The 72089-nt window shown below is 35.7% G+C and overlaps 1 non-coding gene across 1 annotated transcript; it reads left to right on the forward strand.

The window, feature by feature from the left end:
- Positions 1-46961: 46961 nt before the first annotated feature.
- On the forward strand, positions 46962-47089 carry LOC123824827. The gene has a single exon (XR_006786768.1). It is a non-coding gene; the product is annotated as a small nucleolar RNA SNORA30/SNORA37 family (small nucleolar RNA).
- The last annotated feature ends 25000 nt before the right edge of the window (positions 47090-72089 follow it).

Here is a 72089-nt window from a genome sequence, read left to right on the forward strand (position 1 = left end):
AAGCAATTTATAGATTCAACACAAGCCCTATTAAAATACCAATGACATGTTTCACAAATATAGAAAAAAAAACCACTTCAAAACTTTATATGGAATTTTAAGCAACCACAAATAGCTGCAGCAATTTTGAGAAAGAAGAACAAAGTAAGTGGGGTCACCATATCTGACATCAAACTATATTAGAAGGCCACACTAATCAAAACAACCTGGTATTGGCATAAGAACAGACACAAAGATCAATGGAAAAGAATAGAGATTCCAGAAATAAAGCCACATCTCTATGGTCAACTAATATTTGACAAAGAGGGCCAAAACATAAAATGGAATCAAAATAGCATCTTTGGACAAGTGGTGTTAGGGGATCTGGACAGCTACATGCAAAAAAATGAAACTCGATCACCATCTTACACCATACACAAAAACAAACTTAAGCTGGTAAAAGACTTAAATATAAGTCATGACACCATAAAAGTCCTAGAGGAGAAGATAGGCAGGAAAATCTCAGATATTCCAGACAGCAATATTTTTACCAATATGTTCCCTAGAACAAGAGACATAAAGGAAAGAATAAACAAATTGGACTTCATCAAAATAAAAAGTATCTTCATGGCTAAAGAAAACATTAGCAAAATGAAAAGGGAACCAAATTTATGGGAAAATATATTTGCCAGTGATATTTTCGACGAGGGTTTCATCTCCAAAATACATAAATAACTTACAGGACTCCACACCAGGAAGACAAATAATCCAATTAACAAATGGACAAAGGATCTGAAAGGACACTTCTATAAGGAGGACATACAGAGGGCCCAGAGACATATGAGAGGATGTTTAGCACCACAGTGAGATACCACTTCACACCAGTCAAAATGTCCATCATAAACAAATCAACTAATAAGTGCTGGTGGGGTTTTGGAGAACAGGGAACCATAGTGCACTGTTGGTGGGAATGCAAACTGGTGCAGCCTCTTTGAAAAACAGTATGGAATTTCCTCAAGACACTGAAAATGGAATTGCCTTTTGACCCAGCAATTACGGTGCTGGGTTTATTCCCTAAAAATCCTGAAACACTAATTAAAAAGACCTATGCACCCCAATGTTCATAGCAGCACAATTTACAATAGCCAAGTGCTAGAAGCAGCCTGGGTGTCCAATGGTAAATGAGTGGATCAATAAACTGGTACATTTACACAATGGAATACTATACAGCAAAAAGAAAGAAGGAACTCCTACCCTTTGCAACAACATTGGAACTGGAAAGTATTATGCTAAGTGAACTAAGCCAGGCAGTGAAAGACAAATACCATATGATCTCATCTATAAGTGAAAACATAATTAACAAAACAAATTGGCAAGCAAAATATAGCCAGAGACATTGAAATAGACAACAAACTGACAGAAACCAGAGGGGAGGGGAGGGGGAAATAATGTGAGAAAGAAGGGAAAGAAATGTAAATGAACATGAATGAGGGACCTGTGGACAGAGCCAAGGTGGGGTGGGATTGAGGGTGGGAGTTGGGTGTGGGTAAGGCAGAGAAAAGTGGTGGTGGGAAAATGGAGACAGCTGTATTCAAAATCAGTTAACAAAAGTAAAAGGAAAAAAAAAGCAGGTTAACAATCATGTGTCTCCAACAGCTAACTCAAATTTCTTCTGTAGACAGGTGGAGAATATAAACAAATGATGCAGATTGGGTATATGAAAATAGAGTATTTCAACAATTTTTCCAATAAATTCCACTGGGGGTATCAAGTCACAAATTTGCTATAGTTGCACCTCATGTTCTCCCAAGTTCTGTAATCCTATTATATAGAATATAAATTTTGAACTTTTTTCCTTTATAAACATAGATAAAAATCTATAGCCACACCAAACTTGTTAGGGAATAAGTGGCAGGGAGGAATGGAGAGAGAAGCATCTGTTTTGTTATATGAATAAATATATTTTAATTAAATAATATTTTTGTAATTACATGGTAGAAGTGAGAGATAAAAGATTATTACTTCATTGAGTTTTCTTTATAAAAAAATTCTGTGTAGAGTTTAGACATGATTTTACATTTCTTAAATATTACAAAGCAAGATAAATGTGTTAATTATCTAATACCTCTTTCAAGAATATTAAACAAAAATATACCTAAGGAAGGAAATTAGTTGCAGTTTCTAGTTCCCAGCACACACATTCTTGTGTGCTGGGGAGAATTACACCAAGGCTTCTCTGGACACCCAAGTGTGGGTAAAGCCATTATGAAATAAGAAACCCATTGCTTATTAACCACAGGTAGCTGGGCGTCCTCACACAACAGCAAACAGTTTCACCTATAATCTTTATTGAAATTAAAATTTTGTGATTTCTTTTCATATAATCCTTTGCCCAAAACCAATTTGCATAATTTGGTATAATTTAAAATGATTGACATGAATTGCTAATATTTGGGGTAGAAACTAGACCCTCATAGTAGAATCTAGTAAGTGATAGTAAGGGTTGAATTGATATTAGTTTAATAATCTGTAAACTATGCAAGAAAATGTAATTGTCCTACATTACAAGGGTAAGCCTTCCACTGAACAGTTTATTCAAATGTATAATCTAAATAATTGAGTACTTCTTCATACAACAGAGTATTTCCTCATATGCAAACACCATTTAATAGACAGCTAAATCCAAACAGATGGATAAAAGATGCCAGAACATAATTGGTTTGCTTTTGATTATTTCATTGATACCGATTTACTTAAAGAGTAAATCTAGACAAGGCAGAGTTTCTTGTCACAGAATATTCAGTTTGACAGAAAGGAATTAAGGGAGTCAGTAATCTTATTTTAACTTCTACAAATGAAATCCTGAGTGGAAATGAAATCTTGATCAAATGTTTGCCTTTATCTTCACTTAGAGCAGACCACTACAAACCTGTTATACATAGAACTGAAGGCTATATTCTTTTTTATTATTATTTTATTTTATTTTCTAAATTTATTCTTATTTATCCCATTACCAACGTCCTCATTTTCCATCTTTTACCACCAGACCTCACCCAAGGGTTTCTTGGTTTCACGATAAATATCAGCCTGCTACTAAGTCTTTTGAATAGCTGGAGCACATAAGTTTAAAAATAAATGAGAAATAATCATGTATTACTGTTTTTAAATATAAGCTATACTTCCAATTCTCGGTTAAATTACAGTACTTCATAGAATCCTGAATGACTTTTTTGTCACAAAGTAATTTCATTTATTTGAAAAGTCATTTATAGGTAAATGGATTTCCACTTTAAGACAAATGAAGATAAGTGTGTCATTAAAATAGCATGCAATCAAACATTCCCTTTGTTTTTTCTTTTTGTTTTAATTGTTATCTGTGGTATTTGTAAGTGCAGTATTTGCTTATTCAACTACTATGCCATTAAACTCAAATACTGACTACCCATGTGTATTGCTTACATCATTTATACTCTTTGTATCTATTTGTTAGTAGGATATCTCTCTTGACACCCATTAACACTACTTACACAGATTGAGACCACAGCCTTCCTCTGTCTCTGAAAAAGGTGATCAAATCATTGATAAATTTCTATGACCTATATCACTTCTGGTCTTCTTCCTTTATGAGGATGGATAATAATAAATTTTCAACACATTTCTCTTTCCTTTCCTCCCCCCACCACAAAAAATGCTCATGAGTACATTGATTTCAAAGATGGCAAACAAAACAGTGTTTTTCATATTTAACACCCAAATTGGTTCTATTATGATTTAAAATACTGTATTTATTTGAATGAATGGGTAGATATCCTCCTGAATGGCCATGACAGAATTATCATCCCTCTCCTACATGTATCCATAGCACTTTTTCTAGATATGATCAGACAAAAAGTGGAAGGGAGAAAACATAGTATATGAAACGGTAGAAAATATTTGCCACATGGAGACACACTGACAAACAGATATAATTAAGCATTGTATAGGGTAAAACACTGGGCTGGCTGCCATCAATGTGACCATGAGCAAGTTATTCAATCTGTCTGGACTCCAGTTTTCTTGTTTATAAAATGAAAAAACTGGGCTAGGTGAATTCAGTGGTCCATTTCAGCACTAACATAAAATGAGCCTAAAAAAGAAAAATTTCCATTAATGAGGGATGAACATTGATAAACCATCTATACAAGTAAGATGAAAACTGCAGTACTTACATTTAGTGTATATCTACACTCAGAATGAATAGCACAACTTAGATCAACATTCAATAAAAATGCTATGACCACCCTGGCTGGCGTATCTCAGTGAATTGAGCATGGGCTGCGAACCAAAGCATCACATATTTGATTCCCAGTCAGGGCACATGCCTGGGTTGCGGGCCAGGTCCCCAGTGGGGACCACATGAGAGGCAACCACACATTGATGTTTCTCCCTCTCTCTCTTTCTCCCTCCCTTCACCTCTCTAAAAATAAATAAATAAAATATTTTAAAAAATGCTATGACCAATAATGTGGTTACTGGAAACAGTTTAAGAATTTGTTGCCGTTCTGCTTATCCCACTAAGAATGCACAGCCAAATTATTAGGTTTTAAAGTCACATCAGTTCCTTTTTGTGTGGTTATTTGGATTACATTTAGATTGATTTGTTTTAAGTTTCTTTTACATTTTCAGAAAATTTTCATTGAAGTATTATATTAATACAAAAATATTTAGATTTACAAATTTAAATTAATGACAACAACAACAACAACAAAACCAGGTAAATTCAGCCATGACCTTTGTGGCTAAGTTGGTTAGGCATCATCCCACAAAGCAAGAGTTCACCTGTTTGATTCCCAGTCAGAATGCATGCCTGGGTTGTGGGTTTGGTCCTTGGTTGGCAATCGATTGATGTTTCTCTCTCACATAGATAAAAGTTCCCTCCCTCTTTCTCTAAAAATAAAGTTGTAAAATCTTTAAAAATACAGACACATTCAAAGATTAGTTTTTATCTCTGTCTTCTTAACCTATTCTTAACCCCTTCCTGCTTTAGGTTACCAAATTTCAGGATCTATTCACTTTTAAAATACTTTTATTTTTTAATTTATTTTAGTCACTTTTTTGTGGTTGTTCAAGTGTGTTTCTTTCCACCTACTCTCCACCACTACCCTCTACTCCACCCATCTCAAACTCCTACCTTCAATCCTACCCCCATTTAACTTTGTCCATGTATCCTTTATAAATGTTTCTTGATGAACATTTGCCTTCTTTCCCCTGAAATCTCCCTTTCCCATCACCTCTGTATATTTTCAGTTTGTTCTTTATTTCAGTGTCTCTGGTTATATATTTTTTGATTGTTAGTTTTGTTGATTAGGTCCCATTTATAGTTTAAATCGTGGTATTTGTATTTCACTGCCTGGCTTATTTCACTAAGCATGATGCTCTATAAATCCATCCATGCTGTCATGAAGGATAAGAGCTTCTTATTTCTTTCTGCTGTGTAGTACTCCATTCTGTAAATATACCATTGTTTTTGATCCACTAACTGATGGGTATTTAGATTGTTTCCAACATTTGGCTATTGTAAATTGTGCTGCTATGAACATTGGAGTGCATTAGTTCTTTTGAACTGGTGTTTTAGGATTCCTAAAGTATAATCCTAGCAATGGAATTCGTGGGTCAAAAGGCAGTTCCATTTTTAGTTTTCTGAGGAAATTCCATATTGTTTTCCACAGTGATGCACCAGTCTGAATTCCCACCAACAGTGCACTAGGGTTTCCTTTTCTTGACAACATTTCCAACACTTGTTATTTGTTGATTTCTTTATGATGGCCATTTGGACTAGTGTGAAGTGGTATCCTGTTGTGGTTTTAATTTACATCTCTCTGATGGCTAGTGATGCTGACCATCTTTTCATATGTCTTTGAGCCCTCTGCATGTCCTCATGGGAAAAGTGTCTGTTCAAATGCTTTGCCCATTTTTTAATTGGGTTGTTTGCCTTCCTGGAGTGGGGTTGTGTGAGTTCTTTATATATTTTGGAGATCAAACTCTTGTCTGAGGTATCATCTGTAAATATGTTTCCCCATATGGTTGCTTCTCTTTTCATTGTAATGATGTTTTCTTTTTCTAAAAAAAAAATTATTTTAATCATTGTTCAAGTACAGTTTTCTCCCTTTTACTCCCAATTCAGCCCACCCTCTCAACCCTCCCCACTTCCCTCGCATTACCACCCTCCCCCTAGTTTTTGTCCATGTGTTCTTTAAATTTGTTCCCGTGAACCCTTCCCATTGTCCCCTGAAATTCCCTCTTCTCTCCCCTGTGGTCACTGGCAGCCTGTCCTGTAATGCTGTTTTCTTTAGCTGTGCAGAAGCATTTTATTTTTATCAAGAATTTGTTTATTCTTTCCTTTATGTTCCTTGCTCCAGGGGGCATATTGGTGAAAATATTGCTGCATGGGATATCAGATTTTCCTGCCTATGTTCTCCTCTAGGACTTTTATGGTGTCACAACTTATATTTAAGTCTTTTATCCATCTTGAATTTATTTTTGCGTATGTTGTAAGTTGGTGATCGAGTTTCATTTTCTTGCATGTATTTTTCTGGATCTCCCAACACCATTTATTAAAGAGGCTGTCTTTCCTTTATTTTATGCTTCCCCCTCTTTGTCTAATATTAATTGACCATAGACACTTGGGTTTATTTCTGGGCTCTTTATTCTGTTCCATTGATCTCCATGTCTGTTCTTACACCAGTACTATACTGTTTTGATTTCAGTGGCCTTGTAATATAGTTTGATATCAGGTATCATGATCCCTCCTACTTTCTTCTTTTTTTTTTCAGTTTGCTGAGGCTATTCAGAGTAATTTATGGTTCCATACAAATTTTTGAAATGTTTGTTCTAAATCAATGAAATATGTCATTGGTATTTTAATAGGTATTGCATTGATGTATAAATTGCTTTGAGTAGTAGGTACATTTTGATGATGTTAATTCCTCTAATCCAGGGCTATCAAACTCATTTTCACTGGGGGCCACATCAGCCTCATGGTTGCCTTCACAGGGCTGAATATAGAGCTCCTCGCCCCTAGTTAAGGAGTTACATTTATACAGTCCTAAAATTACATTTGGCCCTCTGAAGGTAACCATGTGGTCCCAGTAAAAATGAGTTTTCCACCCCTGTATCTAATCCATAAACATTTTATATGCTTCCATCTGTTTATGTCTTCCTTACTTCCTTTCTTCTGTCTTGTATGGTTTATTGCATACAGGTATTTTAACTCCTTGTTTAGGTTTATTCCTAGCTAATATATTTTTCTTATTGCTGTAACAAATGGATTTTTTTCCTGATTTCTGTTTCTGATATTTCTTTGTAGGTATACAAAATTGCCTAAATTTCTGTATATTAACTTTGCATTACGTTGTTTTGTCAAAGTCCCTTAAAAGATCATGTACTATTTTGGTGGAGTGTATAAGATTTTCTACATACAGAATTATGTCTTCTGCAAATAATGACAGCTTTGCTTCCTCTTTTCCTATTTGGGGTGCCTTTTATTTCTTTTCCTTGTTTGATTGCTGTGGCTAAGACTGCTAATACTATGTTGAGTAGAGGTGGTGAGAGCAGACATCCTCATCCTATTCCTGATCTTAGTGGGAAAGCTGTTAGTTTTTGCCCATTGAGTATGATGTTGGCTGTAGGTCTCTCATATATGGTCTTTATTGGTTTAAGGAATACTCTCTCTATTCCCACTTTGCTGAGTTTTTTTTTCATAAATCAGTGCTGTACCTTATGAAGTGCTTTTTCTGCATCTATTGATATGATTATGTGATTTTTGTTTTTCCTTTTTTTTCTGTGATATATTACTTTTATTGGTTTGCAAATATGTACCTTCCTTGCATCCAAGGGATGAATCCCATTGATCATGGGATTGGTCTTTTTAATGTATTACTGGACTTGATTTCCAATATTTTGTGGAAAATTTTATTACTTAGTTCATCAGAGATATTAGCTGTACTTTTCTATCTTTGTTGTGTCTTTACCTGGTTTTGGATTAGGCTAATATGGACCTCATTAAAGAGTTTGTGAGTATTCTCTCTTGTTGAGTTTTTTGGAATAGATTGAGGAGCATAGGAGTTACTTGTTCTTAAAAGGTTTGGTAAAATTCGCCTGTGATGCCATCTCATCCAGGGCTTCTGTGTGCTGGGAGTTTTTTGACTACCACTTCATTTCCACTAGTTGTTATTGGTCTACTGAGGCTTTTTTCCTTCTTCTTGATTCAGTTTTCTCAGCTTGTATGTTTCTAGAAAGTTGTCCATTTCACCAGGTTGTCTAATTTCTTGGCATTATTTGTTCATAATTATTTCTTAAAATCCTTTGTATTTCTGTGGTATCATTTTAAACATCTTTTCTTTCATTTCTGATTTTATTTATCTGACCCTCCCTCTTTTTTTTCTTGATGAGCCTATTTAAAGGTTTGTCAGTTTGTCTATCTTTTCAGAGAATAAGCTCCTGAATTTATTGATCTATTGAATTGTTTTTTTTTAGTAACTATGTCATTTATTTCTGCTCTAATCTTTATTTTGTTTGCTGTTGTTTCTATAGTTTTATTATAGTTAGGTTGTTTATACAAAAATTTTTCTATCTTCTTAGGTAGACTTTTATTGATATGAACTTCACTCTCGGGACAACATTTTCTATGTCCCGCAGGTTGGATTGTTGTGTGTTTATTTTAATTTGTTTTCATATACTTATTGAGTTTTTCCTTGATCTCATTGTTAACCCATCCATTATGTAATAGCATGTTATTCAGTCTCCATGAATTTGAATTTTTTGAGTGCTTTCCTTGAGGTTAGTTTCCTGTTTCAAGCTATTGTGACTGAGAGGATGCTTGATATGCTTTCAATTTTCTTGAACTTTGTGGCTTGTTTGGTATTTTACCATGTGTTCTATCTTTGAAAATATTCCACGTACATTTGAAAAGAATGTATATATTGCTTCTTTTGGGTAAGTGGTTCTGTATACATCAATTAAATTCATTTGATCTACAGTGCTGTTCACTGCCATAAATCCTTGTTGATTCTTTGCTTGGAAGATATATCCACTGTTAACAGTCAAGTATTAAAATCCCCATTGATGACTGTATTGTTGTCAATATCTTTCTTGAAGTTCTCCAAGATTTTCCTTATATATTTAGGTGTTCCAGTGTTGGGCATAGATAGGTTTACAAGAGTTATATCTTCTTGATGGATTAGTCTCTACAGTATTATGTACTATCCGTATTAGTCTCTTTTTATGGCCTTTGTTTTGAAATCCATTTTGGTCTGATGTAAGTATTGCTATCCCAGCTGTCTATTTCATGTCTATTTGCTTGGCATATCTCTTTTTACACCCCTTCATTTTCAGTCTCTGTAGATCTTTTGGTCTGATGTGGGTCTCTTATAGACAGCATATATGTAGGTCATGTATTCGTATACATTCAGCTGTCCCTATGTCTTTTGATTGGAGCATTTAATCTATTTACATTTAAGGTTAATATTGATAGGTACTTATTCATTGCCATTTTCCCTTTGTACTGCTGTGTTCTTCTCTCTTCTCACTTTTTCTTTATTTCTTAAAACAGTCCCTTCGCCATCCTTTGCAGGGCTAATTTGGTGGAAGCGTATTCATTTAGCCTTTTTTTGAATGGGAAACTATTTACCTCGCCTTCCATTTTAAATGATATACTTGCAGGGGAGTGTAGTCTTGGTTGCAGGCCTTTGCTTTTCATTACTTGAAATATTTCTTGCCATTCTTTTCTGGCTTTTAATGTTTCTTTTGAGAAATCAGCTAATAGCCTTATGAGAGCTCCCTAGTGTGTTACTAGCTATTTTTTCCCTTGCTGCCTTTAAGATTCTCTCTTTGTCTTTGAATTTTGCCATTTTAATTATGATGTGTGCTAGAGTGGGCTTCTTTGTGTTGACCTTCCTTGGGACCCTCTGTTCTTCTTAGAATTGTGTGATATTTTCTCTCATCAAGTTAATGAAGTTTTCTGTCATTACTTTTTCAAACAGGTTTTCTGTCATTTTCTCTTCTTATTCTCCTTCAGGTGTCCTATGAAACAAATATTATTATGTTTCATTTTGTCCTACGGTTCCTTATATCGTCATTGTATTTTTTAACCCTTTTTTCATTTTGTTGCTCTGTCAGGGAGTTTCTTTCTACCTTGTTGTTCAGCTCTCTGATTTGATCCTTTCCTTCACCATGCTTTTAATTCCTCCTAAGGTATCTTGTTTTCAAATATTGTATTCTTCATTTCCTCCTGGTGCTTACTGATAGTTTCTATGTCCCTTTTCATGCTAGTATAGTTCACTGAGCTCCTTGTAGCTTCCCCAGAGTTCTTTATCATTCTGAGCACATTGAAGCACCTTTATAACCATTATTTTGAACTCAGTGTCTGATGGTTTGCTTGCTTCAGTTTCATTTAGCACTCTTCCTGGGGATTCCTCCTTTCCTTTCAATTGGGGGTTGTTTCTTTTTCTCCTCATTTCAGGTGACACTTTTGAATCAAGTAGATTGGTCTGTTTTGACTCCCTGTCTTCATGGTGTGACCTTCTGTAATAGAAGACCTGTTGGACTCCCTGGTACAGTCTCCTTCATATACTGAGCTAGATGCTCTTGAGATGCCAGTTATGACATGTGTGTGGGCTCTCTGGTTGTAATTAGGCTTTGGTTGTTATTTTGTCATTCTTTGAAGAGTCCTTCTCTCCAGAAGGCTGATTGAGATTACATCACCCACCACATCTTGTGTGTCATTGCACAGGGATGCTAGGACAAAGCAAACAGCCCAGAAAACAAACCCACAGCTGTAAAAAATAATCCACACCCACAACTCCTCTATCAACTGCAAATGAACAATTATTAACAATGCTATAAAGAATTGAGACTATTATAAAAAAGAAAAAATAAATACGAGATGACTGAAATAAATAACTGAAATAAATATGATTTTAAGAGTGTGGAGGAGGAAAATTATAAAAGCAGGGAATAGAATCAAGGTGAAGAAAGAAAATAAAATTAAATATGACATAAATTTTGTTATGTCATAAACAAAAAGGGGAGTGAAGATGGCAGAATGGAGTAAGAAAAGGGAAGAGTATGGTACTAGGTTTAAACAAAAATTTAAAAATATAGTATTTGTCTTTCACTGCCTGGCTTATTTCTCATAGCATAGCAACTTTCCAGTTGCATCCATGCTGTTGCAAAGGGTAGGAGCTCCTGCTTTCTTTCTGCTGCATAAAATTCCATTGTGTAAGTGTACCATAATTTTTTGATCCATTCATTCACTGATGGGCATCGAGGTTGCTTCCAAGACTTGGCTATTGTAAATTGTGCTGCTATGAACATTGCAGTGCATAGGTTCTTTTGGATTGGTGTTTTAGGGTTCTTAGGATATAATCCTAAGAGTGGAATTGCTGGGTTAAAAGGCAGATCCATTTTTAGTTTTCTGAGAAAATCCCATACTGTTTTCCATAGTGGTTGTGCCAGTCTGCAATCCCACCAACAGTGTACTAGGGTCCCCTTTTCACCACAACCTCTGCAACACTTGTTGTTTGTTGCTTTGTTTATGATGGTCATTCTGACTGGTGTAAAGTGGTATCTCATTGTGGTTTTAATTTGCATCTCTCTGATAGCTAGTGATATTGAACATCTTTTCATGTGTCTCTGGATCCTCTGTATGTCCTCCTTGGAGAAGTGTCTGTTCAAGTCCTTTGCCCATTTTTTAATTAGGTTGCTTGTCTTCTTAGAGTGGAGTTGTGTAAGTTCTTTATATATTTTGGAGATTAAAAAATACCATATGATCTCACCTTTGACAGGAACCTAGACAACAAAATAAGGAAACATGCAAAATATAACCAAAGACACTGAAATGAAGAACAGATGGACAGAGTTCAGAGGGGAGAGGAGAGGGAATTTCAGGGGAAAAGGGGAAGGGTTTACAGGAACGAGTATAAGGACACATGGATAAAAACTAGGGGCAGGTGGAAATAGGAGGGAGGTGGGGAGGGATGGGTGGGTGGGTTGGGATGGGAGTAAAAGATAGAAAATTGTACTGCAACAACAATTTAAATAAAATTTTAAAAAGAAAAAAATTAAAAATATGTAGTGAAAAAAATTAAAAATATGTAGTGAAAAATTTAATTTGGTAGGAACCAAATTAAAGAAAAAGATCCACCATGACAATATCAACAACAAATGAGTCAAGATTAATATAAGTGGAATGGGAAGAAGAAAGAAAAAAAGAACTTTGAGATGTCTAAAGAAAAGAAAAATGATTTTGAGAGGATATAGAGAGAATGAATATTAAGACTGAGGAATATAAGCCAGGCTAGGACAGGGAAAAATAAAAAATTTCAAAGAAATTGGCAAAAGGAAGGAATAATGGAGTAGGAGAGGTGAATGGTAAAATTTCAGATTTGAGATACAAAAATAATGGAGATCTAGAAGTAAAATTAAATAAATCCAACAACGACCACCATATCAACAACTAATCAGCAGAAACTGATAAAAGTGGAGAGAGAATATGAGTCTTTTAAGATGGGAAAAAGAATATGAGATGACTAAGGACAAGAAAAATAATTTGAGGCTTGATTGGGGAGAAATAGTAAGACTGAGGAGTAGAAACAAGTTATAGCAAGAGAAAAAAATTAAAACAGAAATAAGAAAAGGAAGGAAACATGTAAAATGGAGTAAAGAAGGAAGGAGCAAAATATGTAATATGAAATAAACTAAAATTAAAAACTAATGAAATAATAGGCACAAACTTGAACAAAAAGAAATGCATGTTAAAAACCCATGCAGGAGAGGAAAGAACACAAGTCATAAAGAAGAGCATGGTGGAATTCATCTCAGTAGAATCCAGAGTTTACCACTGTCTTCTCTTTCTGGATTTTCCCCTAAGCAGTGTGTTCAAGACTACAAGCAATACACAGTCTGTGGCTGTTTCCTTCAGATTTTGCTGGTCCCTACTCCTCTGCCTTGCTGGCTTTCCATCAGTCCAGGGCCCAGGAGTGGTTCATTTAATGACCTGAGAGGACTGCCAATACCTTTCCCACTTGCATCCAGAGGGGGTCTCTAGTGTCATTGGAACAGTGGGAACTCTAGATCACCCCAGGAGGACACTGTTCAGTCTTCAGGGAAGATGGGGCATGTTTCCCTACCACTTAACCACACATTTTGGTCTGTCCCTGATTCTTTCCAATAATATATGGTGTCTAGTGAATTAGCTGTCTGTTTCCTATGATGGAACAATCTGTGTAAAAAGGGCAGCTCTTTCCTGCTTGGTGCAGAGAGCAGTTTTGTCTAGCCACTGAGGTTGAGCAGGGCCTTGAACACCCTTTCTCTAATCTCTCTACTGGCAGATTAGAGCCTGAGGAACAGTATAGATCATGATGTCTGGTAAAGCACCCTTTCAGAGCTCTTTCTTCATTCCCTTGTGGAATTCACCTAGCAGGGTCACCTGAGCCTGGTCTCTGCAGAGCCTGTAATACCACATGTGGGAGTTGGGCTCACCTGTCTCCTGGCTGCAGCAAAGGGGACCTGCCTGGCTGCAGCAAATTTCAGGAATTCAGCTCCTGGCTGTCCAGTACCCAGCCTGTGAATCTTTTTCTGAAGACTCAGGCCCAAACTCTCCACTCTCTTACAGCCCTTGGTTTGCCAGCCCTGCTGGATTGGGTCCCACAGTTCCTTCAGTGTGACTCTATCCCTCTGAGTTCTTTGTTTGTACAACCGATGTGTGTACCTGAGAGCAGGCATATGCAAACCCTTGGTCCCTGCTGAGTCTCAAGTCTCACCTCAGCTCTTCTTTTAAAAGTTTCTGTGTGGCCCTCACACTGCAATACTGAACTCTGGGGTATCTTATTCTCCACACACTCCCACTCCCTAAAAAGCACAAAATCTTTCTTAGTCAGGGCTGTCCACAGCCTGTCAGAGCCTCTGACAATTTTTTATAAAGTTTCTCTCTGGATCTCTCCTGGATGGCACAGGAAAGAGTCTGGCAGCGATACTATAACAAGAGGCAGTACCCCTGCTGCTTCTTCCAGTGATTCTCAGCCTCCAGTAAGCCTGCTCCCATTGCTTAGTTTCTGCAACCAGCACCTTCCCAGCCATCTTTCTCCATTCCCCAGGGCTTGAAGCTCCTGAGTGATCTACAGCCACCCCAAATCTGTGCAGGCAGAAGTGCTGGAATGGGCAGTGGTGGCAGCAGTTGCTGTACTAAGAGAGCCCTGGCCACTCACACACAAGTGCCCTGCAGGCTTGATGGCTATTGCCCACTCACACACATTCCCTGCACTCTTGTCCTCATATGCACTCACACATGCTCTTACTCACTCTGCACTGGATTTTTTAGTTGGTTGCCCTGTGGTTTAGCCTGAAGACCTGTCAGGGTGTGGGAGCAAAGGGGCAGAGCTTCCAACTACTCTGAGGCCTTCTTCACCAAATATATATGTAATTAAATGCACACATGCAATTGTATTTATTTTTGTATTTTATACTTATTACATTTGTCTCTGTGACAGTTTAAAAAAATAGCCAAATATTTTCATACTCTCCATCTCTCACAAGATACAGCTGAAGTATCATGCCCTTGAGAACTGACTCAGTGAGTCACTTCTAAACAATAGCATATGGCAAAAGTGATATATTTTCACATTGGAGATTAAGATGATAAAAGACTGGCTTTCATTTTGGATAGGTTCCCTTTCTTTCTTGCTCTCTCTTTCTTGCTCTCTCTTTCTCCTTTCATTACTCATTCTGAGAGAAGTCTGCTGCTATGTCATCTGGAGAGATAGCTCACTTCAGATGACTAAAGTTCTAGCCAATTATTTGGAAGCAAACTTATAAGAGACCCTAAACTAGAATGACCCAAACAAGCTAGATTTCTGACCCTCAAAAATGGGTGAGATAATACATATTTGTTGTTTTAAGCTAATCAATTTTTGGATAATTTATTACATAAGAATAAGTATATAACACACTCCATCCATTCATGATCCAGTATCATGCCATTTAAATATCACAGGCTTTATGGTATGTTTTTATTACTCTTCATTTCTCAAGTTTTTAAATTTCCTTTTCTTGTTTATTCATTAAATTGCAGTTTGTAATTATATTTTGTAGCTGCAGAAAGAAAGATAGGGACATTTTCTTTGTGTGCTTTTTACCAAATGAAATTCAGGGTTTAATAAATAAATGTAATTACATCTTTTTGAAAAGACAGAAAGAAATAGTTTATTCTTTCTCAAAAACTATGCAAAATGAATCACTTTAGTGAAGTTTTTTTTTATTTTCAACTTTATATTTTCAATACAGAAAAGTTTAGAGAAAATGAGCAGTACAATGAGCATCTAAATTCCAACAAGACTCAATATTAGTACTATAAACTTAACATAAAAAATTATTAAATATTAACACCAATATAAAATCTTTATTCTTTTGTATTGGTTTTCAGTGATTAGACAATCATATATTTTACAAAGTGTTCCCATCTGACATTTCCAGTACTCACCTGGCACCATACATACTAACCCAATATTATTGACTATATTCCCTATGCTGTACTTTATATCCCTGACACTATTCTATGATTCTGTACTCTGAACTACCAATTTGCACTTCCCTCTTTCACTCAGTCATATAATCCCATTACCCTCTGGCAATCACAAGTCTGGTCTTTGTGTTTATGAGTCTGTTTCAATTTTATGTGGTTAGTTATTTTGTCCATCATAGTCCACATATAAGTAAAATCAAGTGCTATTTGGCTTTCTCTGACTGGCCTAATTAACTTAGCATAATACTCTCCAAGCCCATCAGTGCTGTTGAAAATGATAAGATTTCATTTTTATGACCTAGTAATATTTTATTGTGTATATGTACCACTTCTTCATCCAGTCTTCAATTGATGGGTACTTGGATTGGATTACTTTGAAATATTGGCTATAGTAATTAAGTCTGTGATGGATATAGTGGCGCATATAATTTTTTCAAATAAGTGTTTTGGGATTTTTTTCAGATAAATATCCAGAAATGGCATCACTGGATTGCAACGATTCCATTTTTAATTTTTTGAGGATGTTTTATATTGTTTTAAATAGTGGCAGCACCAATCTACATTTCAAACTAACATTGCACAAGAGGTGTGGTGATATCTCATTGTGGTTTTAATTTACATTTCTCTAATAATTACAGACACTGAGCACTTTTCATATGTCTACTGGTCATCTGTGTGTCCTCTGGGGAAAGGTGTCTATTCAGGTGCTCTGCCCATTTTTATTAAGTAGATTGTTCATTATCTTGGTGTAGAGTTGTATAAGTTCCTCATAAATGTTGGATATTCAGCCCTTGTCAGATGTATGTTTGGTGAATATTTCTTCCCATTCAGTAGGTTACCCTTTCATTTTGTTGGTTTCTTTTGCTGTGAAAAAACTTTTTTTGTTTTATGCAGTCATAGTTGTTTGCTTTTTCTTTAGTTTCCCTTGCCTGAGAATATATATCAGAAAAAAAAACATTGCTAAGAGAGATGTTAGAGATTTTATTTCCTGTATTTTCTCCAAGAATGTTTTTGGTTTCAAGTCTAAAATTTAAGTCTTTATGAATATTGAGCTTATTATTGTATTTGGTATAAGAAGGTGGTCTATTTCATGTTTTCTCTTGTATGTGTCCAAATATCCCAACCACACTTATTGAATAGATAGTCTTTACCCCATTTATGTTCTTGTTACCATTGTCAATCCTTAATTAACCATACAGGCATGTGTTTATTTCCAGGATATCTGTTATATTCCATTGATCTATGTGTCCATTTTTATGTCAGTACTATAATGTTTTGATTACTACAGGCTTTGTAGTATAGTTTAATATCAGTTAGCATGATTCCTCCCATATTTATTTCTTTTTCTCAGTATTATTGTGGCTATTCAGGGTCTCTTGTAATTCCATATAAATGTCAGGTATATTTTTTCTAGTTCTGTGAAATATGCCATTAGTATTTTGATAGGATTTACATTGTATCTGATGATTGCTTTGGGTAGTATGGATATGTGGATTTTTTAAAGGAATTAATTCATACTATCCTGAACATGTTATATGTATGTATGTATGTGTGTGTGTGTATATATATATATATATCTTCTGTAATATTTTCTTCAATATTTCATAAATTTTCAGGTATAGGTCTTTACCTCCTTGGTTACATTTATTATGTATATTAATTTTTATTTTAAAAATGTTTTATTTCATTTATTAATTTTTTAAATTTCTTCATTGTAGCTCAGTTACAGTTGTCTGCATTTTCTCCCCACCCCATCCATACCCATCTTCCTCCCTTGCTTCCACCCTCCCCCTTAGTTTTTTTCATGGTTCCTTTATAGTAGTTCCTGAAAACTCTTCTAACCACTGTCCCCTCCCCCTTCCCCTCTGGCTATTGTTAGATTGTTCCTAATTTCAATGTCTCTGGTTATATTTTGTTCACTTTTTCTTTTGTTGATTATGTACCAATTAAAGGTGAGAATATATGGTATTTGTCCCTCATCTCCTGGTTTATTTCACTTAGCATAATGCTCTCCAAATTTATCCATTCTGTCACAAAGGATATAAGCTCCTTCTTTCTCTCTGCTACGTAGCATGATGTTGAGCATCTTTTTATATGTCTCTGAGCCCTCTGTATGTCCTCATTGGAAAAGTGTCTGTTCAAGTGGTTTGCCCATTTTTTATTGGGTTGTTTGTGTTCCTGGAGTGGAGTTCTGTGAGTTCTTTATATATATTGGAGATCAGACCCTTGCCAAAAGTATCATCTGTAAATATGTTTTCCCATATGGTTGCTTCTCTTTCCATTTTCTGACAATGCTGTTTTCTTTAGCAGTATAGAAGGTTTTTATTTTGATGAGAGCCCATTTCTTTATTTTTTCCTTTATGTCTCTTGCGCTAGGGGACATATTGGTGAAAATACTGCTGCATGGGATATCAGATATTCCTGCCTATGTTCTACTCTAGGACTTTTATGGTGTCACAACTTATATTTAAGTCTTTCATCCATCCTGAGTTTATTTCTCTGTATGTTGTAAGTTGGTGGTCCAGTTTCATCTTTTTGGCATGTGGATATCTGGATCTCCCAACACCATTTGTTGAATAGGTTATTTTGCTCCACTTTATCCTTGTGCCCTCTTTGTCAAAAATGAATTGACCATAGAGACTTGGGTTTATTTCTGGGCTCTCTATCCTGTTCCATTGGTCTATGTGTCTGTTTCTGTGCCAACGGTATATTGTTTTGATTACAGTGGCCTTGTATTATAGTTTGACATCTGGTATTATGATCCATCCTACTTTGTTCTCCTTATTCAGGTCATTTAAGTTTCCATATAAATTTTTGAAATGTTTGTTCTATATCTGTGAAATATTCCATTGGTACTTTAATAGGTATTGCATTGAATCTATAAATTGCTTTGGGTAGTATGGACATTTTGATGATGTTAATTCTTCCAATCCATGAACATGGTATATGTTTCCATTTGTTTGTATCTTCCTTAATTTCTTTCTTCAGTGTTGCATAGTTTTCTGAGTACAGATCTTTCACCTCTTTGGCTAGGTTTATCCCTAGGCACTTTATTTTTCTTGTTTCTATAGCAAAAGGGCTTTTTTTAAAAATTTCTGATTCTGATCTTTCATTGTTAGTGTATGAAAATGCCTTTGATTTCTGAATATTGACTTTGAACCCTGCTGTTTTTTCCAAATTGCTTATTACATTGAGTAGTTTTGGGGTGGAGTTTATAGAATTCTCTTATACAGTCTCATATCACCTGCAGACAATGACAGTTTTGTTTCCTCTTTTCCGATTTGGATGCCTTTTATTCCTCTTTATTGTCTGATGGCTGCAGCTAGGATTTGCATTACTATGTTGAATAGAAATAATGAAAGTGGACATCCTTGTCTTGTTCCTTGTCTAAGTGGGAATGCTTCATATTTTGCCCACTGAATATCATGCTTGCTGTAGCTTTCTTTATGGCCTTTATCATGGCCTTTATCATGGTGAGGAATGCTCCCACTACTCACACTTTGCTAAGCATTTTTATCATAAATGGGTTCTGTACCTTATCAAATGCTTTTTCTGAATCTATTGATATGATGATGTATTTTTTGTTTTTCCTTTTGTTTATGTGACATATTGCATTTATCGATTTGTGAATATAGTACCATCCTTGCATCTCTGGAATGAATCCCACTTGATCATGATGTATGGATGTTTTAATGTATTCCTGGATGCAGTTTGCCAATATTTTGTTGAGGATATTGGTATCTACATACATCAGCAATATTGGCCAATATTTTTGTTTCTTTATTGTATCTTTATCTGGTTTTAGACTCAGGGTGATGCTGGCTTCATAAATAGGGTTTGGGAGCTTTCTATCTTCATGAATTTATTGGAATAGTCTGAGAAAGATAGGGGTTAGCTCTTCCTCAAATGTTTTGTTAAATTCTCCTGTGAAACTGTCTGGTCTAGGGCTTTTGTGTGCCTGGAGTTTTTTGATTACTGGTTCTATTTCATCAGCTGTTATTGATCTGTTCAGGCTTTCTGCTTCTTCATTCAGTTTTGGAAGATTATATTTTTCTAGAAATTTGTCCATTTCACCTAAGTTTTCAAATGTCTTAGCATTATAGTTCTTCATAGTAGTTTCTTACAATGCTTTGTATTTCTGTGTTGTCAGTTGTAATCTCTCCTCTTTCATTTCTGATTGTGTTTATTTGGCTCCTCTCTCTTTTTTTCTTGATGAATCTCTTTAAAGGCTCATCTACTTTGTTTATCTTTTCAGAGAACAAGATACTGGATTTATTGATCCTTTAGATTGTTTCTTTAGTCTCTATTTTGTTTAATTCTGCTCTGATCTCGATTATTTTTTTCCTTCTTCCAAATTTGCTTCAGGATTTGTTTGCTGCTGTTCCTCCAGTTTTTGTAGTTGTATGGTTAGATTGTTTATTTGAAATGTTTCTCTCTTTTTTAGTAGGCCTGTATTGCTATGAACTTTCCTCTCATGACTAAATTTGCTGTGTCCAATAAGTTTTGGACTATGGCATGTTTATTCTTTTTGTTTCCATAAACTTTTTTATTTCTTCCCTAATCTCACTCTTGACCCATTCATTGTTTAATAGCATGCTATTCAATCTCCATGAATTTGAGCGTTTTTGATTTTTTCCTTGAGGTTGGTTTTTAGTTTCAGTCCCTTGTGGTTGAAAAAAATGCTTGATATGATTTCAATTTTCTTGAATTTGTTGAGGCTCATTTGTGTCCTATCACATGGTCTATCTTTGAAAATGTTCCATGTGCATTTGAAAAGAATGTTTACTTTGCTTCTTTGGTATGAAAGTTTATATATATATATATATATATATATATATAATCAGTTAAGTCCATTTCTTCTAGGGTATTGTTCAATGCTTCAGTATCCTTGTTGATATTTTGTTTTGAAGATCTAGCTATTTTTGACAGAGGGGTGTTTAAATCACCTAGTATATATGTGTTGCTGTCTATATCTTTCTTGAAGTCCTCCAAGAGTTTCCTTATTTATTTGGATCCTCCTATGTTAGGTGCATATATATCTACAATGTTTATATCTTCTTGATGGATTCTTCCCTTGAGTATTATAAAGTGTCTTTCAGTGTGTCTTTTTATGGCTCTTCTTTTGAAGTCTATTTTTCTGATATAAATTTTCTATTCCAATTTTTTCCCCTGTCCACTTTCTTGGAGTATTTGTTTCCATCCCTTTGGCTTCAGTCTGTGTAGAACTTTTGTTCTGAGGTGGGTGGGTGTCTTGTAGGCAGCATATGTGTGGGTCATTTTTTCTTATTTATTGAGCTACCCTATGTCTGTTGATTGGAGCATTTAATCCATTAACATTTAAGATTATTATTGACAGGTATTTATTTATTTTTTCCTGTTGTACCTGTATTCTTCTTTCTCTCTCACTCTTCTGCCTCTTCTTATGTTAGTCCCATTAGCATATCTTATAGTGCTTGATTAGAGGAGCCTTCTTTTAGCCTTCTTTTGTCTGGGAAACTCCTTATTTCACCTTCCATTTTCATTGAGAGCTCAGTGGGTAAAGTAATCTTGGTTGCAGGTCTTTGTTTTTTAATTACTTGGAATATTTATTGCCATTCTCTCACAGATTGGAGTGTTTCTATTGAGAAATCAGATGGTAGTCTTTTTGGAACTCCTTTGTATTTTACTTCTTGTTTCTTCCTTGAGGCTTTTAAGATTCTCTCTTTGTCTCTAATACTTGGGAATTTATTTATGATATGTCTTAGAGTAAGCCTCTTTGGGTTCATCTTTATTGGGACCTTTTGTGCTTCCTGAACTTGCATGGATTTTCCCTCTCCAGGTTTGGAAAGTATTCTGTCATAATTTTTTCAAACATGGTTTCTATTCCTTTTTCCTTTTCTTCTCCTCCTGGTATTCCTGTGATTTGAACACTGTTATGTTTCATATTATCTTGGAGTTCCCTTAAGCTATCTTCATATTATCTTTAGTTTTTTGTTTGTTTGTTTTTTCATGCAGATGCTCTGCCTTGATGTTCTTTCCAACCTGTCTTCCAGCTCACTAATTTGGTCTTCTGCTTCATTTAGCCTGTTTGTAACTCCTTCTAGCATTTCTTATTTCAGAAGTTGTATTTTTCATCTCTTCCTGGTTTTTGTTTATATTTTCTATTTCCTTTTTACACTTGTAGTTCTAACTCAGTTCCTTGTAGCTATCTGTGACTTTCTTGAGCCATCCTTATAACCATTCTTTTGACTTCTATATCTGATAGTCTGACAGTTTGCTTTCTGATATCTGATAGTCTGATAGTTCCACTTCATTTAGCTATTTTATGGGCAGTCTTCCATTCCTTATGATTGCAGGTTCTCTTTTTGTCTCCCCATTTTAGATGACTCCTTTTTTTTTTGTTTCTGTGCTTTCTGATATCCCACTTCGCTAGCTGTCTTTGTAGGGTAAACTTCTATGGTAAGAGTTCTGTGGGATTCAGTGGTGTGGTCGCTTTAATCTCTTTTTTGGATGCTCTAGGTTTGCCCTTGCTTCTGTTTGTGTGGGCTCTCTTGGCGTAGTTAGGTTTTTATCTACTGGTGGTTCCTTTGTTGGAAGGTTCTTGCCTCTGACATGTATACTGGCATTCACAAATCCCACCTAATCTTGTATTTGATCAATGGCTGGGGAAAGGCAAAATGGGTTAAGACAGCAGGAGAGTATTCTATGGGATTTAAAGTACCAACAAGTAGAGAAGAGATAGGAGATCCTTTGGATATAAATATAGCATTAACCATGATATTTCACCCAACTAGTCACTTTTTATAAAAAGTAAAAAAGAGAAAAGACTCTTGTTAGAAGGGAGAAGTATTGTGTGCTAAATCCAGAAAACAGAGCACTTGTACAAGGTTAGATGATGAGATATAGTGAGAGTAAAGTTAGAAAGTAGGCATAGTGTGTGAGAGAATAGAGTTAGCCACAACAGTAATAAAGCTCAGAAAGATAGTAAAATGGACTAAGCCCAGGGAGGGGTGCTGTGTAGTATTTACAATGATATGGAACAATGATTTTTACAATAATACTGGAACAACAACAATATGACAAGAAAGATATGATCTGAGTAACAAGAATAGAAAGTACACAACCAAGAGTGGTGTGTTATTGGAACATGAGTGAGGTGAAAGAAGAAATATTAAAATACACCTTAAAAGAGAGAACAAGGAAAACCAGTCAAACAATGCAATTAAATAAACAAAATGAAGAAAACTCAACAGAAAGAAGAGGAATAGAAAATATGAATAAAATAAAATAAGTAATAATAATAATAATACAGATAAACTATAAAATGCAAATTCTATAGGATCGCAAAGTGAAATTTGTCTCAGTTTCTCAGTTGTTGGGGTTAGCCTTGTGCTTCCTCTCTGGATTTATCTATGAACCTTTCACAGTTTCAGGTGTTATTGTCTCACTTGTGAAAAAAAATGGTGGGGAAGAAAAAGAAATTGTCCTTCTGACTTTAAACCCACTAAATGAGTTCTACTGGTCTTCCTGGATGCCGCAGGCAGGGGAGCGCTGGGTTTTGATTTTCTCCCTTCCTGAGGTTTTGCAAGGATTAGGTCCAGGTCTGGGTTACAATATTCACCATTTCCTAGCCTCTAGCCGAGGTCCTCCATGTGGTGCTTGCACTGCCTGACCCACACTGTCCATCTGCACCAGGCCGGTGCTTTTAATCCATCATTTGTGCCTCCCATAGGGTTCACTGATTAGGGGCAAGTCACATACCACTTTGCCCCTCTTTGTTTTCCTGAGTGCTGCACACCCTTGAAGTCTCTTCAGGGCCATTCAGCTCTCACACTAAATTAAGTCTCTCTGGGGACTGCAAACTCCCTGAGCCCTGTTGCCCTCCTCTGAATGTCCATACAGCCCACTAACTCCGTCCTCTTTGCTAGGCAGTCATGTGCAAGCCAACCACCATGCAACAGTTTCTTACATAGTGGCTAAGAGGGTTTTTGTTGCTGTTGTTGTTGTTGTTGTTGTTGTTGTTGTTGTTTTTAGTAAAATCCACTTTTTTAAGCCTGGCTGTTCTAAACAAGTGCCTGGCTTTTCATGCAGTCCAACTTTCTAACCAGTCTGGAGACTATCTGGGTCAAGGTCTGACACAGCCCAACACTTCTCTCCCTTCTCCAGGTGTCCCCTTGGCTCCCCAATTTCTCTGGTAATGTCCTAGCTAATGTCCACAGTCCCAGCAGGTGAATACTGCCTCTATGTGTCTCCCACTTCATCTTTATTCCCCCCAGCAATTTCAAGAATCAAGGTTTTTCCTGGTGATGCTGCACTCTCCTCTCTGCTTTGGGAGGGGTGGGAGCTGTTGATTCAGCTCTCCTCTAAAGATCCTGTGTTCAAAGCCTACTAGATTGTGAAGTGCTGGGCTGGGAGCCCTAGCAGCCCTGGTTCCAGGGACCTTACTGTCCCAACGCAATCTCCTTACCATCTATTTTTCAACATCCTCTACAATTTTGGCCTCCAAACTGCATATAAGCTGAGATTCCATTGGCTGTTCACTCCATTCCTCAGAAGATCAGCTAGGTGTTTCAGCTGGGCACAGGGGAACATGACCTCCTCTACTCCCACCTACCTTACCACCATCATCCTCATACTGACTGGGAGAATTTTATTACTACTTCTTTTGTTGTAATCAGACTATTCAGATTTTCTGTTTCCTTTTGATTAAGTTTTGTAAGATTGTATGTTTCTAGAAATATATCATTAATTTTTATTAGATAGTCCATTTGTTATATAGTTGATGATATTATTATCTCATATTTTTTTTGAATTTTGTGGTGTCTATTGTAATTTTAACTATTTTATTTCTTGTTTATTTATTTGGGTCTTGTCTTTTTTCTTGATGAATGTGGTTAAAAGTTTACCGGTCTTATTTATTTTTTTCAAAAACCCAGCTTTTTGTTTCACTGAACTTTTATATTGCTTCTATTTATTTATATCTGCTGTAATTGTAATTATTTTCTTCTAGTCACTTCGGGTTTTATTTGTTCTCTTTTGGTTTATGTAAAGGTAAGCTTAGGTTGTTTATTTAAGATTTTTCATTTTTCTTGAGGTAGGCCTGTCATGCTATGAATGTCTCTCTCAACAATATTTTCCCTGTGTCCCACAGACTTTGGATCATTGTGTTCTTATTTTCATTTGTCTGAAATGAAATATTTTGACTTCTTCCTTGATTTCATTGTTAACCCATTCATTGTTTAGTAACATGTTATTAAGTCTTCATGTGTTTTTGGGTTTTTCAGGGTTGGTTTTTTTTTTTTGTAGTTGATTTCTAATTTTATTCCATTTGCTCAGGGAAGATTTTTGATGAATTCAATCATTAAACTTATTGAGACTTATATGTGTCCTAACATGTGGTCTATTCTAGAAAATATTTCATGTAAACTTGAAAAGAATGTATATTCTGCTTCTTTGGAGTTAATGCTTTGAGTATATCAATTAAATCCTTCTGATCTAGTGTATTATTTAAGGCAGTGATTTTCTTGTTGATTTTCTGTCTAGAGGATCTATCAATTACTGTCAATGGAGTATTAAAATGCTCTATTTTGACTGTGTTACTGTTGATCTCTCCCTTTATGTCTATAAAGATTTGCTTTATATATTTAGATGCTCCTATGTTGGGTGCATAAGTGTTTACAAAGTTTACATACTCTTCTTGAATGGATCCCCTTATCATTATATAATGTCCTTTTGTTTTTTATTATAGTTTTTGTTTTAAAGTCTGTTTTGTCTGATATAAATATTACTACCCAAACTTTTTAAAATTTTTATATGCAAGAAATATTCTTTTTTTTCTTTACTTTTAGTCTGTGTATGTCTGTCACTTTTAATGTGAGTCTCTTGTAGACAGCATTTATAAGTGTCTTTTTTTGTTATCCATTCAGCTACCCTGTAAGACACAGGAATTTAGAGAATTCAAGTCATTTAAATTTAAATTGATTATTGATAGTTACATGTTTATTGCCTCTTTTTTCTTTACAATTAAGTTCTTCTTCTTTTTAAATTCTTTCTTTATCTTAAAGAAGTCCTTTTGACATTTCTTGTAATATTAGTACAGTGATAGTAAAGGACTTTAACTTTTTCTTCTCTGGGATGCTTATTATTTCTCCTTCAATTTTAATGACAGCCTTGCTATTTAAAGTACTCTTGTTTGTAGGTTATTGCTTTTCATAACTGAATATTTTTAAAATTGCTTCTGGCCTGAAATGTTTCTGCTCACTAATCAACTGATACTCTTATGGAAGCTCCCTGGTTGATAACTAACTTTCTTTCTCTTTCTTCTTTGAAGATTCTTTGTTTTTAATCTTTGCCATTTTATTACAATGTGTCTTGGTGTGGGCCTCTTGGGTTCATCTTTTTGGGGACTCTCTATTTCCTGGACTTCTGTTTTTGTCTTCCCTTTGCTTTAACAGGTTTAGGGAAGTTTTCAATCATTATTTCTGCAAACAGGTTCTCAATCCCTTGCTCTACCTCTTCTCTTTATCATGCTCCTATAATGTGGATATTGTTATGCTTCATGTTGTCCCGGGAGTTATTAGACTATCATTACTTTTTTTTTTCCCTTTACTTCTCTGATTGGATTTTTTTCTGCTCTTTTGCCTTTCAAATTACTGATTTAATTCTCTGCTTCACTTATCTTATTGTTAATTTTTTATAGTGTAGTCTTCATTCAGATATTGTGTTTTATTTTATTTCTTTGTTTATGTCATTTTTATGCTTGTTATTTCTTCTATTCTTCCCATATGTTTTTTGAGTATCTTTATAACCATTATTTTGAATTTTGTATCTGATAACTTGCTTGCCTCTATTTCACTTAATTATTTTCTGAGGATTTCTACTGTTCATTCATTTGGGGCATGTTTCTTTGTCTCTTCATTTTGGCTGCCTGTTTGTATTTGTTCCTGTATATTAGATAAATCTTCTATGTCTCCAAGTAGCATAGTCTTATGTACTAGGTGTCCTGTGGGGCTCAATCGCAATCTCCTTATCATCTGAGCAAGGTGCTTTTTTCCTGCAGCATCTTGCATGGGTTATATGAGTTCTCCTATTGTAGTGTAGTTTTGGTTGCTGTTGGCCCATCTATGTGTGGTATCAACTCACAGGTGACACTGTAAGAATCAAATATGATCACAGCTGTGAGGGTGCTGACCATATAAACCTGATTTCAGGTCAACAGTGTCTGATGCCTTCCCTTTGGATGTGTTGCTTATGGAGCTTTTTGGGTCCTGCTCTGATTGCTCTAAAGCCCACCAATAGATGTGTTGTTTGGAGGTGTCTTGTAAGGGTCTCTAGTGCAGGTGAATATAGGCTGTTGCCAGTGACTAGACCTGGGCTGCCTGTTTGGTGCTAAAGAGCTATCCACAGTTTGTGGCTGCCCCTGCTGGGCCTTGCTGTGTGTGGATGGGGCCAAATGCACACCAAGACTGGCTTCTACCAGGACTGAGCCTGGGAGAAAGGTCAGAAAATGTCCAAGGCACCCCAAGATCTGCCTCCTCTTGCCTTCTGCCTGCTGGCTGCTTGTTAGGGTCAGCCAGTAAAAGAGCTTCTGGTGGTACTTGAGTTGCCTGTGATAGGTTTTCAGTGAGTTAGCAGTTAGGGGTAAGAGGTGTTCACCAATATGATACAGATTCACACTCAGTGCTGGATCTGAGGTCAGTCTGCAAAAGCTCAGGTTACACTAAGTCCAGCTGACTCCTGGCCTTTTTGGTAAGGTGGGGGTCTCAGAAAATTTTCATGTGAAGCCAGCAGAATTCATCAAGCTCAAAGAGACCATGAGTTGTGTGTTAATGGAGGGTTTCACCTCAGTCTGCAATGTGAGGGAAAAATAGCTCTTCCCTAAAGCCGCACAACTTGATCTGTCCCTGTTTCTGGCAAGACCTCCTTGAGATCTATAATTTGGCTCTGCAGGGCCACTGTAAGTATTGGATTTCTTTCATGTGGGCACTGTGCTGGTCCATCTCACAGGAACAGAGAAAATGGCCCCAGTCCCAAAGCCATACAACTAGTCTCTGACTCCCTGAGTCTGCTTGTACCTCTATACCAGGGACCCAGGAAGCTGACTCTTCTGTAGGGCATGAGTTTGACAGAATAGGGTGACAGGGAGTTGGAATGGTGTGACAACTGCATCTCCCCAGCCTGATGCCATATGGAGGTGAATGCCTGACCCAGGAAAGATGGCATCTGTAGGTGGTGTGGGAAAGGGGCTGAGCACAGAGGATTCATCATCTGCTCTCTCCTCAAAGGTACACAATCCTCAAGTGACTGTAGTGTGCTCTGTGCCACCCTCCCTCTACCAGAGCCCCGGGGGATTAGCTGCAAATGAGATTTTGTGTTTTGGCCCTTTTACAGGGTGCCTGGGTTTGTTACAGACTCCTTGTCTCTCCTTGGTGGACATAATCCTCCCTGATTTTCATAGCCTAATGGTATGTGGGCAACTTTTCCCAGATCTGGTGCTCTGGGCTGGGGAGACCCTCATGGGACTTAGACCCCACATTCTTTTGTGGGGGGCTTTGCAGCTGAAATATTCCTTCAGATTTTCAGTGGCCACAGTGGGCATGGGGCCAGACCTTTTCTCCTTTCCACATTTTTATTGGTCTTGATTTGGCTTCATCTATAAATCCTCAGTTATAAGACTTCTGTTCAGATAATCTTCAGTTAGTTGTTCTATAATTTAGTTGTAAAGTTCAATTTTATCCTGGGAATAGGTGATTATAACTTCTAATTACTCTGCTTCTATTTTGGATGTCAGTGGAGGTTTTAATTGACTCCATATTGTACTAATAGCATACAAGGATATGTGTCTTCAGTGACTCATACTCTATGTTTGTAGGGGGAGTGGTTTTATTAGAATTATATTTAATATATAAATTAACTTAAGATGAAATGCCACTTTTATGTTAAATATTTTTATTGGAATATATTAATTTTTTTCATTTATTTCAAGTCTGCTTTTGTATTGTTATGATTGATTCTACTTTCCTCCTAAGTGTCTTATATATGCCTTGTTAAGTCTCTATTTATGTAATTTTTACTTTGTTATGATAAATTGAGACATTTATTTCATTATTTCCTCCTTCCCCTCCTCCTTTCTTTTCTATTGTGCTCTTCTTTTTTTTTTTGTCTTCCTCTTTGCTTTTTATATATGAATATTTTATTTTACTTGTTAATTTTGTATCCTGCTGAAGTATATAATTTGTGGCCCCCTGCCACCAAAAAGGGTACCTGCATTCTAATCCTTGGAATATATGAATATGTAAGGTTAATTGGAAATAGGGATTAAGATCACAAATAGAGCCCTGGCTGGCTTAGCTCAGTGGATTGAGCGCGGGCTGCGAACCAAAGTGTCGCAGGTTCGATTCCCAGTCAGGGTACATGCCTGGGTTGCAGGCCATGACCCCCAGCAACCGCACATTGATGTTTCTCTCTCTCTCTCTCTCTCTCTCTCTCTCTCCCCCCCTCACTTCCCTCTCTAAAAATAAATAAATAAATAAAATCTTTAAAAAAAAAGTTCTTTAAAAAATCACAAATAGATATAAAGTTGCTAACAAGCTGATATTAACTCAGGGAGATTATTTTAGTTATACAAGTGAGGCCAATGTTGTTACATGAGTCTGGGGAAAATGGGAGTGGGAGGAAGGAACATCATTTTTATTGTTATTTTTTCTTACTTTTTATTATTGTTCAATTACAGTTGTCCCCATTTTCCCCCCATTATTCTCCCCTGCCCTGCCCACTCCCACCTCCCACATTTAATCCTCCCCACCATCCCCGTTGTCTTTGTCCATGGGTCTTTATACATGTTCCTTGATGACCCTTCCCCTTCTTTCTACCATTATCCCCCTCCCTCATCCCCTCTGGTTACTGTCAGTTTGTTCTTTATTTCTATGTCTCTGGTTCTATATTCCTTGCTTTGCTGTTTAAGTTCCACTTATAGGTGAGATCATATATTTTTTTTTCTTTTTTAAAAAATATTTTATTTATTTTTTAGATACAGGGAAAGGGAGGGAGAAAAAGAGGTAGAGGAACATCAACTTGTGAGAGAAACATTGATTGATTACCTCTCTTGTGCTCATGCCCAGAGACCTGGTTGGCAACCGAGGCCTGTGCCCTGACAGGGATTCAAACTGGTGATCTTTCAGTTTGCAGAATGATGCCCAACTCACTGAGCTGCACCAATCAGGGTAGGAGCATTACTTTTAGAGTGGTGCTATGTAGGAAAGATTTGAGTTGTCTCTGGCTTTGAGGGTAGAAGGGGCCACAAGAAGAGAAAATTAGAATGACTTACAGAAAGTAGAAAAGGCAAAGAAACAGAATTTCCTTAGAGCCTCCAGATGTATGTATCTATGCCAACACCCTGATTTTGCTTAGTAACACCCAGAACTGTAAGGTATTACATTTTTGTTACCTTAACATATTATATTTTGGTAATTTGTTATAACAGCATTAGAAATTAATGTGCCTGAAATGTATTAAATTTTCTTATTGCTTTTCAAATATTTTATTTATTTATTTTTAGAGAGAGGGGAAGGGAGAAGGGAGGGAGAGAGAGAGGGAGAAAAACATCAATGTGTGGTTGCCTCTTGCACACCCTCTACTGGAGACCTCTCTTGCAACCCCAGCATGTGCCCTGACTAGTGATGCAATTGGTGGCCCTTTGTTTCGCAGGTCAGTACTTAATCCACTGAGCCATACCAGCCAGGGAATTTTTCTTATTGTTTTTGGTCATTTTCTCATTGATTCTTTTCAGTTTTGTGCATACACTCACACACACACAGACACACACACACACGGATATTTGCATATATATGGATATATTATCCATGTCATCTGACATGCCAATTAAAATCTATATGATTCTACCCCCATAAAAATAATTTGGTAAAAATAGTAGGAATCCTTTTCTTGCCCCTGGCTTTAGTTGGAAAGTCTCTAATATTTCCACAAGAAGGGATGGTTTTTAGGTTAAAGCACATATATTTTATCATATTAAAAATATCCATCAATCCCATTTTGCTAAGTGTTTCAAATAAATGATGTTATTTTTTTCAAATGCCTTTCCATACCCAGGAATATAATCATATGTTTTTTATTCTTAATCTATTAATAAGGTAGTGGGATTCTATTTGGAAATATTTTGCTAAAGATTTTTATTTTTATATTTAAATGTGAGGTCTATGGTTTTATTTTTTGGTTAATTTCTGCTATATTTTTCAATCACTAGTAGACTGTTTTTCAAAACTAAATTAAAAAAAGGGAAATATTGGTATACTGTACAACATGGATGACACTCAAAACCAATATGCTAAATGTAAGAAGCCAACACAACAGACATATTTTATGAATTAATTTATATAAAATGTCAAATAAAGTCAGATTTCTAGAGCCACTAAGTAAATTAACAGTTGCCTAAGGCTAAAGTGAGACTAAAATTTAGCTACAAGTGGGCAGAGAGACTATTGGAGTGAGGAAAATGTTTTAAAAGTGGATTGTGATGATTATAGTACACCTTGACAATTTACTACAAATTGTTAACCTGTACATTTAAAGTGAAGGTGGATTTTATGGTATGAAAATTGTACCTCAATTTTTTTTTTTAATTTAAATATGGTCCTACCTAAACAATGTAGTTGTAGTTGTTTTTAATAAACTCTGGAATAGTTTAAGTAGCATGAGTATTATCTGATTCATAAATGTTTGATAGAATAACCAGGTGATTTATTGTGCATTTTGGGGGTGGAAAAGTAAGGTAAGCCTTATTAGATTTTCTCTTTTTCTCTAATGATTGGTTTGTTTATACTTTCTGTCTCTACTTACATCAATTTAATAAGTAATATGTTTCTTTAAAAAGATGCATCTCAATTGAGTTTTAAAGTATTTTTGCATAGGAATACACAAATACTCTTTATCTTATAATTTAAAAAAATATTCTGATAGTTGTTTTATACTTGTGTTTTTCAATTTTTATATTTTCTCCCTTTTGGCTGTGATTAGATCAGCTAATAGATTATCTATTTTGTTGATCTTATTTCAAACAGTGTTATTTAGATTTACAAGATGTGCCCTGGTATTAGTTGTTTGGAGTGAATTCTACTTTTAATGCATTGTACCCTTTCAATATGTAATTTCAATATGTACCTATATTTTAATTTTAAGAGGAATCTTTGAGTTATACATTTAAGTAATCATTCTGCTTTATTGCTTTTCTTTTTTGAGGACTACTGTTGTTCATATATTGCATTTCTCTTGTATTGAGTATTTATGACTTTTTCTTGAAACTTGTTTTCTCCTTTGTATCCTTTTAAATAATGACATTGGTGTATAACTTATATACCATAAAGTTCACCCACTTTAAATGTGAAGTTTCATGATTTTTAGTAAATATATACAGTTGTACAAGAACCATTAATAATTTAATAACATTTTATCATCTTATGCTAAACCATAAAGCTAACCATAATAAATATAAAATTGATAAAATAATGCAAATAAAAATCTCCAAGTAAACAATAATTAAATTAATTACATAATTCATTTATAAATAGCATGAGGACTAAAGAATTATTCACCTATAGAAAGTTTCACATACATTTAGATTTCTTGAAGTCTTTGTTTGCTTACTACAAATCTAAGGTCAATTAGAAATAGTTTCTAGTAATACAGTATATGGATGACAAATTGCTATTTCTTTGAATTTCTCCTAATTTTTGGTTGAAATCTAATCACTTTAGATGATATATTTTAGCAATGCCTATTTTTTATTTATCTTTGTTTATTAGCTTTTGTTTTATTTTTATTTTTATTAATTTGACAACTTCAGAAAATCTTGTTTCTGTTTTTTCTTTTTTTTTGTTATTGCTCATATGTCTGCTCACTTCTTTCATTCTGGTTTTTAATTTTTACCTTGGTTTCCTGACTTACTTTTGTGATTGCATAGCTTATGAGGCAATAAATAATGCAGACAAAAGTTATGTTAAAATGTTTTCAGTACATAAACCTTCTACCTTCTGTGTGTGAGTTAGAAAGTTCATTCAATGTTCATCCAGTCCTCAAATCTCTCTCATAACTTTTGATTTCCACTGTATTCCCTTGTATCTCCCTGCATTTGAGGTATTTTTATAGTTTCCTAGGCAGACAGAGTTGTGTGCAGAAATCTAGTGTTTTTTTTATATCATTCTTGTGCTGCTCTGAAATTTCTGGCTGGCTTGCAACTCACCTTAATAATGGTTTCACCTATTTATTTTGTTATTGAAATTTATTTACTATCAGAATTTCCATGTTTAGATGAGAAAACTGGAAATTTAACCTCCTGTCTCATAAGAAAAATTAGAAGAGTTCTGAACATTGATATCAAATTAAGAGGCAGTGACTGGAAGTCTTTTTTGTAGACAAAGGCATGTGAGGGATAAGAACGTGTATCTCCAGATTCACTTTTTTGCTGAATCTAAATGTTGCTTTCAGTTCTTCCCTTTAGTGAATATTATAGAATATTCAAAATAAATATTATAGGGATCATAGTTAATGCAATAAGCTTATCTAGGTAAATATCAACCTGATTTTCAACCCTAATGTTAGCCTGTTTTTTTAGAATGATTCTAGTTAGTGCTAAATGACTTCTAAAATTCATGCAAGAGCAGATTAATCCTTAAAATATTACTTACACTGACATATATCGGGCTCACTGAGGTTAGGGGAGTCTACTTTATAACCTCATTTCTGAAAGTTAACTATTCTGTAGATATGCTATTGTTTTCCTTGAAAAGCCATTTGACAGAGGACCTCTAATGATTAGAAGTATTGGGTATTTCCTAACTGAAGTTTTAAGAGAACAATTTTAGTTTGGGATTTTCTAAAGGGTTTGGTTCATTTTTATCATTGATCTTTCTTTTTGAAGTGTTCATTTACCATCCTGACATAATCTAGGGCTGCACTGCATGATGTTGATGATACTTTTGTCAATGTGAAGAATGCAGTGCCATTGTTACAGAAATTGTATAAGAAACAGAAACCTTAATATGTACCATCTGTTTTACAAAAAAGCTCAGTGTGGTAATGCATTTGCTATACCAGAAGCAATATCTCTAAGACATGAAATGAACATATGTTGTCTAAGAGCCTTCAGGCTGACATCGAAAAAGAGAAAAAGATAGTACTTCAAGGCAAATACTGTCCCAGTAGAAAGGCTGCCAGATCCAATATGGCTCAGCCCCCTGACAAGTCTCTGGTGAACAACTTCATATAAAGATTTTCACATTGTTACGTGTTGTACAGCTCTCTGGCCTATCTTTTTAGCATGAATAAAATAGTAAAAACCACCATCTTTGTCACTCTAGATACTTTTCTGTTTAGAGCAACAAATGTCAGAAAAAGTCCCACCATACAATAAAGTACTTAAATTATTATTTCTAGGGCTAGAGTGAATTTGAAATGGTGTCTTCAGATGAATAAGCAGGTAGTTTGTAAAGCTGTACTAAAACATTTTGTTATTTAACATAAATATAAGTTATGAATTTTATGAATGGTAGTTTATATAATTTCATATATACATTGACTATCAAATAAAAAATTCTAACCTCATTTTTTAGATGTACACTAATATAAAATTAAAATATTTTATAATGTAAATTTCAAATACATATGCACATAAATATTGTAGTATGTACATAACCATAAAACTATATATGTGTATATATATATTATACATATATTTGTATAATGGAGCATTACAAGAAATTAAAAAAGTAAAATGATGAATTATTAAGCCCATTAGAAACAATGAGTTAAATAGCTTAACAAGTGTTAGTTTGCTTACATTTTAGTTCCAAAGAGTCAATATGTGTTTAAATTATATTATGATATAATAAGACATAGTTCTTAATAAACATGTAAATAGGAAATACAAGCCATATGGTTTAAAAAACAGTTGAAAAAATAGCAGTGATTTTGGAGATGGGAGATCTGGCTTTAAGTCTCCAATCTCAATTTATAAAGATGTAGAGCTGACTTTGGGCCACCCTCCAAACACTCAATAACTTCAGCTATTTAAGGGCATTTGGACTAAATAATCTCTAAGCTTCTTTACAAATTTTAAGAATTAAATTCTAATTACAAATAGATGATCATTATACAGTTAAAAATGGAAGAACAAACAGTGTTTGGATTATAAAGTCAAGATCATTAACCCATTTTTTTCATGTTTAAAAATATGGACTGATCTATACAGGAAAGTCAAGTTAAACAAACTATACCTGTAAAAGAAATATCATTTTTTTATGTATATCAGTTTCATGACATTACACACATATTTTGTTTATATTCATTCTAAAACTTATATGGGGAAAAACACATAAAACCCTTCTTTGTGACTAGTCTGTTGGCTACTGGACAGATAAAAGATAATAATGAGATGCCCTCTGACCCCAAAATAACCATACTGCTATATTTCTAAAGCATTTTTGGATCTATTATAGATGTAATTCTTTGAATGTTACTGATGTAAAGTTTTTTAGTGATTTTTATCTTCAAGTTAAATGACCTCTATGCAATGACCTCCAGCTCTTGTGGCCTGCCAAAGGATAGGACTTATTCCAGATACCTTTGATTTCTCTTCAAGTTATAATCCAAGGATAGCTCAAACTAGAAGATTTTGGCTTTCCTTGGGGTCATATTCTAAGAACCAGGTCCATCGTATTCCCTCAACCTACTCATCTATAGTATAATATATTTTTAGGTTATGAAGAGGATATTTTGTTCAGTGATTGTCTTCTGGTATATGTTACATATAAAACTTGTAATACAGAAACATATCCAATTTTTGAGCTGAGATTTATATAAGAAAACAAGGGTTTTTTTTAACACTTTATTCTAAAGTTGCACTCTTACTTTAATTACTAACTTCTAATTCCTTTACCACACCTTAAATCTAGATCCTGATCATTATCCCCTTCTTTCTGTTTTATGAATCAGCTTCTTCTTTTTATGATACATTTTATGCTACCTTGATAAGTTACACAGGAAAGTGAATGCTTTGGTTACTCTTGAATTTAGAGGTTTATTCAAACTGTTGCCTAATCTCCTGAACTGTCAACCATCAGGATGGATCAACAGGAATTCTCTTTACTATGGGTCAAAGAAAAAACACTGATGAAATTCACTTCCAGCCACACAAAGTTCAAAGGCACTGGCTTAAGTGGTGTTATGTGTTTATTTAGAAACAGGTAGATCTGATGACTGTGAGAAGATTGGTGCAGTATGGCTCAGGTACAGATCATTGGGTATAATTGATTTTTAATGGCTGGCTACCTGCCACCAGATGTTCATCAATTAAGCAAGCTTTAATAACCAACACAGCTGCTTATTTCATGACCACTACCCAGTGACAGAGGTATTGTTTCACAGTATAAAAAGTCATGTCAGTGTAGGGTGACTATACTTTCAGTTTTCTCTCAACTAGTCATAATGTACTCCTGTAATTATTTTTAGCACCCTCTTTATTTCTGTTGAAATGTCCCAGCTTAGACAGTAAATCACATGAGCATTCTTCCTACTTGTCATGCAGTTCCACTCACTATACAAAGTTTAAGTTAGACATAAATCTTGCCCTATAGCACCAAGTCATATTAGCATCATACACAAAGTAAACCTTACCTCTGAATATCATTAAATTTGATATTTGAGCTAGAAGGAAGTTTTAGATTGCATTTAGTCTAATGCTTCTAAAGAACTAGTTCATAAATTGATGAGTTAATTTTTACCAGCTTACTGCTTCTCCTGAAGTGATTTCCTCCCTTCATCCTTCTACACTGTCATCTGGTACTGGCTTATTTTCTTATGTTACAGGTAACCTAATGTGGACAGGACCTCTTTCTCATTGGAGCCAATATCTCCCTGATACTCAGGTGATGGAATGAATTTCTTGGTCTTTATAAAGAAATAGACAAATTTTTTTAGGAAAAAAAGCAAATGATTCTTCTAAAATATTTTGTGAGATAATTTTATGTCTACAGGGAAGAACATAGTATTACTACAAAAAAAATCTGCCATCTTAATCACATCATTTTATGAGTATAATGACATCATTCTTATTAACATATTAAAAAAATTAAACATCATGTTCTTACACTGTGCAAATTTAGGTAATTACCTACTGAATAGTTTTGATTATGGCTGGCCTAGCTTATACCTAATTTTTTTTTGTTAGACTCCACTGAACTCCAGGAAATACACTCTACTGAAGGCAACCTCCAATACTTATTTATACTTCTTTTTTTCTCTTTCTAAAATTAATTTTATTTGTATTAAATAATAGATATACTGGCTCTTTAAAATTATGTAAATCTAAAACATATAATAAAATACAACCATCCCATTCCCCAGTGGCAATTACTTTCAAATTTTTAGTTACTTTTTTTAGTTACATTTATACTTATAAATAATATATTTATTTTTGTATTTCTTGATTTTTAAAAATATTTTATTTATCTATTTTAATTTTATTTATTTTCAGAGAGAGAGGAAGAGAAGGAAGAAAGAGAGGGAGAAAATCATTGATGTGAGAGAGAAACATCATTGGTTGCCTCTTGCACGTGCCACGACCAGGGACCACTCCTGCCATCCCAGCATGTGTCCTGACCAGGACTCAAACTGGCTACCTTTCAATTTGTGGGATGATGTCCAACCAACTCAGCCACACTGTTCAAGGCTTCTTGATTTTTTCCTGTTTTAGTTTTATTTCTGTTTTAGAAGGTTTGCAAAAAGTATCTATTGCTAACACACATTTTTTTTTCTCCTCACCCTCCAAATACTCCACAATTTGGTTAATTAAAGAATTGGTGTTTGTATTATTATCAACAGGTAAATATTGATAAAGATCAAGCTGTGTAGTATATTATGATTTTATGTACACCACAAACTTTTTAAAACTTGAAATAAAACTACCTTTTTTTGATTTACTTTTAGGTTTGTTTAGTTTTTTGTGTATTTATTATTTATTTGAATTCTCCAACTTCTTTACAAATGTGTAAACTCTCTCAAACATCCTACCCTTCACAACAGCATGGATGGAATTGGAGAGCATTATGCTAAATGAAATAAGCCAGGTGGTGAAAGAAAAATACTGTGTGATCTCACCTGTAAGTGGAACCTAATCAACAAAACAAACAAACAAGCAAAATATAACCAGTGATTGAAATAAAGAACAAACTGACAGTAGCCAGAAGGGATGAGGAGGGGGAAAACAGAGAAAAGAAGGGGAAAGTTGTCAAGGAACTTGTATTACAGACCCACGGACAAAGTCAAAGGGGGGGAAGAATTGAGGGTGGGAGGTGTGCATGGGTGGGGTCCAGGAAAGAGGTGGCAGGGAAATGGAGACAATTGTACTTGAACAACAACTTAAAAAAATGCAAACCCCCCCCGAAAAACCAAAAAAATGATATGTCAGGTAATTAAAATATATTGACTTTACTGAAGTAACATTAGTTCATAAAATTATATAATTTCCAAGTGTACAAGTTTGTAATACATTATCTGTTTATTGAATTGTGTGTTCACAACCCCAAGTCAGATCTCTTTCTGCTATCATATATTATTATCCTTTTACCTTCTTCTAATCCTGCCTTTCCCTTTGATAATCAACATACTGTTGTCTGGGCATATGAGAATTTTGTTTTGCTTAATCCCTTCATCTATTTTACTCAGGTATTCAAGTCCCCACCCCTCCCCCCCCACCGTGAGAGATATCAATCTGTTCTCTTTATCTGTGAGTCTGTTTCTACTTTGTTTATTCTGTTCATTAGGTTCCACATACAAGTCAAATCACAGGATATTTGTCTTTTCCAGTAAGGCTTATTTCACTTAGTTTTCCACTGTGTAAATGTATCACAGCTTTTTTATTCACTCACCTACTGATGGGCATTTGGGCTGCTTCTAAATCATGGATATTATAAATACTGCTGCAATGAACAAGAGGGTGCATATATTCTTTCAAGTCAGTGTTTTATGTTTTGTCAGACATATTTCCAGAAGAAGATTTACAGGGCAATAATGTATTTTCATTTTTAATATTTTGAGGTAACTCTATACTGCTATGCACACTGGCTTGTTAAAGAATAGCAAGTGGGATCCTGATGCCTGCTGCCACCCTCTAGGCAAAGTTCCATAGGCCGAGGATTGGTGGAAAAGGAAAGGATTCTTTATTTAAAAGCTACATAATTTTGTTTTTTATTTGCTTTTGTATATATTTTATTGATTATGCTATTACAGTTGTTCCATTCCCCCTCTTTATTCCCCTCCACCCTGCACACCCTCTCCCAACTGCATTCTTCCCCACCCTTAGCTCCTCCCCTTGCCTTAGTTCATGTGCCTGGGTCATACATATAAGTTCTTTGGCTTCTACATTTCCTATGCTATTCTTAATCTCCCACTGTCCATTTTCTACCTCCCACTTGTGCTATTTATTCCCTGCAACTTTTTCCCCATCTCTCCTCTCCTTTCCCTCTGAGAACCCTCCATGTGATCTCCATTTCTGTGATTCTGTTCCTGTTCTAGATGTTTGCTTAGTTTACTTTTGGTTTTGTTTTCTTTTTCTTTTTTGTAAGTTTGGTTGTTGATAGTTGTGAGTTGTCATTTTACTGTTCATAACTTTGATCTTCTTCTTTTTCCTGGATATTATTTCATATAATAAGGGCTTGGTGATGATGAACTCCTTTAACTTGACCTTTTGTGGGAAGCACTTTATCTGCCCTTCCATTCTAAATGATAGCTTTGCTGGATAGAGTAATCTTGGATGGAGGTCCTTGCCCTTCATGATGTTAAATACTTTTTTTCTAGCCCCTTCTTCCCTGTAAGGCTTCTTTTGAGAAATCAGTTGATACTCTAATAGGAACTCTTTTATAGGTAACTGTCCTCTTTTTCCTTGCTGCTTTTAACATTCTCTCCATATCTATAATCTTGGGGAGTGTAATTATGATATGCCTTTGTGTGTGCTTCATTGGGCCCAACTTCTTTGGGACTCTCTGAGCTTCCTGGACTTCCTGGAAATCTATTTCCTTTGCCAGACTGGGGGAGTTCTCCTTCATTATTTTTTTCAAATAAGTTTTCAATTTCTTTTTCTTCCTCTTCTCCTTCTGGCACCCCTATGATTCGGATGTTGGAAAGTTTAAAGTTGTCGCAGAAGTTCCTAAGCCTCTCTTCATTTTTTGGAACTCTTGTTTCTTCATTCTGTTCTGGTTGAATGTTTTTTTCTTTCTTCTGGTCCAAACCATTGATTTGAGTCCGGTTCCTTCCCTTCACTGTTGGTTCCCTATAGATTTTCTATTATTTCACTTTTCATAGCCTTGACTTTTTCCTCTTTTTTTGTGACCATACTCAACCAATTCTGTGAGCATCCTGATTACCAGTGTTTTAAACTCTGCATCTGATAGGCTGACTATCTCTTCATTGCATGGTTGTATTTTTTCTGGAGCTTTGAGCTGTTTTTTTTCATTTTGGCCATTTTGTTTCTTGGTACACCTGTTATGCAGTAAGAGGTGGAGCTTTAGGTATTCACTATGGTGGGGCAACCCACGTTGCTACATGCTGGCACTGTATGTGACAGAAGGATCTGAGAGGAAACAATGTCACTTGTTTGGCTCTCTGCTGGTTTTCAGTCTCCTCCACCACTTTCCACAAACAAATTGGGCCTTCCTGGTACTGATTCCTGGATGCGTGGGCCTGTGTACCTTCTAGGACCCTTGGGTCTCTCCAGTGAACTCTCCTGTGAGGTTTGGAGTTTCTCCTGCTGCCTCAACCCTCACATATTTTTTCAGTCAGAGGTTTTGAGGCTTTATTCCCCTGTACTGGAACCGTGGGTAGTGCAGTCTGTCTCACTCCCCAGTTGTCCTTAAGTTTATCCACACACAAATGTGGGACCATCAGCTCTACCAGCTGCTGCCTCGCTGTGAGTCCTCTCTGCCAGGCTTCCCCTCTCTGCCCCTCCTATTGGTCGGTATGAATGTTTCTTCTTTAACTCCCTGGTTGTCAGACTTCCATACAGTTTGAATTTCTGTCAGTCCTAGTTGTTTTTAAATTTGTTGTCCTTCTTTTGGTTGTGTGAGGAGGTACAGTGTATCCACCTATGCCTCCATCTGGGCCAGAAGTCTCTAAAAGCTACATAATTTTGGAATAACAGATTTCCACATGAATTGGTCACTTAAGTCTATCAACTAGGGCTAAAACTTTTAACTCTTGAGTTTCTCTATCATTCCCCATACTAGCTTTTAATTACCTTATTTTGGGGGATCCAATATAGTGGCAGAGTAGCTGACAGCTCTATTCATCTTCTCTCAGACATGGACTGGATTTGAAGTCAGAAAACAGTAAGAGTGAATGAAAGCATCTGTTTGTGAGCGTGTACAGATGGGAGCTTGGGGAGTATGCAGGAGTACACAAGAATTGCCCACCTGCGGGGCACCCCTGGGAGTTGATAGCACAGACTTTCTAAGTGGACAACCACCACTCCCCAGCCCAGCACTGCTGGCTACACAGAGCTGGGGAGTCTGTAGCTCCACTCAGGACACTCAAGCTACTGGGGCAGAGAGAGAAGGCTGGTGAGGTGTGGGCTCCAGAAACAACATGGTGGGAATAGGCATGACCATGGCTAAAGATCTCCAGAAGGTTGGGGACAGCGTGCTGTTAGTGTCATGTGTTGTAGTTGAGATGAGGGGATCTTCCCCATGCCATCTGGAAAGATTCAGAGAGAAACCATCTAAAATTGTGTGAGGCCCTGTAAGCATGTGGTCAGCCCTGACTGTGACAGACTGTGTAACTTTGGGGGAGGGGGAGTACATGGGGAACAGGAACCCCAGGGACCAGAGCTACAGGTTGGGGGCCATACAGAAACTCTTTTAAAAGGGGACCTGAGTCCTTCCCCTCTAGAATACCCAGAGAAAGATAATTCTGCCACCTTTTGCCAGGTTACACCATGGGCTGTCCTCAGAATTCCATCTCACATTTAAAATACTGTCCTCCCTTGGTTGGTGTGGCCCAGTGGATTGGTTGCTGGCCTGAAAACCAAAAGGGCCACTGGTTTGATTCTTATTCAGGGCACATGCCTGGGTTGCAAACCAAGTACCCAGTAGGGGGCACTCAAGAGGCAACCACACATTGGTGTTTTTCTTCCTCTCTTTCTCCCTCTCTCCCCCTCTCTAAAAATAAAGAAATAAAAATCTTTAGAAAAACTAATAAAATACTGTCCTTTGGGAAACACAGGAGACTATAGCCCAATCATTCAGGTATCCTCAAGGAGGAGAAAGAGAGCCAGCCTCTGCCTTCCTTTTGTTTAAACATTCTGGCCCATAATTCCATGCTCATCTTATGCATTCAAACTTCTCAGCCAATCCTATCATAGACTGTTTACCATTGCCTCAGGGAACCTGTTCCTATCACCCGTCCCGACTCCCCATTAGTGACCTGATCAGATCTCTTTATCAGCTGCACCAGTCTGCATTCCCACCAAAACTCCACAAGGGTTACCTTTGCTCCACACAGGGCCAGCGCTTATTGCTTGTTGACCTATTCATGTTAGTCATGCTGACAGGTATGAGGTGATATCTCATTGTGGCTTTAACTTGCATTTCTCTGATGATTATTGATATTGAGAATCTTTTCATATATCTGTTGGCCATCTGTATGTCTTCTTTAGTGAAGTGCCTATTCAGGTCCTTTGTCAACAGTTTTTAATTGGATATTTACTTTTTTTTAAGTGTTGAGTTTTATAAGTTCTTTATACAGTTTGGATATTAACCCCTTATCAGATTTGTGAATATGAGGAGAGACCCAGAAAAACCTGGAATTTATTTATTAAAAAAACACGTATTTATTCTTACATATTTAAACTTCAGTCTCCTTAAAGCACTCTCCATTTAATGCAATACGCCTACTCAGATGTTTTTCCACTTTTGAAAACAGTTTTTGAAGTCATCATTTTTGATACCTGTTAGTGCTTCAGCCATTTTCTGTTTCACCTCTTCTACATCTACTCATGTTTCCCCTTGAGGACTTTTTGTATCTGGCGAAATTAAAAAAAAAAAGTCATTTGTGACAAGATCAGGTTAATAGGGAGCATGGGTACAGCGGTCATGTCTTTTTTGGTCAATAACTGCTGAACACTCAGCATGGTGTGGGCAGGTGTGCTCCATTGTGAAATGGCAAACATGTTGAAAGGGTCTTCATGAAAAATTCACTGAAGCAGAACACAGGCTCTCAAAACAACACCAGCTGGTACACAGATACAGATGGGTTCCTAGTAGGGTAAGCCTGTATTATAAGAGCCCCAACCTCCAGAAGATAATGTTATTTGGGGGGACTCCCTTGCATGTTCTTTCATTCATTGGGTCATTTTTTTTTATTTGTTGACATATCTTTTGCTGTGCAAACACTTTTTAGTTTGATGTATTGCTATTTGTTTACTTTTCTTTTGTTTCCCTTGCCCAAGGATATATATCAGAAAAATAATGCTCTGAGAAATGTCTGAGATGTTACTGCCTATGTATTCTTCTAGGATATTTATGGTTTCAAGTCTGATATTTGAAATTTTAATCCATTTTGAGTTTAGTGTTGAAACACCCAATTATTTGTAAGAGTCTTTTGTTTTCTTTGGAATAGTTGCATGGAGACTTGATCCTTCTACTCTAATCTTCAGGAAGAAAAACTACACAAAATTATCTTAGAATTCTGCAGGACAGAAGTTAAGTTTCACTGGGCTAAAAGCAAGGTGTTAACAGTCTACATTTTTTTTCTGGGGACTCTAAGGAAAGTCTTTTCCTTGTCTTTGTTTTAGCTTTTAGACTTCCACTGCCTTCCTTGGTTCTGCCCCTCCCTTCGTCTTCAGAGACAGCAATTATATAAGTCTGACAATGACTCTTTTGCCGCCCAATTTTACACTTGCAGACATTTGTAATTACTGGGGGAGTAATTACTGGTAATCCAGGATAATCTATTTATTTTATGGTCAGCTGATTAGCAATCTTGTCCCATTTTGCTATGTAAACTAATATATTCACAGGTTTCAGGGTAGTAGGACGTGGACATATTGGGGAAACATTATTCTCTCTGTCACAAGTTCTTGCATGCCAATACAGGTATTTAAACATTCAACTTTCTCGTGAACATTTCCACTTAAATATCTAATTGGCATCATACCAAATTTAAAGTCAAACTCTTGGTTTCCACATTCCATAACATTTTCTTATGTAAGTCAAAAACTTTAATTGCTAAAACAAATTATTGATGCCTTACATAATCTTATATTCACATAAAATTATCCAACAAGTTCTGTTTATTCTATTTGCAAAACATATCTAGAATTTGACACATCTTTCCAACTTATTTCATACTTCCAGTTGCTCAGAGAGTTCTTAAAATATCATAGGTATTAACAAGTATTTCATGAATAAGCTAATAAATGAATGTTGTTTTTCCTAATGACCTGACAATAGATCATTAAGGCTTTATTCTGGTATATGGTTTTCTGTTTGTTTGATTTCATGTAAACTTTAATTCAGATAATATTATTGGTATATATATCATAAATATTTGTTCTTGATGCAAACTAAGAAATATGTAGCTTATCAGGATTCTTAATTGAAAACAGCAGGAATTATTAACCTAAGCAGTCAATAAATTTATTGTAAATACATGTGGCAAAAAAAAAAATCATCAAGAGGTTTGGAAAAGCAGGTCTTAAAAATAGGTAGGGGTTGAGGCACTACTTTATCCACCCTGACACTGCTGCATCGTATTGTACAAATTAAAGTGTTGAGCTTGTTTTTTTCCTTTTTACATTCATAACTTTATGATTTCAAGTATTTTCTTCCTAGTAATATTAGTTTTTATAGCAATCATTGTTAATCTATTACACTGTTAAGTCAAAGCTAATCATGGTCAATTGTAAATAAAAATTACACAACAATAAATGCATATGATTTAGTTTTACTAGAACTTCTGTTTAATGTTCTTTTATTAACTTAAATATCTATGATGTTGTAACTAATAATTCCTTATTTTTGAGTTTCTCCTTACAAATAAGTTCTGTTCATTACAAAAAGAAATTGAGCATTACATTTGATATTTTTGAACTTCTACACCTAAATATCAAATGTTTTATTTATTGAATTTTTATTTTTAATATTTTATTGAATTTATTTGAGTGATATTGATTAATAGAATTATATAAGTTTCAAGTGTACAATTCTCTAATACATTATCTAAATATTGTATTGTGTGTTTACCACCCAAAGTCAAGCCTCCTTCCATAACCATTCATGTCTCCTTTACCCTCTTTCACTTCCTCTCTCTCATCTTTCCCACTGGTAACCACCATACTGTTGTCTGTCTATGATTTTTTTTTGCTTAATCCCTTCACCTTTTTCACCTAGCTCCCTAACACTCCCCTCTGGCAACTGTCAGTCTGCCTGTTTTTATTTTATATATTTTGTTCATTAGATTCCACATATGAGTGAAATCATATGGTATTTTTTTTTCTATAACTGGCTTACTTTACTTAGCATAATCCTCTCCAGTGCATCCATGTTGTCACAAAAGGTAAGATTTATTTAAAAACAAAGATCTCCAATATCCAAGTAATTCCCTTTGAATAAGTAGAAAATCAAAGGACAAGATATGGTTCTTAATTCTTTGCTGTTGAAATGTTCTTCATATTAGATTACACTTATTGTAGGGGTGAAAATGGAGACAATTATACTTGAACAACAATAAAAAAATTTCCAAACACAGTGCTATCCACCTCTGTTTGCCATGCATGTGACTCACATAAGTTTTTAGTAGTGGGTCAAACAATGATGACTAATAATGCTAATAAGACTTATTCTATGTTGGAGTTAACAAATCCTTTATCAGTACTTCAACCATTCTGCTTATGTGGCTTCATTGTTAAGATTATGCCTTTCATCTATGGAAACCAATCTCTTTCATATACAGTTTCAGCAAAAAGCTTGTAAAATGTGTATTAAAGCAGTATTGACTTGTCTAACAATAAAAAGTACAATTAGGCTTCCAACACAGAACACTTTTAATTTGCATAAAAAACCCTCTAACCTATTTCTTTTGAGGCAAAAGGTTATATTCTGTTCCATGCACCACTAATTACTCTAAAATCACTAGCTAGATGTACCTATACAATATTAGTCGTCTTCATGCAGATAATTAAAACTGAATTTGTATGTAAGATACACCAGTAGGAAAATACTGTTGAAATCATTAGATGAAAATGACCAAGCACATTTCTTTTACATAATAGTACATAATATAATAATTTAAGATAGTTTCTAGAGCCAACGTCTTGATAAAAATCATACCAAGGGTAACATTTAATACATAATTTTATCATACATTTTGATTGAGGATTCTAAATTACATGACATACAATTTTAAGAGACAACTTTTAACCATCAAAAAGAGTTATTATAAGAGGCTTTACCCCAAAATTAAGTAAACTCATGTAAATATAATTGATTATTATAAGAATACCAGAAGTATTTCTAATTTTTAATTCAGAATACAGTTTGTTTCATGAGGATGTTTGATCCTTGTCACATGAATGCATGTCTTTCTTGTGTACCTGAGAATTTAAATTCCACTTAAAAAATAATGGAAACCTGTGTGGCTCCTGTAATTTTTGTGCTTTTTAATTTCTTTAAATGATGCCTAGTAGAAAAATTCATAGCAGGGCTTTTTCTCCCTTTCTTTGCAAAGGTGGCATGGAAATAATTTGTGACCACTGCAGATAAGCCTTCCTGTGGTTGTTTAATAAAGAGTAGCATGGCTCCACCACTGTAACACAGAACGACATTGCCTCAGGTCACTTCAAGGCATGTCACATCATATAACACAAGATAACCTAATGTAACTTGATCCAACAGGTCAGGTGCCTGTTGCCTATGTGTAGGGAAAACACTTTTCTTCTCCAAAAGAGAGACAATGTCACTATATATAACAAAATGTCAATTCTAGCTCTGAGTGCAAGGAATACCAATAGATATCAGTTCTTTTTCAATTATACTGAACTTTGGTCAGCACTGAATTATGAGTTACTTAGAGTGCATGTCATGAACAAGAATGTAGTTGTGACTATTGAAAGTAAGCTGAAGGATATCTGCCTTAAATAGCACAAATTTAAGAGTGGGCAAAAGTTGTACTAGAGACAGAATGCCGTATTCTTTTAAATGGCAATGAAACAGGAGAGAGAAGAGAAAAACAATTATTAAATAAGTAATAGTTAATAAAATAGTATTCTTTTATAAAATAGAGTTATATTTTTTAAGAAAAAACATAGATGGCCAAGAAAGTAGAAGTTTTTTATTTGTTTTGGTTTTTATGACTATTAATCAAGACAATTGATCAAAAAGTTGCTAGTCTAGCACTTTCACATGTCCTACCCACACAATAGGGCCAGGATTTGGTGTCTGGTCCTGAAAGAAAACCCTTGATTGAATCCTTGGTCTGGAACTGTACCAGCAGCAGCTATCTCTCAATGGCACAAAGAGAGACAGCTTTGTGGCATCTTATTGAACATTGAGCTTTTCTCCTGTTGCTCTAACCTTACCCCTCTGGCTGTTCATCCTTTGACATGAAGAAAAAAAAGAAAAGAAAAGAAAAGAAAGAAAGAAGAAAGGAAGGAAGGAAGGAAGGAAGGAGAAAGAAAGAAAGAAAGAAAGAAAGAAAGAAAGAGAAAGAAAGAAAAGAAAGAGCAAGCTACTTCTGTTGCTTTATTCCTGAATTAATCAATATAGTTATCCATTGTGTTGGGTGCATTTAGTATATAAAAGAAGTATAGTACCCACTGCTTACCTTCAGTAAGCTTAGCTGAATAAAGAAACAAAACAGGCGTGCATTGCACATCTGAGATTACTGGAGCATTGCACCAGTAATTACTGGTGCAATTACTCTCATTTTACCTCAGAATTTGACCTCCCACAACCTCACTACTTTCTAGATCCAATTCACAAGCCTTCCCTTCCCAACAAGAGTCTCATCTTCTTTCCATCCTTTCTAAAAAGTGACTAGTTGAGTGGTATCACAGTTAACACTATACATAGCCAAAGGATCTCCTATCTCTTCTCTACTAACTGCTACTGTAAATATCATAAAATACTCTCTTGCTGTCTTAAACCATTTTGCCTTCCCCCTCGAACAGATCACAAAAAAGAGTAGGTGAAAGCTGTGAACACCAGGATACACAAAGGAGACTGCACCACTGAATCTCACAGGTATTCTACCACAGAAGCTCACATCATACCCCAGGTGCCAAAACAGATCAATTTAAGAAGCTGAGGCTAACAAGAAGAGTCTCACAAACAATGGGAAGAAAAAGAAACAATCTCCAAATGAAGGGAAAGGAAGAAGCCTCAGAAATAATGCTACATGAAATAGAGGCAACTGAACTATCAGATATTGAGTTCAAAGCAATGGTTATCAGGAAGCTCACTGAGCTCACAGCGAATTACCAGAAACTACAGGGAAACTACAATGAACTCACTGCAAACTATATCAACATGAAAAAGGAAATAGAAACTCTCAACAAGTACCAAGAGGAAATGAAGAATACAATTTCTGAACTGAAGAACGCATTAGAAGTAATCAAAAGCAGGATTGGTGAAGCACAAGATCGGATGAGTAAGCTGGGAGAAAAAGTAGAAAAAAACACCAAGAAAGAGCCAAAAAAGGAAAAGAGGCTCAGAAAGAATGAAGAGGAATTAAGAGAAATGCAAGACAATATGAAATGTAATAATATCCGTATAATAGGGATACCAGAAGGAGAAGAAGAAGAGCAAGGGATAGAAAACTTATTTGAAAAAGTAATGATGGAAAACTTCCCTAATTTGTTGAGAGAAAAAGTCACACAAGTCCAGGAAACACAGAGAGTCCCAATCAAGAGGAACCCAAAGAGGCCCACCTCAAGACACAAAATAATTAAAATGGCAAAATTTCAAGACAAAGAGAGAATCTTAAAGGCAGCAAGGGAGAAATAGGAAGTAACATACAAGAGAGCCCAGATAAGGCTAACAGCTGACTTCTTAATGGAAATGCTCCAAGCCAGAAGAGAATGGCAAGAAATATTCCAAGTAATGAGAATCAGAGGTCTACAACCAAGGCTACATTATCCAGCCAGGCTCTCAATCAAGATAGAAGGCCAAATAAGAAGCTTCCCAGGAAAAATAAGTCTAAAAGAATGCACATCAACCATACCAGGTCTGCAAGACATGCTAAAGGGACTGCTTTAAGGAAAAGAAGGAAACTAGAGAGAAAGAGAGAGAGGGGTACACCGGTGTGAAAGTGGGAATGAATAAGTACCTATCAATAATAACCTTAAACATAAATTGATTAAATGCTACAATCAAAAGACATAGAATAGCTGAATGGATAAGAAAGTATGACCTACACATATGCTGTTTACAAGAGCCCCACCTCAGGACAAAAGATCTACACAGACTGAAAGTGAAGGGATGGAAACAAATTTTCCAAGCAAATGGACAGAAAAGAAAAGCCGAGAGCATATAGCAATGCTCATATCACACAAAACAGACTTCAAAAAAAAGCCCGCAAAGAGAGATCCAGAAGGTCACTTCATAATGTTCAAGGGAAGAATCCACCAAAACATAAACATTGTAAAATATATAGGCATCCACCAAGACATAAACATTGTAAATATATAGCACACCAACACAGTGGGTGTTCCTACACCCAAATACATAAAGAAAATCTTAGAGGGCTTCAAGAAAGATATTGACAGCAATACAATTATAGTAGGGGATTTTAACACCACACTATCAAAAATGGACAGATCTTGTAAACAAAATATCAACAAAGATATTGTGGCATTGAACAATGCCCTAGATGAAATGGACTTCACTGATATATATATAGAGCCCTTCATCCCAAAGAAGCTAAATATGCATTCTTTTTTAAATACACAATGTACATGGAACATTTTCAAAGATAGACCACATGATAGGACACAAATTAAGCCTCAACAAATTCAAGAAAATTGAAATGATACCAAGCATCTTCTCAGACACACATGACTTGAAACTAGAAACCAACCTCAAAGAAAAAAAAAACCCAAAACACTCAAAATCATGGAGATTGAATAGCATGAGATTAGGGAAGAAATCAAAAAGTTTCTGGAAACAAATGAAAATAAACTCACAATAACCTAAAACTATGGGACACAGTGAAGGCAGTCCAGACAGGAAAGTTCATAGCAATACAGGCTTACCTAAAAAAGATAGAAGCATTTCAAACAAACTACCTAACCCTACGTCTACAAGAACTCGAGGAACAAGAACAAAGACAGCCCAGATCAAGTAGAAGGAAGGAAATAACCAAGAGCAGAGCAGAATTAAATGACATAGAGACTAAAACAGCACAATTCTAAGGATCAATGAATCCAGGAGCTGTTTTTCTTAAAAGATAAACAAAATTGACAAGCCTTTAGGCAGACTCATCAAGAAAAAAAAGAGAGAAAACCCAAATAAACACAATCAGAAATGAAAGAGGAGAGATTACAACTAAAACCACAGAAATACAAAGGATGGTAAAAAATTACTGTGAAGAGCTGTGTGCCAAGAAATTTGAAAACTTAGGTGAAATGGACAAATTTCTTGAAAAATATAATCTTCCAAAACTGAATGAAGAAGAAGAAGGCCTGAACAGACCAACAACAGCAGACAAAATTGAAGCAGTAATCAAAAAACTCCCAACACACAAAAGCCCTGGACCAAATGGTTTCACAGAATTCTACAAAGCATTTAAGGAGGGCTAAACCCTATCTTTCACAGACTATTCCAAAAAAACAAAACAAAATGATGAAAGATTTCCAAACTCTTTTCATGAAGCTAGCATCATCATAATCCCAAAACCAGAAAAAGACACAACAAAGAAAGGAAACTTCAGGCCAATATCACTGATGAACATAGATGCTAAAATTCTCAACAAAATATTGACAAACCACATCCAACAATGCTTTAAAAAGATAATACACCATGACCAAGTGGGATTCATCCCAGGGATGCAAGGATGGTACAATATTTGCATATCAGTCAATGTAATACATCACATAAACAAAAGCAAAGAAAAAATCACATGATGATATCAACAGATGCAGAAAAAGCATTTGATAAGGCAGAGCACCCATTTATGATAAAGACACTCAGCAAAGTGGGAATAGAGGGAGCATTCCTCGACATAACAAATGCCATATATGAGAGACATAAAGCCACCATCATATTCAATGGGCAAAAACTAAAATCTTTTCCACTCAGATCAGGAAAAAGACAAGGTTGCCCACTTTCATAACTTCTATTCAATATAATATTGGAAATTTTAGCCACAGTGATCAGACAAGAAAAGGAAATAAAAGGCATCCAAATCAGAAAGGAGGAAACAAAACTGTCATTGTTTGCAAATCACATGATAGTGTACATAGAAAATCCTATAAACTCAGCCAGAAAACTGCTTGACCTAATAAATGAATGTGGCAAAACAGCAGGGTACAAAGTCAATATCCAGAATCAAAGACATTTCTGTACACCAGCAATGAAACAGCAGAAGCAGAAATCAAGAAAAAAAAATTCTACTTGATATAGCAACAAGAAAAATAAAATACCTAGGAATAAACCTAACCAAAGATGTAAAAGACCTGTATTCAGAAAACTATACAAAACTGAAGAAAGAAATCAAGGACGACACAAATAAATGGAAGCATGTACCTTGGTCATGGATTGGAAGGATTAACATCAGCAAAATGTCCATACTACCCAAAGCAATTTACACATTCAATGCAATACCTATTAAAGTACCAATGGCATATTTCACAGATGTGGAACAAACACCTCAAAAATTTATATGGAACCACAAACTACCCTGAAGAGCTGCTGCAATTTTGAGAAAGAAGAGTAAAGTAGGAGGGATCATAATACCTCATACTAAACTGTATTACAAGGCCACTGTAATCAAAACTGCCTGGTACTGGCATAAGAACAGGCACATGGACCAATGGAACAGAACAGAGAGCCCAGAAATAAACCCAAGTTTATATGGTCAATTAATATTTGACAAAGGAGGCAGCAACATAAAATGGAGTAAAAACAGCCTCTTCAACAAATGGTGTTGGGAGAACTGGACAGCTACATACAAAACAGTGAAACTTGAGCATCAACTTACACCATACACAAAAATAAATGCAAAGTGGATAAAAGATTTAAATATAAACTGTGACACCACTAAAGTCCTAGTGGTGAACATAGGTAGGAAAATCTCAAATATTTCATGCAGCAACATTTTTACTGATATGTCTCCTAGAGCGAGGGACATAAAGGAAAGAATAAGCAAATGGGATCTCATCAAAATAAAAAGCTTCTGCATGGCTAAAGGAAACAGTATTAAAATAAAAAGAGAACCAAGTATGGGAAAACATATTTGTCAATGATACCTCAGACAAGAGTTTAATCTCCAAAATAGATAAAGAACTTGCATGGCTCCACTCTAAGATGACAAGCAACCCAATTAAAAAATGGGCAAAGGACTTGAACAGACACTTCTCCAAGGAGGACACAGAGAGCATCCAGAGACACATGGAAAGCTGCTCAATATCAGTAGCTATCAGAGAGATGCAAATTAAAACCACAATGAGGTACTACTTCACACCAGTCAGAATGGCCATCAAAACCAAGTCAACAAACATCAAGTGTTGGAGAGGTAGTGGAGAAAAGGGGACCCTAGTGCACTGTTGGTGTGACTGCAGGCTGGTACAACCACTATGGAAAACAGTATGGGATTTTCTCATAAAACTAAAAATGGATCTGTCTTTTGACCCAGCAATTCCACAGATGAGATTATATCCTAAGAACCCTGAAACATCAATCCAAAAGAACCTATGCACCCCAATGTTCATAGCAGCACAACTTACAATAGCCAAGTGCTGGAAGCAACCTAAGTGCCCATCATTAAATGAGTGGATCAAAAAACTATGGTATATTTACACAATGGAATTCTATGCAGCAAAAAGAAAGCAGGAGCTCCTACCCTTTGCAACAGCATGGATGGAACTGGAAAGCATTATGCTAAGCAAAATAAGCCAGGTAGTGAAAGACAAATACCATATGATCTCTCCTTTAACAGGAACCTAATCAACATAACAAACAAACAAGCAAAATATAACCTAAGACGCTGAAATAGAGAACAGGCTGACAGTGACCAGAGGTGAGAGGGGAGGGAATTTCAGGGGCAAAGCTGAAGGGTATACAGGAACAAGTATAAAGGACACAGACAAAAACTAGGGGGAGTGGAAATGGGAGGAAGGTGGGGAGTTGGCTGAGATGGTAGTAAAGGACAGAAAACTGTACTTGAACAATGATTAAAATAAAATAAAAAATAAAAAGATTGAATAATTAAACATAATGTTTGAGTTGATTCACAATTTATTTCAAAGGACAATTGGTTTTCAACTGAAAGAAAAATTGTGTCTCCAATACAAGTGTATAATTTACCAGTAGCCAAATATAAAATATTTGAAGTCTAAGATATACTTAGTATACAATCAGACTTGTAATGAAAATTAAAATATTTAATCAAAATAAGTAAATTTTCATAGTTGAAAAAAATAAGAACCAAAGTAGTGCAATGTTGCAGTTATTAGATATGTTAATTTATCTCTGTTGTGCCAATGTTTATGACTATATCTACAATTTTGAACAATTACATAAGTAATTTATTTCAAATTGACACTGATAAAAACAAACAAAAAAAAATTTGTGTTTCTCTTCTGTAAGCAACTTGGCACTCAAAGATTATTGAACCATTCTGAGCTGATTTCTTAAACACAAAACTGAGAAATACCCAGAAACTATAAGCTATAGCTAAACACTTCTGGGGGAGTTTTGGTGACTTGTATTTCACTGAGATGTTTCAGTGCATGTATCATCTTTGTGGATCTCTCTCTCTCTCTCTCTGTCTCTGTTTCTCTCTCTTCCCGTCCCCTTCACCTCTTCTCTGTTTCCTTCTTCTTCCAAAATGTCCAAAGAGGGAAGTGAATGAAAACCATAGTTGGACTAGATCAGGACATCCAGGGACATATGACTGTCTAACTCTTTACAATTCATCAGGTTTGGCATCTCATGCATTAGAATGGCTGTAAAATGGCAACTCCTGAAACTAAACTAATTATTAATAGCTGGAAAAGAGAACCAAAGCCATGCTTATGAAGCTAATAATACTGGAATTCCACTTCCTCCAACTCCACTGCCCTCAAGTGAACTGAGGAGATAAACAACATATTCCCTTCTAAACTTCACAAGAAACTTTACTCACATCCAGTAGAACAATGGAAGAGTAGCAGTAGGTAGTTCTGTTTGTCTTTGGTTTGAAACTTACAAAGAAAGTTTACACTATGTAAAGATTTTGAGTTATGTGCTAACAAGTCTGCAGAATTTGAAAATAAAACTGTTTTTACATTTGTGGATGCAATGATGAGCATATGGTCAACACCTAGAATTTATAGAGGCCTTTACCTAATAAAACCTTTTGAGACATTCCAAGAATGACAATAAAGTGATGGCATGTAAAAAAACTGCCAAAGGTACTTCTTCACCTTCTGATTCTGTTAAAGCAAAAAAAAACATAAAACTAACAATTTACTGCCCCTCAAGTGCTTATGAAATGTGCATTAAAGAGATGAGAACCCAAGTTCTCTGAGAAAGGTGTCATTATACTATGACTCTGAATATCTTTTTGGATTGTCTCAGAAAGAACTGGTTTATGAAGAAGATGACTGATTGGTAAGCATACTCTTAAAAAGTGGAGTAAGATAGAGTGAAAGATCATGTCCAAAGTATAAAAAGTTTTACTTAGAATTTTTGTATAATGGAATGCATTCTTTGGTGATAAAATCAGAAACAATATCGACTTGTGATTTTATAAAAAAATGCATTAAATTTAGCTGAAAATTAAGGAAATGTCATTTGTAAGGTGACTCTAAGCTCAACATAAACATTAAAATTGAAATTTCTCAGGAAAAGTTGATGAGATTCAGACTGGGGAAAAAAAAGATTGTTAGAGTATCAGGCTAAGATAACTTAACATTTAAAGAACATAAATATATTTACAAATGTAAAGCAGAAAAATATAGCCAAAACATACCCTACATTTGCACTAATACTTTGCAAATAATAAGGTTTGTTTTTCAAGATAATCACAAAATCAGAATTCACTCTAATGCTAACTAAGCCTCTGCTTACCTCAATTCAGACCTGAACAGATTATAATGTTTAAACCAAGTTTAAATACTCATTTTTTACTTTATTTTTCAATTACACTTCATGCTCAACTCTTTTATAATAGTTTCAGGTACACAGCACAGTGGCCAGACAATCAAACACCCTACAAAGTGCCCCTCCCCAATATTTTAAGTACCCATCTTTCATCATACATAGTTATTGCAATATTATTGACCATATTCCCAATATTGCACTTTATATCACAAGACATTATTGTGACTAACAATTAGTAGTTATTAATTCTTTCACCTTTTTCACCCAAATGCCCAAACTCCTTCCATTCTGGCAAGCATCAGTCTGTTCACTCTATCTATGAGTCCATTTCTATTTGTTTATTTGTTTATTTTGCTCTTTAGTTTCCACATACAAGTGAAATTATATGGTTTTATTTTATTGAGCATAATACCATCTAGGTCTATCCATGCTGTCACAAATGGTGAGATTTCATTTTTTAATGACTCAGTAATATTCTATTGTATATATGTACCATTCCTTCTTATTTATTTATTTGTTTGTTTGTTTGTTTGTTTATTTAATTGCTGCTCAAGTACAGGCACATTTACAATTTCTTCTTTAGCCAATCATTTATTGATGGGACTTGGGTTACTTCCAAATGTGGCTATTGTAAACAATGCTGCAAAAAGCATATGGGTGTATGTATATATTCTTCCAAACTATTGTGTTTTTGGGTTTCCGTAAATATATTCCCAGAAGTGTAATTGCTGGGATTTATATTTAGTTATATTTTTAATTTTTTAAAATTTTACATACTATTTTCCATAGCTGCTCCACCAATCTGCATTTCCATTAACAGTGCATATGAGTTTCCTTTTCTTCAAATTCTCAAATATACTTGTTGTTTGTATATTTACTGATGATAGCCATTCTGACAGGTGTGGGGTTATATCTCATTGTGTTTTTAACTTGAAGCTCTCTAATAATTAGTAACATTGAGCACTTTTCAAGTGTCTTTTGGCCATCGGTATATCATCTCTGGGAAAATGTCTATTCAGGCCCTTTGCCCACTTTTTAATTGGATTGTTTATTATCTTAGTGTTGAGTTGTATGTGTTCTTTATAAATTTTGGATATTAACCCATTATCAGATGTATCATTGGCAAATATATTCTCCCATTCAATAGGTGGTTTTTCTGTTTTGTTGATGGATTCTTTGCTGTCTGAAAACATTAGTTTGATGTAGTCCCATTTGTTTCTTTCTCCTTTTGTTTCCCTTGCCCAAGGAGATATACCAAAAAAAAAAAATATTGCCAAGAGAGATGTGAGAAATTTTACTGACTATATTTTCCTGTAGGAGATTTTTGGTTTTGAGTCTTACACTTAAGTCTCTAATCCCTTTGAGTGTATGGTATAAGAAGGTGGTAGTGCAGTTTCATTTTTCTTGCATGTACCTGTCCAGTCTTTTCAATACCATTTACTGAATAGATTGTCTTTACTCCATTGTGTGTTCTCACCTTCTGTGTCATTGATTAATTAACCATATAGATGTGGATTATTTTTGAGCTCTTTGTTCTGTCCAATTGAGATATATATATATTTATGCCAGTACCATGATGTTTTGTTTGCCATAGCCTTCTATAGTTTGATAACAGCATAATACCTCCCAATTTGTTCTATCTCAATATTGCTGTGGTTATCTGGGACCTTTTTTGGTTTCATATAAATTTTTGGATTAATTGTTCTAGTTCTGTGAAGCATGTCATTGGTATTTTGTTAGGCATTTCATTGAATGTATAGATTGCTTCGGGTAGTACGGTCATTTTAACAATGTTAATTCTTCCTTACCATGAGCATAGTAGATGTTTTTATTTATTTGCATTTTCTTCAATTTATTTCTTCACCGTCTTGTAATTTTCAGAGTACAAGCCTTTTACCTCCTTGGTATTTATTTTTAGGTATGTTGCTTATCTTGATAAAATTTTAAATGGGATTGTTTTCTTAAGTTTTTTAAAATAGTTTATTATTGGTATATAAAAATGAAACTGATTTCTGGAGATTTATTTTGTATCCTGCTATTTTACTAAATTTATTTAACAGTTCTCATTTTTTTGTGTGAAATCTTTAGGGTTCTCATACAGTGTTATGTCATCTAAAAATAATGACAGTTTTACTACTTCCCTTCCAGTCTGAATGCTTTTTGTTTCCTCCTCTTGTCTTATTGTTGTGATGAGGACTTCTAGTACTATGTTAAATAAGAATGGTGAAAGTGGACATGCCTATCCTGTTATTAATTTTAAGGAAAATATTTTTGTTTTTCCCTCATTAAGTATGATGTTAGCTATAGTTTTCTTATATATGTCCTTTATTTTGTTCAGTGCCCATCTATGTCCAATATCCTTAGAATTTTTAGAGATTTTATCACAAATAGGTGCTGGATTTTGTCAAATGCTGTATTTACATCTATTAATATTATCATATGCTTTTTACTCTTTATTTTGTTGATATGGTGGATCCAATTACCTGAATTGATTTGCAAATATTGTGCCAACCTTGCATCCCCAGAATAAATCCCACTTGATCATAATATGTGATATTTTTAATGTATCACCGGATTCAGTTTGATAACAGGTATGCTAAATTATTGTTGAGGATTTTTCATTTATGTTCAACTGACATATTGGCTTATAATTTTTTTTAAATCTCATTCATTGATTTTAGAGACAGCAAAACTAAAGGAGAGAGGAAAGAGGAATATATATATCCAGGATGTGTGTGTGTGTATATCCAGAGAGAGAGAGAAAGAAAGGAGGCGAGATAGAGAGACAGAAACATTGATTTTGATGTCCCACTTATTTATGCACTCATTTATTGCTCCTTGTAGGTGCCCTTACCATATATCAAACCCACAAGCTCGGTGTTTCAGGACAATGCTACAGCCAACTGAACTACCTGACCAGAGCACCCATAATTGCATTTGTTTGTGAAGTTTTTATCTGGTTCGGAATTTGGAAAATCTTGTCCTTGTAAAATTAGCTTGGGAATCTTTTTTTCTCTTGAATTTTTTGAGTAATTTAAGAAGGATGAGTGTTAGTTCATCTTTGAATGGTAAAAACAACCTGTTAAACCATCCATTTGAGGATCTAAGATGGCGTCGGAGTAGGAAGGAGCAGATTCGGCTTTCCTCTGCTCAGGGGAGAAAATCATGAGGATCTATGGAGTAGAGCGGCAAGCAACCAACATACTTCAGCATTTTGGAAAATAGAGGACCAAGGATTGTGGCAGAACCAAAAGAATAAAGAATGGACCCTAAGGGGAGTGCTGCAACAAGGTAGGGTCCCAGGACCAGCATGTGGTCCCGGGGCTGCAGCCCCAGGCCCCAGGGCTGCTGCTGGGTTTGCCATAGGGTCCTTGGGAGAGAGCCAGGTCAACTGTTCTCTCCCCAGCCAAACAAGGTCTGAGCGGGTCTGGGAGGAATCCAGGTGCTGGCAAACACACAGGGGCTGTGAGCACCTTTGGAGGTGGTGGACACCAGAGGGGCTGAGTTGAGCAGCGGACCCAGACCCCCACGGTCACTGGTCTGGCTGGAGCCTTTGGCGGTGGGAGAAGCCAGGCCACTGTGGGGAGTGGCAGGCTTGAACAGAAGGAATTTCTCAAGAGGAAGGAGTGAATAGACAAAGACACTGTTTGGGGAATTCTCCTAAAGTGATCAGTGGCTCCAGCCTCCCTGCTACCCAGCCGTGGGCACGCTGGTGCACGGGTGCACAGGCACATGGGTGCGCCTGCAGGGAGAGCATCCCCGCACCGCAGCCCACAGCAGTACCCCTGGGGAGAAAGACCTGATTCCCACACCCAGGGCCCAAGGCTGAGAAGCCAGTGCCAACTCCACTGGCCAAGGAAGGAAAGCCAAACAAATCATCCTTCAGCCTGCCTCAACCAGCAAGAGCAGAAAAACCAGTTTGGCCACTTTGAAATCAAGAGACTTTTTAATTTGATTCTATTTTTTTAACAATTTTTAATTTTTTTAATTTTTATTGTTTTTATTCTCTTTTTATTTCTTTTTCCTCTCTTACCTGATTTCTTGTTTTATTCCTTCCTCCTTCCTATCCTCCAATTTTATCTCTTCTTCCCTCCTTCGTCTGCCTTTTCTATTTTTTACTTTTTTAATTTTTTTTCTAAATACCTACAAGTGAGACAAAATCCTGGATCTGTGAAAAGACCAAAGTTGAACCCAAAGAAGGGGCATCACAACAACTGGGGCAGTGAGATAAATGTCACTCTGCTATTACAGAGAACCTGCAAGTTATTGCATATTTGTATTATTATTATTTTTCCAGTATTCCTACATCTTTTTTTAATAGTATTTTTATATCCCTCTTCTTTTTGTATAGTCTGCTTTGCTAGGAGGGATATATTGTATGACCTGACAGCTTTCCCCTGATATCTCCTTCTATACTATATTACTAATCTACTGTCCTTTAACTCACCTGTGTCCCATTAGCACACTACTCGATGTTCTGTACTCCCTATTCTTGTTACCTAGATCTCATAGACTCTGTCATATGAATGTTGCCATAATATTATTGTAAATAACTGTTATTCCATGCAATTGTAATTACTTCACAACACCCCCCCCCCAGATCTTAGCCCATTTCAAAGTTTCCTGAACTCTATTACTGTAGTGGTTAACTCTATTCTCTCACACACTACACCTATTTACTATCCTTTACTCTCACCTTACCCCAGAATCTGACCTCCCACAACCTCCCTGCTTTATAGACCCAACTCACAATCCTTCCTTCCCCAACAAGAGTCTTATCTTCTTCCATCCTTTCTAAAAATCAGCTAGCTGGGTGGAAGATCACGGTTAACACTATACATAGTTAAAGGATCTCCTATATCTTCCCTACTTGCTACTACTGTAAATAGCGTAAAATTCTCTGTTGCTGTCTTAAACCATTTTGCCTTCCCCCTCCAACGGATGACAAAAAAGAATAGATGGAGGGGGTGAACACCAGGATACCCACTGGAAGAGGAAACCCAACAACAAAGGAACTACTAACAAATAACAACAGAAGAAGGTGAAGGAGGGAGTAGTAACCACACAAACCTCAATCCAGGACCTATCTGAAAATACAACTAAACAGTAGAGACAGTACCCAAAACAAACAACTGAACAAGATTTATTTAAACCTTATACACACAGAAGAACCAGCTTCAACACAACCTGCCCTCACCAGCACAACAAAATACAGGAGGTGGTGGACAGAGTGACCCTCATTTAACCAGCTGGTAGGAAGGAACCACCAAAGAAGGACTCAACAACAACCAAAACCCAAAGACAAACACAAAGCCAACTTAAATGACAGCCCAAGACCAGTGAGCTTGGGAGATCAAGGAAACAGCACCACTCAAACTCACTGCTGTTCTACTAAAGAAGTTCACAACATAAACCCAGGGAGCCAGAACAGATCAATATAAGAAGCTGAGGCCAACAAGAAGAGTCTCACAAAAAATGGGAAGACAAAGAAATAATCCCCAAATGAAAGGAAAGGAGGAAGCCTCAGAAATAATGCTAAATGAAATACAGGCAATTCAACTATCAGATAGAGAGTTTAAAGCAATGATTGTCAGGAAGCTCAATGAGCTCACAATGAGCTACCAGAAACTACAGGGAAGCTACAATGAACTCATTGAAAACTACATCAGCATAAAAAAGGAAATAGAAACTCTCAACAAGGTCCAAGAGGAAATGAAGAATACAATTTCTGAACTGAAGAACACAGTAGAAAGAATGAAAAGCAGGACCAATGAAGCAGAAGATTGGATCAGCGAGCTAGAGGGCAAAGTAGAAGAAAACACCCAGAAAGAGCAAGAAAAGGAAAAAGAGGCTCAGAAAAAATGAAGAGGGATTAAGAGAAATGCAAGACAATATGAAATGTAATAATATCTGTATAATAGGGATACCAGAAGGACAAGAAGAAAAACAAGGGATAGAAAACCTATTTGAAAAAGTAATGATGGAAAACTTCCCTAATTTGCTGAGAGAAAAAGTCCCACAAATCCAGGAAACACAGAGAGTCCCAATCAAGAGGAACCCAAAGAGGCCCACCTCAAGACACAAAATAATTAAAATGGCAAAATTTCAAGACAAAGAGAGAATCTTAAAGGCAGTGAGGAAGAAACAGGAAGTAACATACAAGGGAGCCCCAATAGGGCTAACAGCTGACTTCTCAATGGAAATGCTCCAAGCCAGAAGAGAATGGCAAGAAATAATCCAAGTAATGAGAAACAGAGGCCTGCAACCACGACTACTTTAACCAGCAAGGCTCTCAATCAAAATAGAAGGCCAAATAAGAAGCTTCTCAGACAAAAGAAGTCTAAAAGAAAACACCTCCACTAAACCAGCTCTGCAAGAGATGCTAAAGGGACTGCTTTAAGGAAAGAAAGGAAAAGAGAGAATGAGAGAGGAACACACGTACATAAAAGGCAATGAATAAGTACCTATCAATAATAACCTTAAACATAAATGGATTAAATGCTCCAATCAAAAGACATAGAATAGCTGATTGGATAAGAAAACATGATCCACACATATGCTGCCTACAAGAGACCCACCTCAGGATAAAAGATCTACACAGGCGGAAAGTGAAAGGCTGGAAACAAATTTTCCAAGCAAATGGACAGGAAAAAAGAGCCACAGTAGCAATACTCATATCTGACAAAATAGACTTCCAACAAAGGGCCATAAAGAGAGACCAGTATTCAGAGATCAGAAGGTCATTTCATAATACTCAAGGGAAGAATTCACCAAGAAGACATAAATATTATAAATATATATGCACAAATACATAAAGAAAATCTTAAAGGACTTCAAGAAAGATATTGACAGCAACAAAATTATTGTGGGGCATTTTTAAACCCCACTATAAAAATGGACAGATCTTCCAAACAAAATATTAACAAAGATATTGTGGCATTGAACAATACCCTAGATGAAATGGGCTTTACTGATATTTACAGAACCCTCCATCCCAAAGAAGCTAAATACACATTTTTTTCAAATGTACATGAAACATTTTCAAAGATTGACCACATGATAGGACACAAAACAAGCCTCAACAATTTCAAAAAAAATGAAATCATACCAAGCATTTTCTCGGATCACAAGGGACTGAAACTAGAAACCAACCCCAAGGAAAAAAACCCAAAACACTCAAATTCATGGAGGTTAAATAGCATGCTATTAAACAATGAATGGGTCAAGAATGATATTAGGGAAGAAATCAAAAGGTTTCTGGAAACAAAGGAAAATGAACTCACAACAACCCAAAACTTATGGGACACAGCCAAGGCGGTACTGAGAGGGAAGTTCATAGGGATACAGGCCCGCCTAAAAAAGTTAGAAACATTTCAAACAAACAACCTAACCCTACGTCTACAAGAACTCGAGGAACAAGAACAAAGACAGCCCAGATCAAGTGGAAAGAAGGAAATAACCAAGAGCAGAGCAGGATTAAATGACATAGAGACTAAAAGAACAATTCTAAAGATCAATGAATCCAAGAGTTGGTTCTTTGAAAAGATAAATAAAATTGACAAGCCTTTAGGCAGACTCATCAAGAAAAAAAAGAGAGAAAACCCAAATAAACACAATCAGAAATGAAAGAGGAGAGATTACAACTAAAACCACAGAAATACAAAGGATGGTAAAAAATTACTGTGAAGAGCTGTGTGCCAAGAAATTTGAAAACTTAGGTGAAATGGACAAATTTCTTGAAAAAATATAATCTTCCAAAACTGAATGAAGAAGAAGAAGGCCTGAACAGACCAACAACAGCAGACAAAATTGAAGCAGTAATCAAAAAACTCCCAACACACAAAAGCCCTGGACCAGATGGTTTTACAGGAGAATTCTACAAAGAATTTAAGGAAGATCTAACACCTATCCTTCACAGACTATTTCAAAAAATCCAAAAAGACGGAAGACTCCCAAACTCTTTTTATGAGGCCAACATCATCTTAATTCCAAAACCAGTTAAAGACACAACAAAGAAAGAAAACTGCAGGCCAATATCACTGATGAACATTGACGCTAAAATCCTCAACAAGATACTGGCAAACCGCATCCAACAGTACATTAAGAACATCATACACCATGACCAAGTGGGATTCATTCCAGGTATGCAAGGATGGTACAATATTCGCAAATCAGTAAATGTAATACATCACATAAACAAAAGCAAAGACAAAAACCACATGATCATATCAATAGATGCAGAAAAAGCATTTGATAAGGTACAGCACCCATTTATGATAAAAACACTCAGTAAAGTGGGAATAGAGGGAGCATTCCTCAACATAATAAAAGCCATATATGAGAGACCTACAGCCAACATGATACTCAGTGGACAAAAATTAAAATCTTTTCCACTAAGAACAGGAACAAGACAAGGATGTCCACTTTCACACTTCTATTCAATATAGTACTGGAAGTTTTAGCCACAGCAATCAGACAAGAAAAAGAAATAAAAGGAATCCAAATCAGAAAGGAGGAAACAAAACTGTCACTGTTTACAGATGACATGATAGTGTACATAGAAAATCCTATAAGCTCAGCCAGAAAACTGCTTGACCTAATAAATGAATTTGGCAAAACAGCAGGATACAAAGTCAATATGCAGAAATCAAAGGCATTTCTGTACACCAACAGTGAAACAGCAGAAGCAGAGATCAAGAAAAAAATCCCATTTGAAATAGCAAAAAGAAAAATAAAATACCTAAAAATAAACCTAACCAAAGAGGTTAAAGACCTGTATTCAGAAAACTACATAACACTGAGGAGAGAAATCAAGGAAGACACAAACAAATGGAAACATATACCGTGTTCATGGATTGGAAGAATTAATATCATCAAAATGTCCATACTACCGAAAGCAATTTACACATTTAACGCAATACCTATTAAAGTACCAATGGCATATTTCACAGACATAGAACAAACACTTCAACAATTTTTATGGTACCATAAATGACCCCGAATAGCTACTGCAATTTTGAGAAAGAAGAGTAAAGTAGGAGGGATCACAATACCTGACACTAAACTATACTACAAGGCCACTGTAATCAAAACTGCCTGGTACTGGCATAAAAACAGGCACATGGACCGATGGAACAGAACAGAGAGCCCAGAAATAAACCCAAGTCTCTACGGTCAATTAATATTTGACAAAGGAGGCAGCAACATAAAATGGAGTAAAAATAGCCTCTTCAACAAATGGTGTTGGGAGAACTGGACAGCTACGTGCAAAAAAAATGAAACTCGAGCACCAACTTACACCTTATACAAAAATAGATTCAAGGTGGATAAAAGACTTAAATATAAACCGTGACACCTTTAAAGTCCTAGAAGAGAACGTAGGTAGGAAAATCTCAGGTATTTCACACAGAAACTTTTTTACTGACTTGTCTCCTAGAGCAAGGGACATAAAGGAAAGAATAAACGAAGGGGACTTCATCAAAATAAAAGGCTTTTGCGCAGCTAAAGAAAACAGTATCAAAATAAAAAGAGAACCAACTGTATGGGAAAACATATTTGCCAATGATACCTCAGACAAGGGCTTAATCTCCAAAATATATAAAGAACTTACACGACAATACTCTAAGAAGACAAGTAACCCAATTAAAAAATGGGCAAAGGACTTGAACAGACACTTCTCCAAAGAGGACATACAGAAAATCCAAAGACACATGAAACGATGCTCAATATTGCTAGCTATCAGAGAGATGCAGATTAAAACCACAATGAGATACCACTTCACACCAGTCAGAATGGCCATCATAAACAAAGCAACAAACAACAAGTGTTGGAGAGGTTGTGGTGAAAAGGGTTAGGGTTAGGTTTAGGACCCTGTGATTCCACTGCTGGAACTATATCCTAAGAACACTGAAACACCAATACAAAAGAACATTTGCACCCTGATGTTCATAGCTACACAATTTACAATAGCTAGGTGCTGGAAGCAACCTAGATGCCCATCAGTAAATGAATGGATCAAAAAACTATGGTACATATACACAATGGAATTCTATGCAGCAGAAAGAAAGAAGGAGCTCCTACCCTTTGCAACAGCATGGATGGAGCTGGAAAGCATTATGCTAAGCGAAACAAGCCAGGCAGTGAAAGACAAATACCACATATCACCTTTAACAGGAAGCTAAATAACAAAACAAAGAAACAAGCAAAATATAACCAAAGACACTGAAATAGGGGACAGACTGACAGTGACCAGAGGGGAGAGAAGAGGGAATTTTAGGGCGGAATGGGTAGGGTTTACAGGAACAAATTTGGAGGACACATGGACAAAAACTAGGGGTGGGGGGTAATGCGGGGAAAGAGGGGAGGGTTGGGTGGGTGGGCTGGAACGGGAGTAAGTGGGAGAAAACTGTACTTGAACAATGATTAAAATAAAATTTAAAAAAATCCATTTAAGGACACTTGTTGTTTGGAATTTTGATTACTTCTATGATTTTGTTGGTTTTAATTGTTCTGTTTAGATTTTCTCTTTTTTTTAATTCAGTCATGGACTTTAGTATATCTAGGAATTTACTTATTTATTCTAGATTGTCCTTATTTGTGCTTATAGTTGTCCATAATATTTTTTATAATCCTTTGCATTTCTGTAATGTCAGTGTTACTTCTCTTTCATTTCTGACTGTATTTACTTATGTCTTCTCTCTCTCATTTTTCACAAGATTGGTTAATAGATTCATAATCTTGTTTATCTTTAAAAAACAGCTCTTGGTTTTACTGATGTTTTATGTATTTTAGAAATTATTTTATTTATTTTACATCTGATCTTTAGTATTTCTTCTACTTAATTTGGGTTTTGTGTGTTCTTTTTCTAATTATTTCAAGTGTAATGTTCAATTGTATATTTGAGATTTTTTATCTTATTTCTTGAGATAACCCTGTGATGCTCTGAATTTTCCTCTTTGAACTACTTGCTTTGTATCCCATAGATTGTGGGTTTTTTGTGTTTCATTTTCAATTGTTTTAAGGTATCTTGTGATTTCTTCTTTGATCTCATTGTTAGCCCATTCATTATTTAGTAACATGTTATTTTGCTTCTGTGTCTTTGTGTTGTTTTTTTTTTGTAATTGATTTCTACTTTCATACCATTATGATCAGAAAAGATGCTTTGAGTGATTTCAATCTTTTTAAATTTTGGAGACTTGTTGAGTGGCCTAAAATGTGGTTTGTCCTAGAAAATTTCCATGAGCCCTAAAAAAATGTGTACAAGGGAGGACCCCCCAAAAAACAATTATCTTCAGGCAAGTGGACCCCTTGTAGTACAGGCTTCCTTTGCTAAGCGAGTGTTCTAGGACCCATCTGTATCAATGTATTGGCTGGCATTGTTGTGAGACGTTGCATTTGACTTCAGTTAATTTTTTTGAAGACCCTTTCAGCACATTTGCTGATTTCATTATGGGTGATTTATGAGCATACCTGCCCATACCATGCTGAGCATGCAGCAGTTTTGACAAAAAACAGCATGACCCTTCTAGCCCCACCTTCCCTAGATACCTGATCTCTCCCTGAGTAACTTCTTTTTGTTTCCCCAGATGAAAAAAAGTCACTCAAAGGGAAATATTCTGCTGATGTAGAAAAGGTGAAACAAAAAATGGCAGAAGCACTAAAAGTCATCAAAATGGACAAGTTCAAAAAATGTTTTGAACAGTGGAAAAAAAGTCTTGATAGGTGTAATGCATCAACTGGAGAGTACTTGGAAGATGACTGAAATTTAAACATGTAAGAATAAACACACAACTTTTTATAAATAAATTCCATATTTTGGGGGTTCCCCCCTCATATTCTGGAGTTGGAGGTAAAATGATTTGAAAATATCAAATAAATCCACATGGTCTAATGTGTTATTTGGGACTGCTGTTTCCTTGTTAATTTTCTGTCTGAAATATTTATCCATTCATATTAACAAGGTGTTTACTATTACTGCATTTTTGTTTGTCTCCACCATTATGTCCATAAATATTTGCTTTATATATTTAGGAGTCCTATGTTGGGTAAATAAATGTTTACAAGGGTTATATCCTCTTGTTAGATTAATTTCTTTATCATTATGCAATGTTTTTTCTTGCCTCTTTTTTGCCTTTATTTTATTTCTGTTATATTTTATTTATAGATGCTATTAGGGGTCAAATATAAGTAGTGCTACCTCAGTTCGTTTTATTTCCACTTGCATAAAATAATTTTTCCATCTCCTTATTTTCAGCACGTGTGTGTCTTTTTCTTCCAATGTGAGTCTTTTGTAGACAGAACATGTAAAGGTTTATTTCTTATCCATTCAGCTACCTTAGCTCTTTTGATTGGAGCTTTTAAGCCATTTACATTTAAAGTAATTATTTATATTTATAAATAATTTATAAGCATATATTTATTTATACTTTATTTGCTTCTGTTTTTCTTCTTCTTCTTAAAGAAGGCCCTTTAACATTTTTTGTAATACTCTACTGACTTGAAGGTAGCAAAATCTTTTAGTTTTTTTATTCTCTGGAAAGCCTTATTTCTCCTTCAATATTAAGTAATAGTCTTGCAGGGTAATCTTGGTTGTAGGTCTTTTTGTCACTTTGAATATTTTTTGTGATCTCTTCTTGTCCAAAGTGTAACTGTAAGAAATCAGCAGATAGTTTCTTGGGAGCTCCCTTGCAGTTAATTAACTGCTTCTCTCCTGCTGCTTTAAGATTCTTTCTTTGTCTTTAACCTTTGTCATTTTAAATGTGATGTATCGTGGTGTGGTCCCTTTTGTGTTTATCTTATTTGGGACTCTCTGCACTTCTTGGACATTTTTTTCTTCATATTGAAGAATTTTTTAGTCATTATTCTTTCAAATATGTTTTCACTCCCTTGATCTCTCTCTTTGCCTTTTGATGCCTTTATGTTTTGGATGTTGTTATGCTTAATGTGGTCCCAGAAATCCCTTAAACCATTCTCATTTTTTAAATTCATTTTTTTCTGCTCTGATTGAGTGTTTTTGCTACCTTTTTTTCCCAAATTGCTGATTCATTCCTCTGTTTTATGTAATCTGCAATTAATTTCTTCTAGTATATTCTTTACTTTAGTTATGTAGTCATCATTTCTGACTGGCTCTTTATGGTTTTTATGTTTATGTTTACTATTTTTTGTTGTCATTGTTGAAGTTCTCACTGAGTTCATCAATTCTTCCATTAAATTCCTTGAGCATCCTTACAACCAATGCTTTGAACTCTGCATCTGGTAGATTGCTTGCCTCCATTTCATTTAGTATTTTTTTTATTTTATTTTATTATTTTATTTTATTTTATTTTTTATTTTTTATTTTAGTTTCTATTTTATTTTATTTTATTTTATTTATTTTATTTTTAGAATTACTCCTGTCCTTTTATTTTGGGCATACTTTTTTGTCTCCCATTTTGGTTGCCTCTCTATATTTATTTTTGCATATTAGGTTGATTTGTTATATCTCCCAGTCTTTGGCGCATGACCTTCTATAGTGCTCTTTGGGGCTCAGTGATATAATCTCCCTGATGACCTGACCGTAATGTTCTTGATTGTGTTTGTTATATGAATCTTCATGTTATAGTTCATTCTTGATTGCTGTTGACCCACTTGTGGGTAGAGGTGACTTACAGGCTGGCTGACTGGGAGAATTGACTCTGATCACAATGTACAATCATCTGTGTGGGGGTTGACCCCACAAAAAGGAATTCTTCCCAGCAAGGTCTGATGCCTGTCAATACCTCCCTTTGTGTCTGCCACTGTGGAGATAATGAGTTCATGCTCTGATGTTGTCTATAGCCCACTACCAGATGTCTTCATTCTCAGGCCTCTTGGGTGTAACTCCAGTACAGGTCAATGTCATATGCTTCCTGTAACTGTATGTGGGTTACCCGTTCAGAGCTACAAAGCAATCTGTGTTTGGTAGCTGCTTCTGCTGGTCCTGTGTTTATATGGAAGGGGCAAATCTGCTTACAAAAGCTGGCTTCCATATTAATAACACTGTAAATATCAGCAAGAGGTACAGGGTGCCCCAAGATGCCTTTCAACTTTCCAGCTGCCCTTATGACTCAGCCACTGAAAGTATGCAAGTTAAGAGAGGCAGGGCTCAGTGAATCACCATGTTGGTGGGAGTGGTGTTTATCAAGTTAATACAGATTCAAACTCAGTGCCAGTGCTGGTTCTGAGGTCACTCAGACAAAGGCTCAGTGTTCATCATGTCTAGTTCCAACAGCCGGGGGCCTGTGGATTTTGAAGGCAGGTTGTGGTCTCAGGTTGACATCAGGTTAAGGACATTAGAGTTCATCAAGCTAAAAGAGATTAAGGTTTGGACACATGAAGGGAAGACTCTAACCAGTAATGGTGGTACATATGGGGCATGTGAGGGGGAAACATTTACCCTCACCCAAATCCATACAACTCATTCTGTCTCTATGTTTTTGGGATACCACCTGATTTTGCCCTGATTTCGTAAAGGGTTTTTGTTGTTGTTGTTGTTGTTGTTGTTGTTTGTTTTTAAATAGAAAGACTAACAACAAGGGTACAGGTTCACAGCAGTAAGCAGATTTCCCCACAGTTGATGAGCTTGGCAAGGTGGGCCTTAGGGAGTTGACTGGGTGGAGCTAGTGCATCTCCTAAGGCTGATGCTATGGAGGAAATAGGGCTTTAGGTTTCAGGAGGGTGGAACTAGTATATTTCCCGATATGATGGCCTGTAGTTGCAGATTATCCCTTTTCACATCTCATCCCTTAACAGTTTTGATGCGACTTCTCACATCCTTAGTTATAAGACTTCTTTCTGTTCAGCTAGTGTTTAGATGGTTTTCTAGGTTGATTGATTTATAATTTAGTTGTGGTTTTCCCTCTTTTATTGAATTTATTGAGGTGACTCTAGGTAACAAAGTAATAGAGGTTTAAGGTGCACCATTATACGATGTACAATTTGTACCATATATTGTGTGTTCCCACCAAGTCAATTCCCACTCTGTCCATTACCACTTAACCACCTATACCCTCCTACACCTCTCTCCACTCCCAGTCCTGACAATCAGAACATTGTTGTCTATGTCCATGAGATTTTTTTCTCTCTTTTTTGGTAAATCCCTTCACATTCCCCAACCCAGTACCCCCAATAGCTGTCAGCCTTATCTCTATCTATTAGTCTGTCACTATCTTGCTTGTTAGTTCATTTTGTTCATTAGATTCCCAATATGAGTGAAGTCATATGGCACTTTTCTTTCTCTGAAAGGCATATTTCATTAGTATAATGCTCCCCAGGCCCATCTATGCAATTGCAAAGAGCAAGATTTCCTTCTTTTTGCTGGCCAAAAGTATTTCATGGTGTAAATATACAACAGCTCTTTTGTCCTCTCATCAACTGATGGGTACTTGGGTTGCTTCCAAATCTTGGGTATTGTAAATAATGCAGCAATGAATATAGGGGTGCCTATGTTCTTTCAAATTAGCATTTGAAAATGAGCTGAAGAAACATGAGTTTATTCAGATAAATTTCCAGAAGAGGAAATGTTGGTTCATAAGGCACTTCCATATTTAAATTTTTTGTGTAACTCCACACTATTTTCCACAGTGACTGCACCAATCAGCATTCCCCCAATAGTGCATAAGAGTTCTTTTTTCTCCACATCCTTGTCAATATTTGTTGTTTGTTCATTTATTAATGATAGCCATTGTAACAGGTGTGAGGGTATATCTCATTGTGGTTTTAATTTTCATTGCTCTGGTGAATAGTGATGTTAAATAGCTTATCACATGCCTATTGGCCATCTGTATGTCCTCTTTGAAGAAATGTCTGTTCAGATTTTTGTCCAACATTTTTTAATTGGACTGTTTGTTTATTTATTTATTTATTTTGCTGTTGAGTTTTATAAGTTCTTTATAAGTTTTGGATATCATATATATCAGCAAATATGTCCTCCCATCCAGGGGGTGGCCTTTTTGTTTTATTAATGGTCTCCTTTGCTGTGCAAAGTTTTTAGTTAGATATAGTCCCATTTGTTTATTTTTCCTTTTGTTTCCCTTGCTTGAGAAATAAATCAGAAAAAAAAATATTGCTATGGGAATGTCCAAGATTTTACCTCATATGTTTTCTCCTAGCATTTTTATGGTTTGAATTTAACATTTAAGTCTTTAATCAATCTGAGTTTATTTTTGTGTATATTTCAAGAAGGTTGTCTAATTTCAATTTTAAGTATATTTTATTGATTATGCTATTACAATTTTCCCAATTTATTTTCTTTCTTTTATCCCCCCTCTGCCCTGTACCTCCCCACCCTCCAGCATTCCCTCTCCCTCCTTAGCTCATGTCCCTGGGTTGTATATATAAGTTCTTCAGCTTCTCTGTTTCCTATACTATTCTTAATCTCCCCCCATGTATTTTATGCCTATCAATTTTGCTTCTTATTCCCTGTAACTTCCTCCCCCACTCCTCCCCTCCCCCATCCACTGAAAACTCTCCGTGTTATCTCTAGTTCTCTGGTTCTGTTCCTGTTCTAGTTGTTTGGTTGGTTTGTTTTTGTTTTTGCATTTTTAGGTTCAGTTGTTGATAGTTGTGAGTTTGTTGTCATTTTACTGTTTGTATTTTTTATCATCTTCTTTTTCTTAGATAAGTCCCTTTAATAGTTCATATAATAAGGTCTTGGTGATGATTAACTCCTTTAAGGTGATGTTATCTGGGAAGCACTTTATCTGCCCTTCCATTCTAAATGATAGCTTTGCTGGATAGAGTAATCTTGGATGTAGGTCCTTGCTTTCATAGCTTTGAATACTTCTTCCCATCCCCTTCTTCCTGTAAGGTTTCTCAAAAGAAATCACCTAGTTAGACTATAGGCACTCCTTTGTGGGTAACTGTTCCCTTTCCTCTTACTGCTTTTAAGATTCTCTCTTTATCTTTAATCTTGGGTAACTTACTTATAAAGTGCCTTGGTGTGTCCCTCCCCAATGTGGTGAAGGAATTAACTTCCAGAAGTCCAGGAAGTCCAGAGAGTCCCAAAGAAAGTGATTTCAATTTTTTTTTGCATGTATCTGTTCAATATTCCCAACATCATTTATTGAAGAGGTTATCTGTAACCCATTGCATATTTATGCTTCCTTTTTCAAATATTAATTGGCCCTAAAAGCATGGTTTTATTTCCTGGGATCTCAATTCTATTAATCTACATGTGTATTTTTCTGCCAGTACCATTC

This window comes from Phyllostomus hastatus, unplaced genomic scaffold (genome assembly GCF_019186645.2).
Source record: "Phyllostomus hastatus isolate PE091 unplaced genomic scaffold, TTU_PhHast_1.1 phas_contig_118, whole genome shotgun sequence".
NCBI classification, from domain to species: domain Eukaryota; kingdom Metazoa; phylum Chordata; class Mammalia; order Chiroptera; family Phyllostomidae; genus Phyllostomus; species Phyllostomus hastatus.